The sequence below is a fragment of the Impatiens glandulifera genome, chromosome 2 (genome assembly GCF_907164915.1).
Source record: "Impatiens glandulifera chromosome 2, dImpGla2.1, whole genome shotgun sequence".
NCBI classification, from domain to species: Eukaryota; Viridiplantae; Streptophyta; class Magnoliopsida; order Ericales; family Balsaminaceae; genus Impatiens; species Impatiens glandulifera.
The window spans coordinates 44,645,504-44,717,592 of record NC_061863.1 but is presented as its reverse complement, the minus strand read 5'-3'; the positions used below and the strand labels follow the sequence as shown (position 1 = coordinate 44,717,592).

The following is a 72,089-nucleotide window of genomic DNA, read 5'->3' as shown; positions in this document are numbered from 1 at the left end:
ATCATAGAAAGTGTTTCAGGAGCTTTTGAGTCTTCCCCGGTCCATCTGGTCTTCCAATCCCTCAAGAAATTAAAAAAATCAGGGTCCTTAGTCTTGTCCCCCCCAACGGACTCAACTACGTTCATTGCCCCTCTAGGGAGGTTCATCACGAGCTGTACGAGATCTTCATCGATAAGGATCTCCTCACCGTTGGCCAATACCATAAAACTCTTATCCGGGTCAAAAGATTGGATTACGTGTCTGGAAAAATGTGCCGGGCACTTGGAGACACCCATTGTAAGAAGAGAACCAAACCCTATTTGCTTCACATCTTCCCTCTGTTCTACGCTCAATTTAGGAATCAGTTGAGCGAGGCCATGAGGTGATGATCTTGTTAGAAATGTCAGTTTACGTTTTTTGATGGTTTTGGTTTTTTGGGGAGATGGTGGTAACTCTTCATCGAATGGTGTAGTACACTGAGAAATATTAGTGGTTTCTGGGGTTGGTTCTGGTAACTCTTCATCGACTGGTGGAGTGGAGGTAGGAATAACATTGGTTTTTTTTAGGGGGAAAAGGTGGTGGAAAAATCTCATCAAAATGTGTAGTACCTGCAGCAATATCAGTAGCTTCGATAGCAACTGTGGAAACTGATTCAGCAGTCGATGACGACTTCGTATTCGTCTTCGTATTTCTCTTCCTCTTCCTTTCATATGTAACCAAGTTATTAAACCTCGAAGTCATTATTTTGAGTGGGATAGCATAAATCAATATTCAACTAAATAAATGGAATAAACATGTGTAAAATTAGTAGAAAATATATAAACACAATAAGATTAACCTACCTCTCTGGTTTATTGCGGGGATTGACGTGGGTTGCAGGATCGGGGGAAGTTTTGTTTTCGTTTATGCTCTTACAAACTTGCAAGACGACCTCTCGGGAGTCGATGGTATCCACTTCCATGTTGTTGCCTTGGTTCTCTGACATCTTCAGAAGAAATCCTTGTAGAATAAAAGAAATCTCTAGGGTTTCGACGTTGAGTGTTTGGATGATCGCCCGGAGATAGAGAGAGAAGAATATGAACAGTTTCTTATGAAAATGAAAAAGATGGAGAGTGGGATTGTAGCGGGAAATTGAAATTATATCAACAAGTAATTGAAGCGAATAAATATTCGTTCTATATCGTATCTTCGTAAAAAAAATCATAAAATGAATTAAAAACTATTATTTGAAGCGAAGATTTATTCGCGGGATGTAAATGCACGGGTAAGTGAATTTACATCACAGGCAAGCGGTCCTCTCATGGGAGGGAAGGGGGTTTTACATGAACTTCAGGCTAAAAATATATGAAACGAAGAAATATTCGCTTTCAATCGTCTCCTCGTAAAAAAAATAAAAAAATGAGAGTGAAATAATTGAAGCGAATATTTGTTCGTTTCATGCATGTCATTTTAAATTAATTGAATTAATATTTAATAAACGGATATAAAAAAAATAAAAATTAATTAGTATAGTAATTGAAGCGAAGATTTGTTCGGTTGCAGCATGTGATATTTAATAAAATTGAATTAATATTTAAAGAATGATAAACAAGCGGTCTTCTCATGGGTGGGTTGGGGGTTTACATGAGGTTTTTATTAAAATTAATTTAAGCGAATATATCTTCGCTCCTGAGCGTCTACCAACAAAAAATATTAAATAAAAAAAATAAAAAATAAGAATGAATTAATTGAAGCGAATATTAGATGGATTTTTAATAAATTAAATTAATAATTAATAAATGGAAATATAAAATCCCTGTCATTTTGGTCTTTACATAGACGGGTAAGTGTATTTACATGATAGGCAAGCGGTCTTCTCATGGGTGGGTATGGGGGGTTTACATGAGGGTCGGGGCTCCTGGGCGTGGAAATCTTCGCTCCCATCGCTTCTCACCCTGCCCACCGACACGGTGCCCGGAGCGAAGATATCTTATCCGGGTTTCATATGAATATTATAATATTTCGTGGCGTTAACAGGCGCTGCCGTTAACGGCGTCTGGTGTGAACCCGGAATGAAACCCGGATTCCGGATCTCCCTCCCTCCGTCTCCTACCCAGATTGATTTATTATTTAAATAATAATGCTGCAATCTGATTGGTCCGCAACAGGAGAACACGAGAATCGGTAGCAGAAGATCTGAGCTGGAAAAAATATAATATTTTATAGTATTATAAAAATAAAATAATGATAAAGGAGTTGTTGAAACTTGAAATAAGTATATATTGGGAATAACCTGTTCACATTTTTATTGTTTGACTAAAGTCTCAAACAAACACAACTCATAATCCATACCCATAGTTTTCATTTTATTTTTAATCTTCAACATCGTGTTATTCTCCATTGTCTAATTTAAAAGCATATGATCAAACATATATTTAAATAGCTTATGTTAGATTAAGGGCGTATGCACGCACAAATACAAAATACTAAGATAAATAAATTACGAAAAATGATAAGAAGTGTGACGCTGGGCAGCGATCCCAGCGACGCCACACTTGACTGCCACCGTGAAAATAAAAAACAAAATTTAATAAAAACTTGTTAATTTTTTTAATCCCCTCACTCTAGATTTCCTCTCTTTCTCACTCTCTCTATTTTTGAACCTTTCATCTTTTTCCCCTCCCCGACTTCGGCGATTTCTCCATTACCGAACATTTCCTTCTTCCGTGATTTGGAATTTGACGATTTCTTCTTCCTTCCGATCTTAAAAAATGGTAAGCCCTAAAATCAATGTCGAACAACAATGTTAGCGAACAACTAAAATTCTAAAATCGTTTATTTTTACTTTTCAAGAGAATCGGATTCCATCGACTACATCCAAGTCCAGGACTTACAGAAGGTAAGTTCCCTATAGTTATAGTTAGAGTTTTCCCGAAAATGTCCATGTCCAAGAACTTGATTTAGGGTTTAGAGTTTCCCAGATATGATAATATGACTTGTAGTCATATAAAATATTACTTGTAGTCCTGGAACTTGATTTCAGAAGCTGCTATTATAATGTCGTAAAATTCATTTCTGTAAGGACTGGAAATTGGATCCTAAGACCGAGGAAATCCGAGACATAAGACCGAGACCTTAGACCGAGAATTCCTAATAGAACCGAGAGAACATACCGATATTCTTGAGTTAAGACCGAGAGGTCCGACCGATAGACCGACCGAGGATCATTTGAACATGCCCCTGTGATTAAACTGTCTTCTGCCCATAGTTCTGCTCATGCCTTAGCCAACTGCTTTAGCCCACTATTTTAATCAACTATTTTAGCCCACTAATTTAGCCCACTATTTTAATCAACTATTTTAGCCCATTATTTTAGCCAACTATTTTAGCTACTATGATATGTTTTTCCTTGCATTGCCCATGTTTTCCTAAGTATAATCTGATTTTCCTTGCATGACCATGTTTTTTAAAGTATGATCTATTTTTTTTATGAAACTTTAATGTAAGAGTTATAGAATCATGGTGAGACTATACTGATGAAAGAATTGATGGATGATATGGGAGGAGGGCTAACCAAGATAAATTTTGGTAGTCTGATTCCAAAATACTGGTTGTGTTCTATGGGATTTGACTTCTAGGATGAGCTCTAGAACATCTACTCACACTGATAATGGTTTAAACAGGTTGAAGACTTTAGGGATTGACTCAGAAAAGTGTCCTTCCAAATACTTGCTCAAAAGAATACGGATTCTTCACATTTAGGATCAGCTCTGAAGGATTTAAGGTCAAAACATATGTTCAAGATATTATTGTACCTTCACTATGATAAAATACTTTTCTAAGAACCCACATATGAATATAATGAAGTTTTAACTGTTTTTCTATAATCTTTTTATGCATGAGTTATTCTTTGTACATGAAGTAAACAATTATCATTTTTTTGAAATCTTAAATATTTGTTGAGTCTTTAGACTCACTATACTTGTGTAGTGTAGGCACTCATCCATAGTTTTATATGCTAGCTGAAGGACTCTTGGAGTGGGGGCAATGTGCAGGAATGAGTGTGGAAGGAGGGACCAGTATTACATGACCGAGTATTTTGTAGAGTCTTAAACTGAACTCTATATTTGGTAGTAAATGACCAAAGTTTTGTAGCATCTCTTGGAAACAATTGAACTTTGTGTATAATACTTGTCTTTTAATGAAAAATACACTCTTTTACTTCCGCTTATGTGACTGTTTTCTATAATTATATGTTTAAACATGGTTAGGTTCCACACATCTCTATTCTAGACTAGAATTTAGGATTATGGATGTTTCAGTTGGTATTTGAGTAATGATTCTTAACCTTAACACTTTCACACTCATTCTTCTGCAGGTGCATCTCCAATAGCTCACCTTCAAAGTCTGTAAGTTACTTAATAATGTTTAGCATTAAACTGATTTTATTATGATAATAGCAATACTACCCATAATTTAATGAGAGAATAAATATGAACAAAACCCTAATGAGATAAGTGTAGCAACTCAGTTTATGTATTTTTATAAAATGTTAAGCTGATCATAAGATGTAATTTTATTGACTTTAGAACCATGAGAAGAGGAACTAGGGCCAATCATACTACTTCCTTAGATGAGCCAACACAAGATAACATTTTAATAGGGCTAGTAGAAGCATTGTGGGATCAGAACCGCATTTAAAGTGAACAGATGCGGGAGATGTTTCAGGCTAATGGGAACAACCACAATACTAATCGCAACAATAACAATGATGGAGGCCAACGACTAGTTTATAAGCAGTTTATAGGCTTCAAACTATCAGAGTTTAGAGAAAACACTGGGCCACTAGTTGTTGAGGAGTGGATGCAATCCATGGAGACAATTTTTGAGTTTATGCAATGCAGCAACACAACAACGCGGACAAGGTTAGGTGTGCGTCTTTCATGTTCAAAGATGATGCCTGAATCTGGTGGCAAAGAGCCAAGACCACCCTTGGCCTTAACTTAGTGACCTGAGAAGGGTTTAAAGAAGTATTTTATGGGAAGTACTTCACTCTAAGAACCATTAATAGACTGGCCAGAGAATTTCTAGAGATCAAACAAGGGGAGACTAGTGTAGCAGATTGTGTGAAGAAGTTTGAAAGGGGTAAGTACTTTGCACCGATGATTATTAGCAATACGACCATGGAGATAAATTATTTTATGGAGAGGTTGAATGCAACACTTCGTCGTGATGTTCGGCTGAGTAATCCCTCCACCATGCGGGAAATAATTGATAGGGCTATGATGGATGAGAAGGACAACCAGCAATGAAGAGGCCCTTTCAACAAACTTATCATCAGAATGCTCATCCTTAGTAGGCAAGGAATTCATGGCCTGAAAGATATCAACAACGCCCACAACAACAACAAAGAAGGATTCAACCAGTAAGACTAGCGTCATCAAGTAACATTGCTAACACACTAGTCTCCACTTGTACTCTATGTGGGAAGGTCCATGTGGGTAATTGCCTGTAAGATTCCAATATCTATTTTATATGCAAGAAGCAATGACACTTTCAAAGAGATTGTCCATAGAAGAAAAATGTTGTGCAGGGAAGGTGTTTACAATGACTTGAGAGGCGGCAAACCCGAATACAACAATCATTACGGGTAATCTATTAATTGCCAATAGTTTAGCCAATGTTGAGTTATGAACCTACACTTATAATAAACTCTATAATTGTTAATTAGAGTTTATTGGGTTTGTCTTTGAATTTGGATTTGGGTCTGACCAAAAGTTATTTAGGTTTTATTACCTGAATAATACCTTATAAATTTGTTATTATTAAGAGTTTACATTATTAAGACAAAATTCTAGAGAGATAAAGTGTGAGGTAAAAACTTTGTATAATTTCTTCTTCTTCATAGTGAAATCTAGTGGCGGATGAAGTGGACGTAGCCCATTTGAGTGAACCAGTATAAATCTGTGTCTTTTTGTGTTTTTATTTTCTTACGTTTTTACAGATCGTTTCAAGCAGGTCAGATTTTGGGGATCTGAATCCTAACAACTGGTATTAGAGCTACTAGGCTAGATCGGAGCATTGGAAACAATGACAAACGAGAACAGTATAGGACACGAAATTGGAAGATTTGATTGAACAAATCATGCCTTCTGGAGGATGCAGATTGAGGATTATCTTATGGAAATAAGCTTCATGTTCCTTTGAGTGAGAAACCAGAGAAGATGGATGAAGCTGAATGGAAACTCCTTGATAGACAAGTTTTGGGAGTTTTCCGATTGACGCTAACAACATAGTTGCTCATAATGTAGCAAGGAGAAAATCACCATGTGTCTGATGAAATCTCTTTCTGATATGTTTGAAAAATCATATGCTAACAACAATATACATTTAATGAAGAGACTCTTTTACTTAAAAATGTTTGATGGTACTTCTGTCACTACTTATTTGAACGAATTCAATACAATTATGAATCAACTGTTATATGTTGAGATTGATTTTGGGATGAAGTTAGTACTCTGATTTTATTAGCATCTCTATAAAATAGCTGAGAACCTATGAGAGCAACAATTAGCAACTCTGTTGGAAATTCTAAACTAAAATTTATTTAAGTTAAAGATCGTACTCTTGCTGAAGAGGTTCGTAAAATTAATTCTGGTGAAACATTCAAATGTTCTGCTCTGAATGTTGAAAGAATTTATAGAGATGTTGGCGTGCCTCCTGCCAATGGGAATGACTTAGATAACGACAATCCCTTTCAACTGTAAAGGATAGGAAGCCCACATAGTGGTTTTTAGGTTTTGATTGTCTGCTTTGGGCAGAGGTAATGATAGAAATTTCAACTGTGGTAAGAGCAGATCTATGTCGAGGAGTAGGAGGAGTCAATCCAAGTCTGGACGAACATTTGATTGCTAGAATTGTAGTAATTAGGGTCACTTGAAGAGAAACTGCAAAACACCGAATAGAAATAGTGATGATAAAAATGATACAGGCAACGCAGTTATAGAAAATGACATTGATGCGTCACTTTTGTCAATTGATAGCCCGATAGACTCATGGGTTTTGGACTCGTGAGCATCTTTCCACACCACTGTCCATAAAGAATTATTGGAGAATTATGTGGTTGGAAACTATGAGAAAGTTTATCTTGTAGATGGTGAACCACTAGATATTGTTGGCATGGGGGACATCAAATTGAAGATGACAAACTGTTATGTTTAGAGGATTAATAAAGTGAGACACATTCCAAGTTTAATGCATAATTTGATTTCTATCACACAACTTGATGAAGAAGGTCACAATTTTAGTTGTGGAGATGGTGTGTGGAAGATGACTAAAGGAGAAATAGATATTGTTCGAGGTCATAAAACTGGAACGTTATACACGACTTCAACTTGTAGAGAAACAATTGTTGTTGTTGTAATTGATGATTCTAAGAACAGTGAACTATGGCATTACATGTTGGGCCATATGAGCGAAAAAGGAATAAAAATTCTTTTGAAGAATTGACAGATTTCAGAACTGAAGTCTGTTGAACATCAGTTATGTGAAAACTGCATTCTTAGAAAACATAAACGGGTGAGCTTTTAAAAGATTATGAAGGAGCTAAAAAAATGTTAGAGTTGGTATACACTAATATGTGGGGAACTGCATCTGTTTCTTATATTGACGGATCACAATACTACGTGACATTTATAGATGATTCGACAAGAAAGATATGGGTATATTTTATGAAGCAAAAGTCTGAAATATTTGTTATTTTCAAGAAGTGGAAGGCTTTGGTTGAAAATGAAACAAATAAGAAGGTTAAGTTCTTGAGATCCAACAACGGAGGTGAATATATTAATTTAGATTTCAAAAAGTATTGTATTATGAATGAGATCAGTATGGTGAAAACTGTTCCCCGAATGCCTCAAGAGAATGTAGTAGTTGCACGAATGAATCGAACATTGAACGAGTGTACTAGAATAATGGGATTGAATGTTGGGCTGCCTAAAACCTTCTGGGCAGAAGCTATCAACACTAATGCCTACTTGATAAACAGTGGATCCTCTGTTGCTCTTGAATTCAGAATTCATGAAAAAGTTTGGAGCAATAACAAGGTAAACTTTTTCTTATTTGAAAGTGTTTGGTTGTTTATCATATGTTCATATTAATAAATGTGATAGGAGCAAGCTTGATCAAAAGTCTAATAAATATTTTTTCATTGGTTAGGTGATATCGAGTTTTATTATCGTTTCTAGAATAATCAAAATCGAAAGATCATTCGTATCATAAATGTTATCTTCAATGAACATGTTCTTTATAAAGATTGTGTTGGAAAAATATCAGATAGTGATTCCAAACTGGAAGAGACTTGTAAAGTTGATTTGAGAGATTTTTCAGCTGAATATATACCGACTGTCGAAGAAGACCAATGTGTTGTTGAAGATAAAATCGTTGAGAACGTGACCCCATAGGTAAATCATCAAACACCGGTTATACAGTTGAGAAGATTGTCAAGAAATCGAAACTAGTCAAGAGGTGGTCCCCATCTCTAAACTATATCTTGTTGACAGATAGAGGTGAGCCTGAATGTTATGAGGAAGCAATACAATCTGATGAATCAGTTAAGTGAGAGTCTACAATGAAAGATGAGATGAACTTTTTGATGTTGAATCAGACTTGGGAGTTCACTAAGCTACCAAAAGGAAAGAAAACACTTCACAACAAATGTATATTCATGATTAAAGAAGAACGTGACAAAATCATGAGATACAAGGCAATGTTGGTTGTAAAAGTATTTCAATAAAATGAAGGTATTGACTACAATGAGATCTTCTCTCCGATAGTGAAATTGATGACAATCAGAACTATTTTGAGTTTGGTTGTGAAAAAGATCTTCATCTTCAACAAATGAATGTCAAAACTGTTTTTCTTCATGATGATTTGAATGAAGAAATTTACATGCGACAACCACAAGGCTTTGAAATCAAAGGAGAAGATGAACGTGTGTGTAAGCTTCAGAATAGTTTGTATAGTTTGAAACAGACTCCAAGACAATGGTACAAGAAGTTCGATGGTTTCATGAATAATAACAATTTTTTGAGGTGTGAAGCTAATCATTGTTGTTATATCAAGAGGTTTGATAAATGGTACATTATTCTGCTCCTTTATATTGATGACATATTGATTGTTGGAGAAAACTTGTATGAGATTAACAAACTAAAGAAAGAGTTGTCTGAATAGTTTGCAATTAAGATTTGGGTGCTGTGAAACAAATTTTTGGGATGAGAATTTTTAGGGATAAAAAAGTTCTCAAGTTATCACAAGAAGAATATGTGAAGAAAGTTCTTAGCATATTCAACTTGTATAATTCAAAATCAGTTACTACCCCCTTAGCTAGTCACTTCAGACTATCTAAAGATCAGTCGCTTTCAATAGAGAATGAGAAAATTTACACGGTCACCGTACTGTATGTCTCTGTCATTCGTTGTATTATGTATGCGATGATTTGTATAAACCAGACATAGCACATACAGTGGGAGTTGTTAGCGATTAATGAGCAACCTGGGTAGACAACATTGAGAAGTAGTAAAGTACCATACTTAAAAGGAAGTATGAGTCTCGCTTTGTATTTTCGAAAGTTTAATATGGTTTAGAATGATATGTTGATGCTAACAATGGTGGTGATGTTAATAGTAGAAAGAGCACACAACATGATACATTTATACTCTGAGAGGTACTACAATCAGTTGAGTTTCGAAATTGTAGAAAATTATTACTCTTTCTAGTTGTGAAGCAGAGTATGTTGTTGTGACAGAAGCTACTAAGGAGATGATGTAGTTACAATCCTTTTGCGAGAATTGTGTCAAGACTATGAGAGAAGTGTGTTGCGATGCGACGGTCAGAGTGTCATTCATTTGGCAAAGAATCCAATTTATCATGGAAGGACGAAGCATATACATGTTCGTTATCATTTATCCGATCAACTTTAGAAGATAGAGTGTTAGCTCTTAAGAAGATTCCCGGGAGTGAGAATTCAGCTGATATACTGACAAAAGCTGTGACAAACGAGACTTTAGTTTGTCTTCTTTGTTAAGACATCGGATGGAAGCCGCTACCGATCGAAAGATGATGAAGTTAAACTCCAAGTGGGAGATTGTTGAGTTATGGAGCATACACTTATAATAAACTCTATAATTGTTAATTAGAGTTTATTAGATTTGTATTTGGGTTTGGTCTTGGGCCTGGACAATAGTTATTTAAGAGTTTACATTGTTAAAACAAAATTCTAGAGAGATAAAGTGTGATGCAAAAAACTCTGTATTCCTTCTTTTTCATAATAAAATCTGATAACAGTTGAAGTGGACGTAGTTCATTTGAGTGAACCACTATAAATCTATAAATCTGTGTCTTCTTGTGTTTTTCTTTTCTTGCGTTTTTACAGATCGTTTCAAGCAGGTCAGATTTAGGGATCCAAATCCTAATAACCAATACTTTAATAGATACGGAAGCAACCCATTCGTTTGTTTCTACATGTTTTGTGCAAAAATCAGGTTTGAAACCTGATGAATCTATGACTGCATATATAATTTTTCTACCTTCAGACTCTAGTTTAAATACTAATAAGATTATTAGAGCTTGCAAAACTCAGATTCTAAAGCACAAGATGTTAGTAGATCTTGTGATAATAGAGATGTTTGGATTTGATGTCATTTTAGAAATGGATTGGTTATTCGTCATGAGGCTGAAATTAATTGTAAGAAGAAGACAATAGCACTTATTGATCAGGATGGGAATGCATTTATGTTCCGTGCGATGCCGCAATTTGATCCTTCACTTAAAACTGATCTTAAAGCTCATCAGCTTCTTCAGACAATAGTTCTAGGAGTGATGGATACTACTTAATGTTAGGAGGGCAACAACCAAAAGTGGAGGATATCAATGTGGTGAGGGATTATCTAAGTGTATTTCCTAACCATGTTTTTGGACTACCACCAATGAGAGAAGTGGAGTTCAGCATCACATTGAAAGTTGAAACTCTTCCAATTTCAAAAACACCTTACAGGTTAGCACCCACTAAAATGAAAGAGTTAAAGGATAAATTGGAGGACTTATTGAGAAAAGGTTTCATTTGTCCAAGTGTGTCACCATGGGGAGAACCAGTACTTCTTGTAAAGAATAAAGAATAGGTCAAAACGGTTATGTATCGACTATCGTGAGCTGAACAAGGTGACTGACTATCAAGAATAAATACCCTTTGCCGAGAATTGATGACCTGTTCGACCAACTACAAGGGGATTCGGTCTTCTCCAAGATAGATCTAATATCAGATTATCATCAAATACGTGTTAAGGATAAAGATGTAAAGAAAATTGCATTCAAAGCTCATTATGGACACTATAAGTTTCAGGTGATGCCTTTTGGGTTTACCAATGCACCAACTAAATTTATGGAGTTAATGAACCGTGTCTTCCACTCCTACTTAGATCAATTTGTAGTAGTCTTCATAGACGACATCTTGATTTATTCTCGTTCAGAGGAAGAACATCAACAACACTTGGCATTAGTTTTACAAATTTAAAAGAGAACCACCTTTATGCAAAATTAAGCAAATGTGATTTCTAGCTCACTCAAATTGCTTTCTTGGGTCATATAATCTCAGTCAAAGGTATTGAAGTTGATCCTTCTAAAGTGGAAGCAATGAAAGATTGGGCAACACCAACCAACATAACTGAAGTAAGGAGTTTTCTAGAACTGACAGGTTATTACAGAAGGTTCATCAAAAGATTCTCCAAGACTGCACTGCCTCTTACAACTTTGACACGCAAGAATATAAAATTTGTGTGGACTGATCAATGTGCAAAAAGCTTTGAAGAATTAAAAAGGAATTTGATAACTTCCCATGTGTTTACAATTCCATCAGAAGTAAGAAACTTTATAGTTTTCATAAATACCTCAAAGATTGGCTTGGGAGCTATACTCATGCATAATGGGAATGTGGTAGCTTATGCTTCAAGGCAATTGAAAATCCACGAGATGAATTATCCCACACATGACTTGGAGTTAGCAGCCGTGGTGTTTGCCTTAAGGATATGTGGTCATTATCTATATGGAGGAAAATGATAAATCTTCACATATCACAAAAGCTTAAAGTATCTGTTCACTCAAAAGGAGTTCAACATTAGACGGAGGAGCTAGATGGAGTTGGTAAAAGACTATGATTACGAAATTGTCTATCAACCAGAGAAAGGCAACGTAGTAGAAGACACCCTGAGTCGTAAATCAAGCGAGCTAAACCAACTAACTGCTCAGCCAAGCTTGATTCTGGAATTTGAAAAGCTAAACCTTCTAGTGATAGAGCCAAAGCAAGAATGTATTCTTGCAACTTTAGCAATTGTTTCAGACCTGATAGAAACAATTCGGCTGGGACAGGCTCAAGATCTCCAACTATCCCTATGAAGGCAAATGGATGAGAAGAAGGGTACTTCTTTGTATACAACCAAGAACAATCTGGTGTATCACAAGGACCGTTTATGGGTACCTTTTGTGGATTCCTTGAGACATGAAGTAATGACTGAGGCCCATACAACACCTTACTCTGTCCATCTAGGAAGTACAAAAATGTTTAAGGACCTACAATTGTTATATTGGTGGCCAGGAATGAAGAAGGACATCATGAAGTTTGTTAGTGAGTGCTTAAATTGCCAACAAGTAAAAATTGAGCATCAAAGGCTCTCTAGACTTCTATGCCCATTACCCATACATGTTTGGAATTGGGAGGATATTGCAATGGACTTTGTAGTTTGGCTACCTCCGACCCTACGAAAGATGAATGTTATATGAATAATAGTGAATCGTCTCACCAAGTCTACTCATTTTCTACCAGTGAAGACAACATTCTCAATGAAACAATATACAAAGTTGTATCTACAAGAAATTATTCGACTGCATGGCATACCAACAAGGATAGTTTAGACAGAGATCCACGTTTCACTTCACACTTTTGAAAAAGTCTACACAAAGGTCTATGCACAAAGTTGTCTTTCAGTACTGCATTCCACCCATAAACAGATGGTCAATCTAAACGTGTGATCCAAACTCTAAAAGATCTTCTAAGAGATTGTCTGATTGATTTTGGAGGCAATTGAGAACCCAGACTTCCTTTGATAGAATTTGCTTACAATAATAGTTACTAGTGCTCAATTGAAATGGCACCCTTTGAAGCGACTCCCTTACATTGGGATGAAGTTCGGAAAAGAGTGGTCATTGAGCCAGAGATAGTGACAAACACGGTGGCACTAAGTAAGCAAGATCAGAGAAAGGTTGCTAACATCTCAAAGCAGACAGAAAGCTATACTGACAAAAAAGTGTCATGATGTAAAGTTTGACAAGGGTGACCACGTTTTACTCAAGGTATTTCCTTGTAAAGGGATTATCAGATTTGGGAAGAAAGGCAAATTGAATTCCAAATACATTGGACCCTTTGAAATTTTGGAAGAAATAGGAGATGTGGCTTATAGACTAGCTCTACCTCCCAATCTTGATACTATTTACAATGTTTTCCATGTGTCCAACTTGAGGAAGTACATTCCCAATCCAACCCATATCATCCAGCATGAAGATGTGCAGTGAACACGTATGAAGAATTTCCAACTTAGATCATTTGTAGACAAGTCAGAAAGTTGAGGAATAAGGAGATCAATATGGTCAAGGTGCTATGGAGTAATCATTCAACTGAAGAAGCAACTTGAAAAGTCGAGCAAGATATGCAAAGGGACTACCCTGAATTATTTGGTAAGTTAAATTTCGAGGTCAAAATTTCTTTATTAGTATGGTAGAATTGTAATGCCCTAAAATTTATTTCTGACCGAAGATCTTTAGTCCTGACCGAGACCAAGGATCGAAGAAATTGGATCCTAGGATCGAGGAAATTCAAGACCCAAGACCGAGACCTTAGACCGAGAATTCCTAATATAACCGAGAGAACATACTGATATTCTTGAGTTAGGACCGAGTGGTCCAACCGAGAGATCCGACATATGTTTTTGAGTTAGGACCTAGAGGTCCGACTGAGAGACCGACCGAGAGAACATGCCCCTTTAATTAAACAGTCTTCTGCCAATAGTTCTGCCCATGCCTTAACCAATTGTTTTCGCCCACTATTTTAACCCACTATTTTAGCCCACTATTTTAATTAAGACATATGTCCTTTAAATTAAGACATATGTCCTTTAAATTAAGACACATGTCATCCAACAGGCTCCCATGACTGAGGTTATATAATCTTCACAATAGATTCATTCCATTAGTAATGCTCATTTTCCCTCTCACTAAGAAACAAAAACACTCTCTAGAAGTCATTGAAGAACAAACATCCTTAGAGCAAAGATCGACTTAGAGTCCTTTCGAAATTAAGGCAAGTTTTTCTTAAAACCATCTTTAAAAACCCACACAATGCTATATAGATCATGTATTTTCTCTAAATGATGCATATTGTTTTTAAAACATGATTTCTTTGCATGTCCATAATTTCTTTGTATGTCCATGTTTTTCAAAGTATGATTTGTTTTTCTTTGCATGCCCATGTTTTTCAAAGTATGATATGATTTTCCTTACATGTCCATGTTTTCCAAAGTATGATTTGTTTTTTATGAAACTTTAATATAAGAGTTATAGAATCATGGTGAGACTATACTGATGAAAGAATTGACAGATGATATAGGAGGAGGGCTAACCAAATTGACGAATGATATGGGAGGAGGGCTACCTAAGATGAGATTTGATAATTTGATTCCAAAATATTGGTTGTGTTCTATGGGATTTGACTTCTAGGATGAGCTCTAGAACATCTACCCACACTGATAATGGTCTAAACATGTTATGGACTTTAGGGATTGACTCTGAAAAGTGTCGTTCCAAATAGTGGCTCAAAAGAATACAAAATCTTCACATTTAGGATTAGTTCTGAAGGGTTTAGTGTCAAAACATGTGCTCAAGATATTATTGTACCTTCACTATGATGATACACATATGTATATAATGAAATTTTAACAATTTTTCTATAATCTTTTTATGCATGAGTTATTCTTTGTACAGGAAATAAACCATTTGCATTGTTTTGAAATCTTAAATGTTTATTGAATATTTAGACTCTTTATGCTTGTATGGGGTAAGTACCAATACATAATTTTATATGTTAGCTAAAGGGACTCTTAGAGTGAGGGCAATGTACATTAATGAGTGTGGAAGAATGGACCAATACCATGACCGAGTATTTGTATAGTACTTGTCTTTTAATGAAAAATATACACTATTTTGCTTTTCCGCTTATGTGATTGTTTTCTGTAATTATATGTTTAAACATGATTAGGTTCCACTCAGCTCTATTCTTTTCCTAAAGATACTCGATCGCTGCCAGGAAGAGAGAGAATGAGAGTTTTTTACACTATATTCAAACATTTTTTTTTTCATGGACTCTCTAATCAATAAAAATATGTTGAGCTATCCTCGAATTTGTTCAAAAAAAAAATAATATACTATAAACTCTTTCAATTGTAAATCAACTATTAAACTCTCAATTTAAGAAATGATCATAGGTAAATTTGACAACCTTATGTTCAATGACTTATAAAAAAAAAATACATCTCTTTGGTGGTTGTTAAATGGAGAACATCAACCCCTTCATCTTCTTCTTCTTGTTCTTCAAGGAGGTCGATAATTAGTATAATAGCTTCAATGAGGCAGTAGACAATAGTAGTGACATTTATAACTAGAGAAGAAAGAAGAGGTCGATCCTCCTCCATTGACAAGAATCAACACAGGTTGCTTGCTTGCTCATGATGACTTAACCAAAAATTCCTACTTATACTACCCAATATCTATGTTAGAAAATTAAGAACAATGTTACCAGTTACCACCATTGATACTGCATCTGCATGAGAGGAACCGATGAACTTTGCTGGGGCTGCTGATTATTATTCATCATACACAACTGTTGTTGCTGCTGCTGCTGCTGATACTGTTGTTGTTGTTGTTGCCACTGTAGAAAGTTATCATTCATCTGGCTGCTGTACTGAGGAATCATCATACAGTACTGTTGTTGTTGTTGTTGTTGTTGTTGCAAGTTGTCATTCATCTGCTGCTGCTGGCTGTTATCTTCTTCAATCTCCATTAATGTTGCTTCTCCCATCTGCTCATCCTCCTCCATTTCACCTTGCATATTACTAGTACAAGGAAGCTTCTGTAACGATGGATTCCAGGGTACAACCGCTAGACATTCGTTTCTTCTTGTGTTCTTCCTTCCTTCATCATCATCATCATCATCATCATCTTCTGATGATGATTTTACCAAGCTAGAGTGTTTTGTACTACTAAGTATATCTTCTGCATAATACAATTACATATCAAAATCAACAACAAGCATGACCTAACTTTGCAATGACATATTGAACTAAAACACTAGATCATGGAATATCATATAATCAGATATGTACTTACTTTTAATTTGTGATAGAATATCAGAATCAATAGAAAAACGCGAAGAAGATAGCGGCAATGGTGTTGTTGTTGTTGTTATAATATTGAACAGAACAATATCTCCTCCTCCTCCTCCGTCAACATTCTCAGACATTACCGGCTTAATATTACTCGTAAGGTTATCAACGCCACCGCCGCCGAAGGTAGTAGCATCATCCGGACGATTGATCCACGACGGAAAGTCTGGCTCATCTTCTTCGATTATAGGTGGAAGATCAGCATCCTGTGAAGAAGAAGAAGAAGAAGAAAAGATAATTCCATCAGATTATTAGGCTCATTGTGTGAGTGAGTAAGTAAGTAAGAGAGATAGCAAGGATCTAGCTACCAATCTTCTGATCTTTGTAGCAGGTGAATAGAGGGAGAAATCAGAGAAGTCATCGTTAATATTTTCAATGTCTTTCCTCTTCATCTTCAACAAATGCACGGCCATGATCGATCCAATTAGAAAACCTAATTACTGAAGAAGAAGAAGAAGATGAAAGCGATTCCTTCTTCACTACGTGTTTGATTAAGCTGCTGCTGCTTCTGACCAATTGAATCCGAACTACTTTTCTGACTCAGAGACTAGAGAATGTAATAATCTATCGAAGACGAAGACTCTCTCTCTCTCTACTTTCTAGAACTCTTGAGAACCTTGAAGTCTAAGCCCTTCTTATTTAAGATTGCGGTTATTTAAATAATTTATTGGATTTAATTAATTAATAAAAATAAATAAAATAATAGTGGTTTTATTTTTTAATTGCCTGGTCCTTTGTATGTAATTTATTTTGATCTATTTTATTAAGGTTTTAAATTGTAACATGAATCCAAAAAGTACAAATTTGTAATTAGTTAGGGTTTAGATTAAAATATGAAAAGTAAATTAAAATCTAAATCAAGTCAATGATATGTTGTTGACAATTTTTTTTGGAAAATATTTATATATTATAAAGATGTGAATAATATGTAATAGATATTTGGTTGGATTGATAAAAAAAAATTAATAATTTATATTATTAATCAAATAAAACTAATAAAAAATATACAAACATATTGGTACTCTCTTTTGTTCTTTTATTCACGTGGGTTATTAATTTTAAATGAGTTTATTTTTTAAGTTATTTTTAAGAAATTATCGTAATTGGGATTTTTAATATAATTTTAATCTTTGTAAAATTTTATTATTTAACTTTTATAATTTTATTTAATTATTTAATTTAAATTATTTACATTACATGTAAATGTTTATTTGATTTAATAAGAAAACAAAAATAAAACTTTATATCTTTAAAAAAGAAAACTAGTCAATCAACTTACCCGCCCACCTTTATACATGGCATAACTTTTTTTTTTTTTTTTTTTTAATAAACTTAATACAAATTGTACTTATTATTTACAAATATTATAGTATGTTTTTGGTTAAATTAATTTTTTTTTAATATAAAATTAATTAATATATTTTGAATTTAAAAATAATTAAATATTAAGTTAAGTTTTGATGAACTAAAATATATATTTTTAAGAAATAATTAAATATTAAGTTAAGTTTTGATGAACTAAAATATATATTTTTAAGAGAATGAAAGATATTTTAATTAATAAATTGAGTGATTATATTATGTAAAAAGTTTAATTATTGTTGGATTTAGAAAAACAATTAAAAATTTTCCTTAGTTTGGTCTAAATGATTGTAATATTTGTTGAAATTAGTTGACTTTTTCCCTTTATTTTGGGTTCAAATTGGCTCTTTCCTTTCAAATTGATGTATTATTGTCTAAAATTCCAATGAGCTGAATTATTACATTAAGTATTGACCTTTAAACTTCTCTAGGAAAATGGAAAAACAATAATGTACCAATTTAATTATCTAAAGTATTGATAATTTAAACTGATTTAAAAATTTCAATTATGTACCACTTTTTATTAGGGATGTGATATAAAAGCTTGATAAAAGGAAAAAAATATTAAAGTTAAATATAGTGGCGAGATTAAAGTGACCGTTATAATGTAATAGTATAAATAAAATAGTTAGCTGAAGGAAAGGTTATGAAATGATTTAGTTGAAATTTTTTGTTAGAACTTTTTTCTGTCCTCCCCATTGTATTCACTCTAACCGTTAGGATTTTCTCTTCTCCCCATTGTATTCACCCTAACCGTTAAGATTTTATCTTTTTTCTTTGATTCTTCATTCCTCATCTTAATATATTATTTTATGTTTAAAATTTATATCTAATTCTATTATAAGGTATAAAAAAGTGTTTTGAATATTCCCTTTGTGATCACTGAATGTTGAATACAAGAGATTGTCTTTACTATTGAAAAAGGAAATACAAAAAGTGTGTTTTCACAGAAGAGACTAAAATTTTTAGTAGTATTCTATTATAATAATGGTCAAATGGGTATTTTACTATTTTTTATATACTCCAACCCTTCCTTTCTTGTTCTACCAAGAATATATGCATGTTATTTACATGGCCCTTGACAAGTCTGGTTGGAATCATGGGATTTTACACTAATCACTATTATTATTACTATCATCGGGAGATAGCTGCAGAATAATGGAGGAATAGCTAATCATAGGATATAGATTAGCATCAAGAAAGTTTTTATACTGTTTAATCGCAATCTCCTTTTCAGGAAGATCGTTCGCCATGAAATCAAATGGCGCTGGCTTGCTTGTGTCCACCAGTGGTTCCCATTTGTAACCAGGCCGTTCTGGTAGTGTAATGGTGACCGGTAAATGACTGGTGTTGAAACCAATGTAGATTTCTTGCCCTTTCACAGGGTCGGTCTGCAAAATATGATTATTTGATCAAATAAGCTAATCGTTTTTAAGACAATATGATAAACTGTAAGAGATTATAGCGACAACAATTCATACCAAAGTGAATGCCACAAACCGGCTTGTTTCAGACCAATCTGGAAGCCCGGGGGTATGGCCATGCCATTCTAATCTCTCTGAAGTGGGGAAGTTGTTTAAACAGAGTGATTGACATTGACTGCATTTTATAATGAAACAAAGTTCATAAGAAATCGGAATTAAAAAATTAATCCAGTAGAGTATGAAAGGAGAATGAATGCACTCACTGGCGGAACTTGATCAACAGGCGGCAAAATCTGAAGAAATCAGAAGAAGCCTCTTCCTTTTTATCCCATCGAAAGTAATTCATCTGTGTCAGATGTCAACAGTTAGTAAACAGCTCAAGAAGGCACGGGTGGTTAACGAGTACTACTACTTGAAACTGAAATGGTCAATCTAGTTAGAAAATTCACCAAGTTGTCATGGCAGTATGAATTGTTATTGCCTCCTTTTGTATGGCCATATTCATCCCCCATATAAATCATGGGGACACCCTGATAAAACAAATAAAGTTGAGAAAACAAGTGAGAATGAAGCGTCGTACTTTCAAAGAGATGATTTTGGAAACCAATAAATAATATGCATGAACCGAACAAAACACCATCAGAAACGTTTTGGGATCACTATTTCAGGTTTCAAATCGTTTCCAAATGGGCCAATGAGGAATAAACAAATAGAATCAGCAGAACTCTGCAAGGAATATTCACATTTACTTTTAAGGTAGAAGGTTTCTAAATACAGATCAAAGAAAATTCATCAGAAAATTGTACTTGAGTTCACACCCAGTTCTTTCACCTATACTTTTGTAACATGACATGTGGCGGGTTTTTCAATCTCTATCATAATAACCTATTTGCAAGATATTTATAACAAAAACCTTACATGAGAAACCATGAGGCAAACAAAAAAGTTCCTCATTTGCCGTCTCCTCAACTTCTTGACAGAGATGCTGGCAAATTCACCCTCCTGTAAGGTAACAAATCATCAGAGGGGAAACAAAACTGTTTACAGGTTATTTGGATTACTAATGGCTCAGACACCTTTTCCGTTTTCAAAAATTATTATGCTAAATGCTAATGGTTGCTTCTATTTAGTTATTCGCTTCAGATAACTACTGTGCCATTCAAGGAAAGCATCTTCATTGGTTTTATGAGACTAAAATTACAGGTAGACAACCTCAAATACAAAGCAAGTAAAGAAACTAAGATGGCAGGATAAAAACAGTAGACTTATTAAGGAAAATTGACTCAATTTGAAGCATAGGAATGTGCATAAAGAGTTAAAATATTGAATGAAGCACATGAATGTGCATAAAGAGTTAAAAAATATTTGAATGAAGCATATCTTGATATTTTGTCATGAAATTGCATATTGTCATGCATGAAAGTCAAGGAACATCATTCACCAAGGAGAAAAGAAAGAAGAGGTGCACTCTAGCATTGCAGAAGGTCAGGTTACCTTACTGATTGCTACTTGTAAATAACAAGTGGGCTATCCCAAAATTTTATGCCAGGCATCTCACAACCTAGAATGATAATACAAAAATAACACATACCATAAAAATTTACCTCTCCACAGTTCCAACTGTTATTGTGGTTCTCTCCATCATTGTTGTTTTCCGCATTTGACATGTTATGCTTTTCATTGTAGGACACCAAGTCGGCTAAAGTAAAACCATCATGTGCGCAAACAAAATTTATACTGTTCCATGGCTTCCTCCCACCTTCCTAGTGATTCAGTTTTCAGCAAGAAAATGATAGCAAATTTCAAAAGATATTATCCTTCACAAAAACATTAACAAAAGGTATACTATTCAATTACAATGAAAATGTGAGCATAATTGAAATTTATTATAATGGACGAAGTAGAAACAAAGTACTGTAAGCTTTGTGAGCAGTGAAAGAAATAACCTTGTACAAATTAGGACTTCCACAGAGACACTCTGCAAAAGCCCCTGCAAATCCATCTGTACCCTTGATAAACTGCCGTACAACATCACGATACTGCAATAAGAAAATAATATAGTTGATCAAGCACAAGATTTAGTGCAAGAATATAGAATAAAGAATAGTGGGTAGAAATGGAAAAGTATCAAAGCAAGAAAGATAATTGTAGTGAGGAAAAAACTTGGATCCTTCTCTTGCTTAATAAAACATACTAATTAAGCCATACTCAGACAAGCGTTTCACTGAAAACAAGATAGAGTTTGAATAAGTATATAGGGTATGGAATATGCTACTCATTTTTTGTTGTTGTAAAAAGATCAACTTTTCATCAGGAAAAGGAACACAAGTTGCTTACAATTTCAATCATTATCAATAAAGGGAGCAAAAAACAAAATGTAGAAACCATAAAGTTAGATGTGAAATTGCCAATAAGATCAAAAAATCATCATCCCATACAAATCTTCCTTTCCCGGATTGAAACAAATGTGTGCATCATGAATCCTTTAAGTCTATCGTAGCAGTAGCTTTTCCCATCAAAAACTTTTTTGTGTCTTTCTTTCCAAATCGTCCTACATAATGAGAGTCTTTGGTTTCCATTCGACCACAATGTTATTGTTTGATCCCCATTCAATCCATTTAGCCCAAAATTGGAAACATTGTGTGGATTGTTCTAGTGAAAATTAAGAATATTCTGCAGAAGGGCCCACATGCTCTTGGCGAGGTCACAATGAGGGAGATTGTGGTCAATGGTCTCCTCACTCCTACAAAGGCGTCACCTACTAGCCAAGTGAATTCCCTTCTTTTTCAGCTTGATAGCTGTCAAGACTCTGCATAAATTGCTTCCACGAGATTCTAGAGGGAATTTTAGCTTTCCACACATCCTTTCAAGGGAACCATGATGGAGCCTTGAAGAGAGGCATAGTCTTGAAATCAAGAAGCCAATCAAAATAAATATGTCGTCAATCTCCGGGTGAATCGAAACTTGGCTAAGTGTATCCACTCGAAACTTTGGAAAAGGCGTTAGATTAGGATTTGGAAGTTGATGATATGGGATGACATACGGTTAATGAGGTATGTGCTCATGGAAATGACATTGCCTAAAAAATCTTTGGGTAATGTAGAACCTCGTTTTTGGGTGTATTGAAGGAAACATTAGTGAACAAGTCAATTCTAAGAGGTGTTTGTTCTTACACTTTTTGGTAACTACAAAGCTGATGTGGAAAATGTCTTCGGAATTTAGGAATATTTCTATGGTGGAGAAGAACTCTATCGTATTGTCTTTTTTTGAGTACTTGGATGAAGGTGCTAAACGAGTTTGTATATAGCAAATAACTTTTGAAATATGTGACTGATCTCATATTTTCTTTCATTGGGAATAACTAGGTGAGCCATGTATGATGTCAACAAAAATTATGAACCAATGGCTCCCTTTGAGAGTTCAAACTTGAGATGGACCCTCAAACACCCCTATGGATGAGAGCAAAAAGTTAGGAACCTAAATTAGGAAAAAAGAGAGTATGGTTAGAGAGTTGGAAATTTTCACACTGAAGGAAACATGATTTCTCATTAATAAACAAGTTAGGAAACATTTTGACAAGGTATGCAAAATTCGGATGTCCTAATCTTTGGGGCCACATGATTTCGGCATGCTTGTTGGACAATGAATGATAACTAGTTGGGGTTGAGGTTCCGTGCATAAGGATAAAGTTCATGACACATATAATATGATAATTAATCAAGTAAGCTAGTAGGTTAGTTAATTAGTGGGGTAGTACCTTATAAATAGTGGAGTATTATTTGAAGTTATGAATGAAATAGTATTGAATTCTCTCAAAGGTTTAGTCCATTCACTTCTCATCCACATTTTTCTACAAATCCTAGATCTCTAGGCTGGTACAAAGAACATCAAAAAGGTAAGAGACAAATGTTGTTATTTCTTAGAAAAAAAAAAGGACAACTTTTCATTAAAAAAATGAACGCAAGGTGCGATTAAGCATTACAAAAAGGGGAGTGGGTAGGAAAAAACTAAGAATTGAAATATAAAAAAAAAAATAAAAAAAAAATAGATGCCAATAGGATATAAAAAAAATCTCATTTCGTGCAACCTTTTTTTTTCAGATGGAAGCAAACACATGCATTGTGAAGCCTTTGATTTTTTCAAAGTCGTAAATTTTCCCTACAAAAACTCTTATGTTCATTTCTTTCCAAATCGTCAACCACATGATGAGAGGGGTTGGCTTCCAATCATCAGCGATGATATTGCTGAAGCCCCATTCAATCCATTGAGACCAAAAATAGGCAACTGTGGGCGGTACATCCGAGTAGAAATTGAGAAAGTTATGCAGAAGGGCCACACATGTCCCTTGCGAGGTCACAAATGTTGTCCTTTTACAAATGAACTTTTTACAATGATTGAATAAGGGAACTAATATGTTTTATAATTCAAATTGAATTGACTAGAATAATTCATGAATAACGAATCAAAATTTTAACTGATCTCTTCAAGAATACTTGTGAATACCCAAATATATACAAGAAAAAGGACCACAGAAAACCCAAAGGCCTTCTGGGGAAAACAATGGAAACAACTAATTAAGCAACAACTACAAGATAAGCACATACAACAAGTAACCTATGTAGGCATGCTAAAAATGCCCAATATCCAAAGGAAATCTCTTCTCCATCAAAATCCCACAAAACCACAATAACTATATTATTTATCTGCAAATTCTTTTTATAATAAATATATTCTCTATCAACTAATTAAAGAACAATGTACAGTCAACATTGAGGCAGAACAACTGTATCTAGAACGCATTAGTCAATAGACAACAATAAGAACAGATAGAGTGACTAACTAATGAAAAAGTATTTCATCTTTTTCTCCTTTCTTTCCGCATTTGGCATTTATAATAAATATTAGTTAAACATAGTATTATTGAAATCATTTACCTTTCCATTCCATTCAGACCAGATTCCCCAATGTGGAAAATTTCCTACTTGGTAAAGGCCTCCACAATCCCATGCTTCAGCTATAAGCTGTGCAAACACCAACAACATAATGGAGAAAATCGTTCACCTACTATTTCATGCAATGAGGTACAAAAGAAATGCAAATACAAGTCTACACTAGCAATGCATAAGAATAAACTGAATCCTAGAAAGCATAGACACTCAAAAGATAATCTGTTTGAGTACCGAAAACAACTAAATAATGCATGCAAATGTGATGCAAATTAAGAAGATAAGTTTGAGAGGGTTTAAGTTTAGACATTTGCAAACTATATGTATTTTTTTTTGTTGGATAAGGTGCTTCAAAGGCAATCCCTGTGGCACCAAAAGCGTGAATTTAAATACCATTATCAATCCTATAAAGACATTCACATTTTGTGGGTTCGTCATTATTATGAATGTGAAAATGTTGTAAACATAAATTTTGATTACATCCTACTATTTAAACAAGGAACAATACACAATTATAACTACCTCGAACTACTTTTAACCGCTTATAACTATCTATTTAGTATTCATACAATTTTTTAGATAGTTATGGCATAATCCACAAATGAGAAGATAGAAAAATAGGGGATGCGAGGCTCAGAAGAATGACCCAAGAGGTGAGATGAGAAGAAAACCTGAACTATTCAAATTCATTCAATAACAATTTAACATATCTAAATGTATTACATCCTACAACTTAAACATGGAATTGCATTACCACTTATAATTGCTAACACAACTACCTCTAACGACTTCTAACCCCTTATAAATTACTAGTTACTAATTATCTAATATCCATACAAATTATATTAGGCTGCCTGTAATAACAGAGCTGCCCTCCCTTCAAATCTCTCAATCAAGAGATGGTGAGAGAGGAATTCTCATCTCCTTCCATGGAAAACCTTCCTAATCTTGTTCAAGGTTCGCAATCAAACCTTCGACAAGAAGGAGTGAAAGGAAAATGTTGAAGATGTAGACTCCTCACAAATACTAACTATCAAGTTATATTCATACAAAGTGTATTAGGAAGCCCTAGGCTACCAATATTGTAAATCTATACCCTTCTTCTTCCTCTTTTATACATGAATTTAATGTTGATTAATGAGGTGCGTACCAGAGTTATTTTTATATATTAGTGTATATTACGATGCGTTTGCGTAAGATGCATGTCTAGATCCTAACATTTTTCTTGGTGATACTTATGTCTGAATAACTAGGTTGAAAAGAAACCAGAAGTTAAATCCATCTTGGTTCTGAACATTCATTTTCCCAGTACTATCTGAAATTCAGTCCATGTAAAAATCAAATGGAAAATTCAGTCCATTTTCCGGATTGATCATTTCTTGTGCTTTCTCATATATTCATCTTTTACCAAGTACTATCTGAAATTCAGTCCATATAAAAATCAAATGGAAACCTCTACTTCCTCCTTACATGCTTCAGAAAATAAGTACAATGTAAGCGAAGATAAATATTTGCCAATCAAATATTATTGAGGCCTAGATTGAGTACCTTCACTTCACGAAGTATTGGATCATTACTTATCATATCAATCAATGGGGGATTCTCCAGAGGGGTACCAGTTGTTATATTGTCACCATCTATGATGCTCCCATAAATATTATCAGTGTCCCATAAACTGAAATCATAGCCACCAGATGGAAGAGAAGCCAATAACTAGTGTTACAATATACTGACCAAGGGAAGAATGCAGAAATGTGATATAGTACATACCTACTCGCTCTTGTCATGATGGAAGCAAGATCAAAACGAAATCCATCTACATGCATCACCAATACCCAATATCTGTTGCAGAAGTTAATGACTGATGAACTTTGGTCCAATAACAATGGTGTCAGCTATATAGCTTCATTAAATTATTGCCTTTATTTTCAAACTAGGAAAACAAATAAGCTAACAGTCACACTTCCTTAACAGAATGTTTCATGAAGAAATCTACACTCACTAAACCATTTACTCACGAAAGAGTGACTACTATGTGAAACCTAATTATTGTTTTCACGTTATGAACCAAAATGAGGCAAATACTAATTTTAAGAATATTCTTTTGAAGAAGATTAATTGCATATTTTACCATGCGACACGGACTATACAAGTAAAATAGTGAGGCCACAAAAAAAACAAAATGTGGGTTTTTCCTTGGGAGAATACACACCTCAAGCAATCCAATATGAACTTCCGGACAATTGGATGGTTGCAATTGAATGTGTTACCACAACCAGAATAGTTATAGAATTCTCCCTGCAAAACCATCCAAATTTAATTACACTGTAAGAGTATACTGAGAAAACAAGTAATTGGTCTGGGAATAGCATGATTCAATTTAGTTTATTCCCTCATGTTCTTTGGGCACAAACTGTTTAGTGTTAGTATAGAAAAAGAACAACACAGTTTAAAAGTAGACGAAAAGTCACTATGTTTCTGTGTTCAGATTCAAGAATGCAAGCACAGGTATCTAAGAGATATACATCACTTCAGAAGAAAAGAAAACTGTAACTCCTCACCTGTTAGCAGACAAAATTTTGTTACACATGCATCAATTGAACCAAACAAATCATTAAAAATAAAAATACTAGCAGAAAAACAAGTCACAACTATGCATAGAGAGATATGCGTAGACAAAAATGTTAATGCTAGATCTGTATTGTGTGAAGGTTGCAACTAACAATGATATTCATGTTGCTACACATAATGGTAACACACATTCAAGGTGGAAGCCAAATATAGCCAAGAACCAGTTTATAGTACTTCGGATTTAATATTTCAATATAAATAGGGATTGTTAACCTTCGCGACAACTTTATTATTACAAACTTTAACATTTAAGGGGAAAAATAGGGTTGTTGACCAAAAAGATCATAGTCATGAGTTGACAATCCGCTCCATTCAAATTGATATAAAATGAAACATAAAAGGTTCAACTGATCATATTTATGAAGCTAAATATAGCCAAGAATCAGTTCACAATACTTCAGATTCAATATTTCAATAAATAAAGAGGGGACATTCACTTTCGCGAATTTTTTTCTTTCCAAATGGTCCATGCATAATGAAAAATTATGAGAGTCGTTTATGCAGCACGACACAAGCATGAGGAGAGAAAATAAAAATAAAAAAATAAAATAAAAAGCCACAAAACATGAGAATAAGAACAAAAACACAAACACGTCGCCCAACATATTATCGAACTCGTAGATTCTCGAGAAAGACGATTAGTTCTCCGACCGAATACATCAGCTTTCCCGATCGAATCTCAAAAAGTTTCAACTTTTTTGAAAAATAAAATATAAGTTTTGAACTTTGAACCTATTATTATATATACAACACAGAAAGTGTCAACTTTATTACTGTAAACTTTAACATTTAAAAATAAGGTTGTTGACCAAAAAGATCATGGTGATGTTGACAATCCGCTTCATTCAAATTGAGAAAAAATGAAACATAAAAGGGTCAACTTATAATATTAATGAAAAACACATTATCCATGAAACATTTTAAGATAAGAATGATGTGAACATCCAGAGGAGTCCGTATTGAAGATAAAGTGTCAAGAGTATTACCTTTGGTGCAAGCATGTAAAAGACATTGTTATCAACACCTCTGAAAGATAAGTTTAGACCCTTTTCATTCCCTTCAGCAGTATGATTGAAAACAACATCCATGATCACCTGCAAAGTGAAGATTCATATTGAACATGGCATTGCCAAACTGAAAATTTCTAGGCTAAGACAAATCTTACCTCAATTCCTCTTTTGTGCGCTTCCTTAACAAGTGTTTTAAATTCATTTATTGCACCTTGGCCACAGTCTTGATTTCCAGCTGCTGAGTATCTTATCATTGGGGAAAAGTAATTGATTGTTGAATATCCCCAAAAGTTTACTCTGGAAAAAACAATATTTATCATAAATGAATAGTTTTTCTTAAGGTCAAATTTTCATTAAAAAATAAAGAACGTGAGTAAGGTTCAAGATTACATCTAGGTGTTCATAAATGAATACTTGAATAGTACTAGTGCTTAGATACTATCATCCTAACAGTGTGATATTATTCAACTTTCCCATAGACAATTCGTTTTGAGATGGAAAACAGAACGCAAAATTTATAGATCACAAAGTTATAGATTGTATTCACTAACACATCCCTAACTTGAGCTGCTCAAACTGTGATATAGCATAATTTGGTCTCATTCTTGTCGCATAAAGAAATACATTAATACTTCAATAAATAGAAGTTCCTTACTTATAGTCACCCAGGACAGGGTTGTAGCCATGATACTCCAGCTCGTTGAACTCGTGACAAGGCATCAACTCTATACAGTTGACACCAAGTTCCTGAAAGGAGCATGCTATTTTAAATGTATGGGAAATTTCATGTATGAGAAATATTACACCTGTTAATAAAATCCAAGAATCTTAGAATCTCAACATTGTAGAAGGTAACACTCACTCCCTTATCCTATTGAGGTTGATTTAGGATTTCTAAACATAAGTCAAGCACAAACAAGTCTTTTTAGTTAATGATATCATAGTTGCAAGTATGTAAAACAATTGTTATACCTCTGGACATTTACATACAAGTATAAAAAGCAAAAAAAAACATGCTCTCTTTGTGCAAGATTAAAGATGCATGGCCTTGCATTATGCTATCACTTCCCATTGACCTGTCAACACTCTTTTTATCTCCTTCAAATCTCTATCATTGATGTATCCTGTAATGTTGCCTTATTGTTATATCCTCCAATTGTCGCATCATTAGAAGCACTAACACTCAAAAGTACCCAAAACATGCTAAAATTGAAGGACATAAAATCTAATATCATGAGAAAATAGTAGCACAGATTTGGAATTTACTGAAGTAAAGGAATAATTTAGCAGAAAATTCAGGAATCCTTTTCCTCGTGCAGAATTACAAGAAAATAAAAATGGACAGTGTTCACCTTCAAGTGATCAAGTTTCTCCACTACACCCAGATATGTACCAGGAAAGCTTGAACCGGATGACTCATGCATTGTAAACCCACGAACGTGCATTTCATATATTAAAAGAGGTCTTTGTGGAAACATTAGTGGTACATCTCCTTCCCAATCAAACTGAAACACAAACCAAATACACGGTAATAGGGAATAAAAGCACCTCTAACAGCATCCAATATAAGAAAAAGAATAACAAGCTAAAATGGAAACAAAGCATGCAACTTATGAAAAAGATGTTCTCACCAAACTGAAATACAATAACAAATAAAGCTACAGGTATAAAGAACAAACTACACAAGGTTCGGCTAAAGGTATCTATCAGGAAAATAAAAATATAAAAATAAATGCAGCTCAAAGGGCGAGCTAACTATTGGATAATTTATCATGTACCTCATCATTAGCAGAAGAAGGAACCATGCCAGCCATTTGGGGCCAACAATCATCCCCGGGTCCAAGGATACCAAACTTCTCTCTGCTTAGAACAGCCTTCATGGGAATCAACACGAAGGCTTAGTATCAAATGAATTGCAGACCAACTGACACAGGACTACAAAAATAACTACTACAACTTCTCTTAACAAAGTAAATAAGTTAATAAAAAGTAATCCACTTAATGGTGGTCACTAACTTTAGCATAAGGATCCAGCAGTATCTTAGAAGAATCATAGTATTGTCCTTCATGCGGAGAAAACTTCCCATCGAATCTATAGCCATATAGCATATCTTTGAAGTCTCCTTTCACAAGCACATGCCAGATAATTCCTGTCTTGTTAATCTTAGGATCAAGAAAGATCTCTGTTACATTTTTCTGCATCAAAGTGAATGTTGTTGATTATAACCTATACAATCTCTACAGCATCATCCTCAGTATAGATGGAGACTAAACTAAACAGTAAAACATACACAGATTTATCAGTATAGACAGAAGTAGCATCCGCTGCTACTTCTATTTCTTAAGCAAGGTTCTCAGCAATACGTTTATAAAGAAGAGATACTAAGATATTAGTATATTTTTATTAGATTTTTTTCTATTTCCTATGGCACATTGGAAGAAAAACCCTAGGCTTCACCTCATTAAAAACTTGCAGAATATCTTTAAGTAGAGTATCAATTCCCATGAAATCAGCTCAAATGAAACCAGGTATAGTGTTCAAATTCAACGGCATTAGAATTCTGTATCAGTATTGTGAGACAGCCATTTCCATCGTTTCACCAAATTGAACCTATTGGCAAACTTCTCAATAGCAGACAGAAACTGGAAAAGGAGTGAGGGAGAGAGAGAGAGAATGAGAACGAGAACATTTTGATACCTCCTGCAAATCCGAAAGCCTTATCAAACAAAGAGTGACAGTCATAGCTTTGCTAGAGCAAACAGCGAAATTCACTCCGTCATCACAAGCGGTTGCTCCAAACGGCGTTGGATTGCCCGCGAACGTCTTGAATCGACGCAATGTCTGCTTCTCTACCAACACCGCAGTCTCAACTTCCGTAGCTCCGTCGGCAGCTCGAACAACGAGCAGTTTCGCCATTCCGTAATTTTTCACCTCATTCTTACCGATGAAACAGCTATTCCTCTGGAATCTTCTCTTCGGAATTAGCGATGAGTAGACGCGAGGGCTGAACTTGGGAGTAGAAGACGAACACGCAGCAGACTGAACTAACTCCATTTTCCTTGACAAACTTCTTCAAATTGTCAACTTCCTTGCTTCAAAATTGATCGTCTAAGAAGATGACGGCCCTGGGATCTATGGCTTCCGTACTGAGTGGGTTAGTTATCTCGTTTCAGCATTAACAAACAATTAACAACTTAACATTGAAACAAAACTGGATTAACAAGTAACAACTCAACATTTATTAAATAAATCATTTATCACTTTTTCATTTTTGACACGCCATTTTAAGAATATATCTATAAAACAAATGTCATAAGATTAGTTTACAAAATATTCACTTAATTCTTCTTTCCATTAGTTTATTTTAAAAAAAATTATCCATTTATTTATCGATTATCACTTAATTTATTAACTAAAATAATAATAAATAAATTAGAAAAATAATTTCCGATGAATAATTTTTGCGGTCTATAAATCGGATCTTTCACAATTTAAAATAGAATTTTTTAATGAGATAAAGAATGTGGCTAGTCTCTCAGAGTTACCAATTATTTTTGTGAGGAACATTAACGAAGTTAAATTTCTGTCTGAAAGAAAATGGGTCAATAGATATAATAGCATAATGTGCAAGTTCTTAAAGACAATTAAAGAACTTAAACTTATAAATTTGTCTTTGGAAGTTGGTCAATTCACTATTAGGAGAGGTACCGGTAATGGGGTCACGCACATATTCATTTAGAACATAATTACTTTGTTATTTTCATTTGAGAAAAACTTGTTTTACTTACCTTTGATCTAGTTCATTAGAAAAAATGATATCGGCCAATCTATGTTCCTTGTTTGTTATTTTCCCAACTTATTGGCCACGACTTTCATGTAAGGATTAAAGGTGCACAGGAATTTTGGTGATCTTCCTCTTCGGATAGTCTCTAATATTGACGCATCCCCTTCATCTTCATCTTCAGAAGCTTCACAAGCTTCACAAGCTTCGGATTCCTCGCCCAAGTCATTCCATTTAAAAGAGATCTTCGTAGCGTAGAAGAATAACACTAGGGTTTCAAAGTTTAAAGATGATCGCTGAGAGAGAATGTGAATAATCTCTTGAGAATGTGAATAGTGGGATTGCAGCGGGAAGATTTTGTTTTAATCCTTCATTTAGTGATTTTATTTTCACATAAACTAAAACAGAAAAGAAGATAGCTTCACCAGGTTGCGCTTGCAAAATAAAAATAAAAAAGACAGCTTCCCTAGGTTACGTTAGTAAAAAAAATCAAAAAAAAAAAGACAGCTTCACTAGGTTGCGCTTGCAAAATCAGAAAAGAAGAAAACTTCACTAAGTTGCGCTTACAAAATCAGAAAAGAAGACAACTTCACTAGGTTGCGCTTGTAAAATCGGAAAAGAAGCAAGCTTCATTCGATTGCGCTTGTAAAAACAGAAAAGATGAAAGTTTACTAGGTTGCGCTTGTAAAATCAGAAAAGAAGACAACTTCACTGGTTAGCGCTTGTTTCAGTATTTTTAATTCTCCAATAGGATTTACATACATGAAAGAATAAATATTTTTACACAAACGCTTAAAGGTCTTTACATGAATGTGTTGAAGGTTTTCCATAAAGGCATATAAACTGAGTGAAGCGAAGGAAGCTTCACTCAATAGCGCATCTCTTCATTCTGTTTACATGGCGAGTGAAGCGAAGGAAGCTTCACTCAATAGCGCATCTCTTCATTTTGTTTTACATGGCGTTTCTGTTATTTTACATGGCGAGTGAAGCGAATGAAGTTTCACTCAATAACATATCTCTTCATTTTGTTTTACATGGCGCTTCACTGTTTAAATGGCGAATGAAGCGAATGAAGTTTCACTCAATATTGTCTCTCTTCATTTTGTTTTAATGGCGCTTTTGTTGTTTTACATGGCGAGTGAAGCGGAGGAAGCTTCACTCAATACCGCATCTCTTCATTCTGTTTTACATGGCGCTTCTGTTGAACCCGGAATGAAATTCGGGTTTCAGTTCTCTTTCACTTTCTTTCAACCCGACCATTAATTTATTAATATAATAATACTGTTAAAATTTGATTGATCCGAAACAAGGGAACACCCTATTCAGTATCTCCCTATTCAGTATCTGATTGCCTCTTAGATTAAAAAAAAAATTCGCTGTTCAAATGGTAAAGTTTAACCTCATAAATTAAGCATAAATTGAGGTAACAATATTTACCATTCATAAAATCTTATTTATTGTGTAATAATTAATTAATAATATAGAAAATTAGAATGGACTAATAGACATCTTCTTCTCTCCTCAATTTAATACATTTTAAAAAAAATTAAATTTGTAATTAACCATTATTGACACTTAAATTATCACTAGATTCATATTCTGAATTACAATTTAAAATTGAAAAAGATCTTATCTGAAATATATGATCTTTTATAAATAAATAAAATACTCACAATAGTGCTTCTAACTATTTAAAGAATAAGTGTTTCTTTGTGCTCATGTGGTTGAAAAGTGCACGTGATGTTATTTAATTAACACCTTATCATATATAAGATATAGATGACCGACCAATTCAATGCATAATAAATAAATTATGAACACGTAGAAGAATAACCACCTGCCCTTGTTATGTCTATTTATATATATTTTATTATTTCTACTGTCATATATAAATTATTTATTATTTCTGGAGAAGGAGAAGCCATTTAGCCAACTACTCATTAACTATATTCTAATTTAGTACTTAGTTAAGTCGTCTTTGTTCGGCTTTAGGTGTGGTATGAATATAACCCCACAATTATAATTTTTACTTCAACTCTACTTAAATAGTTCTATATATGAGAGGTTAGAATGTAAATATAAAAAATAAAATAAAATTCATTAATAATAATAATAGTAATAACAATGACTGTGTTGTTGTTACCTCTAAATGTTCTATTTTTTTTTTATTCTTATCTGATTTTGAATAATTGATATGTCTAGATAAAACGATTGTATAAACATATCTAAAAAAACAACACCATCTTCATCTTACACTTAAATTTGACACCAAAATAGGTTTTTTTTATTCTCCAAACTTAATTCAATTTTCATTTGTTCACATACACATTTATTTTTTAAACTATAAATTGATCATTTAAGTATTGATATGAATTAATTTTATATATTTAGTTTTTTATATAACTTTTTTATATAATTTGTATATATAATTTTTTTATATATATAATTTTTTATTTTTATCCTACTTTTGTTTTGTTAATAATTATTTATATATCATAAATTTATAATAATTAACAACATTAATAAAAAAAATAACTAAAAATAAAACACAAAAGCAGGAAAAAACAATAATATATTACAAGCTAGGAAAAAACATTTAAATTACTATATAAATAATAAAAATTATATTTCCCATAATAATAATTAAAAATACATGATAAATAATAAAAATTAACAAGAAACAATAAAAATATGATTAATAATTTGGTAAACTAGTATCCCTTCCTCAAGATTATTGAAATATTATAAAAATATACCTATTTAAATTGGAGAAAATAAGTGTTGCAGATATAATATATATATATATAATATATATATATATATATATAATATTGCATAACATGATTGTTGAGGATGAACGTACCTATTAAAACTTTGAAATAAAAAAAAAATTCGCTGGATATCGAAATGACAATAAATAAAAATACTTCATTTAAAGATTTCATATCTTGATACGAAAAAATAAGAAATAAAGAAGTTCACATAAAAAAATTCACATTACGAAATGTAATGTATTAATTAATTATTTGGGAAAGAAATACACCAATTGCGAGAATTGATACATAGTCTATTTTATGTACAAAGTATTTTTAATATGATTTGTTTTGATGTATTTTTTTTTTTATCATGGGGTGTAATTTGCGTTTGTTTAATGATAATTATTTTTGTTTTTTAATGTGTATAAAATATTTATCTATAGTTAAATTTATCATAATTTTTTTTTAATTGAATAAGATAAAATATTAGGCTTCAATTTATTAAAAAATTTATTTGGATTTTTTTTAGTTTAAGAATTAGGTTTTGAGTTGGAGATGAATTAATTTATTAGGTGAAAGTTACTATATTTATATTTTTAATTTGTGTATTTTGAATTTGTGAATTTGAGATAGTCTAATTAATAGTTCTTGGAGCATTTTATTCATTTTTTTACTTACAAATACATTAGATATATATTAAATAAAGCATTGTTGATGATAAATATGGCACAATTTAGTCATAATCTTTTATTTCTCAATTTAAAAATTGTTGAATGAAATGTGTGAAAAGTAATTTTGTTCTTAGGCTCTATATTGTTTTTACTATTCAAATTAAGTTAAAGTTGTATTTTGTTCGATCCAACATCTTTTTACTCGAATCAGATTTTTCGTTCAGAATTTTTTAATTTGAATATTACTCTCAGATTTTGGTCGATTGTTTGATCCTCGTAACCGTCAATTATGTTGGTGATGTTTTTTCGAGTCTATATTTATCCGCTTTTTTAAAAAAAAAACACAAAAATTAAGTTAGATCTGAAATTATTTCAATCTTGTTTAATAAATAATTAATAAATTTAGTTTTTCGTTTAGAGGCTTCTACATGTATCTTTCCTTGTACTGATTTTTCATTATTTTGAATATATATATATATATATATATATATATATATATATATATATAATTATTCGACATAATTTTTTTTGACATATTTATTAAATCACGAGAAAGAATAAATATAATTACCGTTTTGAATATTTGGTATAAATTTTTTGACATCATCTTTATTTATCGTTATCAAATTCAAACAATTTTGTATTTGAAATTTTCTAAAATAATTCAAGATTATTAGATTTTTCCCATTGCAATTTTAGTTTAAAAAAATTTATTATATTATTTAATATCTAAATTCTCATTTAATTATTTTATATTATTTATAAATTAATATTTAATATGTAACTTTTTATTTAACTAATGTTTCTAAATATAATAAAAAAATGGTCAAATATGGGAAAAAGAAACATCATCAAATATAGAAATGAATGTGAAGATTAGGATGGAAGGACTTTGACTCTTCAATCTTCATAAGATATTTGTTGTATAAGCACTCTAAATTACGAAAAGTATTATTTTATTTATTTTATTTTATTTTAAATAAATAAAAACACAACTTGAATTGAATTGTCATTATCGTTGAAGAAGATGATGAAACAAACGTATACACAAAGGTCACTATCTCTTTATATTTAATTTAATTTATACTTTTTATCTTTTTGTGAATATATATTTGTTTTTTTCTCTTACCCTTCACTTCATTTGATTCCTCTAGTCTTTATCAAATCAAGTAATCAACCCTCCACATAATTATAATGAACTTACAATTTTATTTAAATAAAAAATAATAATTTATTTTAGTTATATTATTATAATATTTTTTATATTTAAAATTTCTAAAAAAGAAAATAAGTATTCTAATAAGTTAATTAAGAGATTAAATAATTGACACTCAAATTTTAAGTTACACATGGGTTTGAAAAAAAATATTATAAAATTATTTTTTAAGTATGTTATAAAATATAACTCATATATATAGTAACAAATTTTTGTATTCAAATCTAATTTTATGGAATCAAAAATTAATTAATTTTTCAAAAAACACAAATTTAATTCTATTTCAAATTTTAAGTGTAATATACTTAAAAAAGAAACTCTGTTAAATAATTTAATAATTCAAATTCAATAAGCTCAATATAGTTTTATTGATCTAATAATGAGTTTAGAATTAACTCATTAAAGCAGATTCACAGTGCAAGAGTATGCTTCTAAATAAAGATAGACAATTGAGTGGAGAATGGTACATAGAAAAATATGTTTTTTAATTACTTAACTTAGAAAATAAGATATTGAAAAAAAAGGAGATACTAAATATTTGTCTATTTTTTTTAGTTAAAAACTAATTTAATGTGTAGATGGAGGGAAGTAAAGAAAATCGTGATATTTTTTTTTATTAACGATATCAATCCCTTTTTAAGTTATCTATTTCAATCTTTTTTAAGTTATCTAGATTAAGATTTGATTAATTTACCATCTTCGCCAGTTCAACTTATTTCGAGTTTTCCTCGATCTGTTCTAACCTCTTATCCAAGTGAAAAAAATCCGCTCCAATCAGTTCGATTATGGAGATCTGTTCCCACCTCTAATGAAAATAGGAAAAATTCGCTCCAATCAAAGTAAAAACGGTTTTTAATTGTCATCAATTGGTCAAATTGACTAAATATTATCTACTAAATATTATTTGACTCAATATTATCTACTAAATATTATTTAATTATTCAAATCTTGACGCAATCTGATTGAATGAAAATCTCTAATCTCCTCCCCAAATCCCTCTCACAAAATATATATTTCAAAATTCAAACCAGACATTTTAAATAAATATGTAAATAAGATTGTTTTTGATAATTAGTAATGATAATAATAATTCAAAACAAACAAAGACTTGACAAGTGGCAATAAAGTACTTTAATACAAGATTCAAAAACTCATTTCTCTATGTCATTTATGTGAAAACAGAGAATGCCCATGAATGGTCACAACTGATTTTACAAATTTACCCCTAAATTGATCAAAAAAACATTAGCAAAGATTACAAACATTTCATCAAAATCTTAATATTCACCATTGATGGATCATAATCAAGTTCATTCATTCATTCATTCATTATTCTCAAAACCCATCATCGATGATTACAATGAAAAAGAAAGAAAGAAAGAAAAAGGAAAACAACATCATCATCATCATCATCTCATTGGAACCCATAAATCCAACATAAAACAGGGCTTAGGGTTCCCGGATGATCAAAACAGAAATCATCATCATCATCATCCACATCTATTCATCTGTGGAAAAATCAAAACCCTAACCCTAACCCCTAAATCAAAATCAAATCTTAAGCTCTACTTTTCTGCAGCCGAGTAGAAATTTTATCACCATTTACCGATTCATTACAATAATCATCTCCAGTTCCAACAAACATCTCCAAGAACCCTTCCAATTCGATTCCAGCATAAGTAAGTTCATCATTTTCAAGACAATCGATCAATTTTTCAAAGAAATGGATCTCGCAAGGTAATGACAGACCTCGGTTACTCTTGAATCCGAACTCTTCAGCGGCTTGGTCGAGGAGAGAGACGAAGACAGGTAAGTTGAGGAATCGAGTAGGGATTACGAATCGGCGGTGTTCTTCGCCTACGTAGACGGCGACGGAACCGGAAGGAGTGATTGGACCGGACAAATCGGTTTCGAAATCATCGGAATGGTGGTTTTCATCTATGCATGAGAGAACTGTTCGTCTTTTGATGCTGAGATTCTTCCATTTTAGCATTATCTGCTTCAATCTTACGATTTGACTGATCTTGTTCACTTTCTTAACTGCGGACGCCATGGAAATGGAATTGAAGGTTTTAGAGAGAGAAGTTGAAAAATTGAAAAAGTGAATAGTTGAGACTTGAGAAGGAACCATTAATGGGGAAAATAATCAAAATATAGTCAGTCATATTTTGTTTAGTAATAAATTTATTTATAGAAAAGTAGTATCAATTTTTATTTATTTGTAGATTTGTGTAAAAATATACTTTTATATATCAAATGTGAAAGTGGTTATAAAGAGAATAAATATCATGAATTTAAATGATATTTTAAGATTTTAGAGAAAGTTAATTAGATTATTTATTTTTAAATAAACAAAATTTTATATTATCAATTTAAGATGATAAAATTTTATAATTTTATATAATTTTATATTAAAAAATACAAGTTTATATTATAAATTAAAAAAATTATTATTTTTTAATTAATTTTATAATTAAATATATAAATTTTAAAAAATAGTTAACTTAATTATATAATATATAACTAATATTTTTTCAAATAAATTTTTACGATTTCAAGTACGTCTTACAACAATTTTAAATAAATTCGCCGTTGAAGATTATGGGCTCTTTGTGTGGTCTAAATCCATGGTCCCAAATTAGACTCATTATTTTTAATATACTTAAAAAGCCTATAATATAATTATAATATAATTTGGACTCTTATTGGGCTTAGGCTATAATCACCATAGTCAAGAAATAAATAATCAAATACTATATTAAAGCCTATAGTATAATATTATTTCTATTAAGTCTGGTCTAACCATGAAATTAGAATTTATAGGTGTCGTTTTAATTCTTACTTTTCGTTTAATATAAAATTTCAATGATGCAAATTAATGTGTTTTTGTGTAAACATTTAAACGTGTTAAATTGATAATATTTTTACAAACATTTAAAAAGTTAAAATATTGAACGTTACTTTTTTAAAATTTTTTAAGTAAGTTACCATTAATAACTATATTTTTTAACTTAGATATTTCTTTTAATATCGAATTTAACATGTTAGAACCGATATTTTTTATTTTTAAATTTAGTTTTTATTTTAGTTTAGTAAGTTAATCTATACATTAATATATATATATATATATATATATATATATCTTATATTCCAATATATAAGAAGGTGTCTTATATGTAAATTATATGTAAATTGTTGTACACCTAACAACTTTGAAAAACATATGGTATGTAACCTAAAAACAAAGGCAAATTTTATTAGAGAATATGTTAGAATTATTGAAAAGTCATTCTAAAAAAATAAATTGGGGAGAAAGGGACATACAAAATTAATATTAACATTAAAAAAAATTGGTAGACTTTAAGATTATAAATTTAAATGAATTGAAATTAGAATTCATTGGATTCTAATTGATGCGTTTTTATAATTTTTAATTTCACTATTCTTAGTTCGGAATTGTAATTTTAAATAATTATTTTTTATGTAATTTAAATAAAAGTATATTATTATTTTATCATTTATAACATGGTTAACGTGTTTACACCAATAATATATATATATATTTTTTAATTTAAAAAGTGAAAATATCGAACTAATTTATATATATTTTTAATTTAGTAATTTTTTTAACATATGAGTTAGCATGTCATAACCAATATTTTATATTTTTAAATTTAGAGAATTAACATGCATATATATGTGTATTCACTTATATATAAGAGATATTACAATAACTAGCATGTATCCCGTGCATTTGTACGAGTAATAATATAAAAAATTGTGAAAAAAATATTACGGTAAAATTTTTATGGGCGGGTCAACCCACAATCCGATCAAAGTATCCATTTACTCTCACATATATCTAAATTAACCACGGCTCTCGACCCGACAATCCGGACACTTTAAAAATTAAGCATCATTATATATATGTAGATTAGTTAGTTAAAAAGTTGAACTTATATTATTAAAATGTCCCACGGTTATCAAATTTTGGGTTGAATTTAAAATATAAAGTGTTATTAGCTTAGTTGGTTAAAAGTTTGTATTTGTTTTTGTTATGTTGCAAGTTCGAACCATACCTATAACATTTTTAATTTTATTTTTAACCGTTTTAAGTTTATGGGTGGGTCAACCCATAATCCGACCCAAATATCCATTTACTCTCACATATATCCAAATTAACCACAGATCTCGACCGACAATCCGGACACTTTAAAAATTAAGTATCATTATATATATATATATATGTGTCTTATATGCAAATTATTGTCTACCAAACTTTGAAAAACTTAGTATAAAGTGAAACCCAAAATTAAAGGCAAATTTTATTAAAGAATAAGTTAGAATTATTGGAAAGATTGTTGGAAATGATAAATATTTTACAAATTAATAACTATAATAAGAATATAACTAGCACTTTGAGGTAGAATGAAACAATGTATTAGTTATTGTGAATTGTTTCTATTTTGATTTTGTGGTCATTCTTTGAGTTATAACCTAATTACCTTAATGTATTTGTTTTGATTTTTTTTTTTTAACTCACGAAGTCATTTTTGCGATAAGATAAATAGATAAAATTCTCACTTCTAAAATAAATTTAAATACTTGTCTTAACAAAAATTAGTGGAGTGTTCATCTTGTATCAGTCTTTCAAAAATTACATAGATTTGTATGTGAATGGAACTTTGTTAAAATTGAAATTAGTATTAGTAGTTGAAATTATTTATTCTAATTTGGGCCAGCCCCTGACCTTTGTCTGTCTCATGCGAATATAGAATAAATAATCAATTTCCCATGAGAATATAAATATAGTAATAATTTTATAAGATTTTCATCATTTTCATATCATATATTAAAAATGTAGATAAATAACACTCACGATAAATAAAAAATAAAAATAAAAATACACTAAACTTAATCAAAAATAAAAAGATGAATTTTAAAAATGGATTTTTTTTATAGAACGGAACAGTATTTTTGTCATCCGTCATAATTCTGCCTCGAACATTATAACACAATTAAATATAAAACATCATCAATATATTTATTTATTTTTTATATTTTATAAGAATTTTAAGTTTAATTTTTATAATAATATAAATATTTAATATATTATAATATATAATATTAAAAATTTCATTTTTATAATTTTAATATATATATATATATATATTTAAAATATATGATATAACTGTGCCGTAGAATTCTCCGAAACCGAACGGAATAGACAGTAAAACTTAATCCTCGAAGTAGAAGTCATTCATGTACATAGATGAGTGCTTATATAACGTGAGTATATAATTTAAAGAAATAACAGTAAAATAAAACTTGAAAATGCATATATATAACTTCTAAATTTATTTAATAAATGAAAGCAAATAAATCAATATATGCTTGATCACCAAATTGAGTAAGAATCATAATAGCACACAATTACATATTATTCTATTTTAATTTAAAAAAAAATGGGAATCAATAGAAATTAACAAACTCTTGTTTGTTTGTATTATCAACTAATCTTGACTTTGAAATGTAAGAAGGACCCTACTATTGGTTGTTATATTATATTTATAATTTTATATAAATATAATTAGAAAAAATATGTTAAAAATACTATATTTGCATAGTTCTCAAACTTTGACTCAGTCTGTTCAAATTGTATTGTCTTAATATTAAATTGTTTTTTATTTAATTTTAAAGAAACAACTATATATTATGTATTATAAATTTAATTAAATATGATGAGTAATTAATTCTATTAAATCAAATATAAATAAATTGTTGATTAAAATGATGATGATAAAATTGAAAAGGCTTGTAACACTGAATCACTAAATTTTTAATAAAATAATTTTAAAATATAAAAAATAGATATATAAGTTTTCAAATAATTAATTTCATTGTGTTTTGAGTTAAAATATTAACATATGTAGTGAAACATCTTTTTCACAATATATTGAAAGAGGTGTGTTTGATAACAAGGTGAAAATTCATATTTCTATATTATTTTTGTAGTTATCTTTAAACAATTATATTTTATATCATTACATGGTTTTTACAATTATCATTTATATGATTACATGATTTTTTTCAATGATATTATTTTTTTAACCGAAACCATTTATTAAAGATACAAAATAAGTTATGTTGTCTCAGACAGCACGGTCCCACAAGGGATTAAAAAAAATTAAAAAAATATTTAAATACTGCTCAAATTTAATTTAAAATTAAATATTTAAATAAATAAAAGATAATCATGGGAATGTGTTCTCTGACTTTGAATAGCATTATGAGCCATTGGAATAATGCACTTTTAATTAATTGAATGTGTTTTCATTGCAATGCAAATAAAACTCAATTCACAAGGGATAAACCACTTAGTCAAAATAAGTTATGATATAAGCTACAAAGTGGTTTTTCTTTGCAAATAATTAAAGCTCAACTCATTTATGTATTTACCAGTTACCACCACTTTGACTATACTTTATAAATGGTGTTATTGAAAAAACACACAAATGCGATATCAAACCTAAACATGATCTAATGTCACGGGTTTATTCATACCTAAACTGTCTTAATTTAAGATGGGATCATAATCGTGAAATAGTATTAATCACTTATTTTAAAATAAAAAATATATAAGATTTAATTTAATATAACAAATAAAATGTAATTCACATTTAGGTGTAAATTATTTTATGTAATAATATGTACAAATTAATTCATTGCAATCTTTATAGTTGGAGGTTATTTTTATTATGATATTTAATGTATTTTAATTTACTATAATTAAATTTATAAATTTAATTATATATTTTTTTGAATTAAGAAAAACTAAAATGACACTGACCCACCTTGAAATCATAGTTACTGACCCACCGAATGGTATGAAATTAAATAAATTATGATCCACATAGTTTATTATCATCGTATAGAGCTATATAGATGAAAATTCTCTCCTTTTTGGTTAGATTACTGGTATTCCTAACAAAGGGGCGGAGCGGCCAGAAAGAAAGAAATTAAATTATTTTAGAGATCCTTAAATCTTTAAGGACTTTTAAGAACTTGCACAATGTTAAGGAAGATAAAAGTTCTAAAAAAAATTCTAAGGACTTTTTAGATATATTAAAGACATCGTGAAAGAAATACTAAGATTCATCAACAATGACGAGAAATAAACAATGGTTGAAGTTAAGTGCTCAATTTAATCACGTTTTCACTTTTTGATTTAATATTTATAAATTTTTTATAAATTAAATCGATTTTGTTTTAAAAGTTCATCGACAATGTCGAGAGACAAACAATGATTGGAGTTAAATGCTCAATTCAATCACGTTTCCACTTTTTGATTTAATATTTATAAAGATTTTATAAATTAAATCGATTTTGTTTTAAAAATTTCCATCAAAACATAGATTCCGTTTTATATTAATTGATAAAATTTTAACTCAAGTGAAAAAAAAAAAAAATACAAAACAAATCTAGGGTTTGATTCTCATTTAGGATAATCTAGCTTCCTATATTAATATTAAATATATATTTGTATATGAGATTCTTATACTTTAATTATTGATAGATCATATTAATTGGGAAATGAATAATTAGGTTTGCAAATTGCAAAAAACATAGATTGTAACATGACTTGATTGATGCTTATGCCCGCACCCATTGATCCGACAGAATAGAATAGAATGATGTTGATTATTATTATTATATTAGATCATAGATGTAGATAAAATCACATGTGGAAACATGGTTTGTAATGGTTGAATTAATGGATCAATATAGTCAATTTTTTTTAATAATTAATGGATGCTTTTTTCTCCAATATTCTTATTATATAGACAATTTCTACTTAAAAAATTAAAAAAGGGCTCAAAATGGATTTCAGTTTTTATGAAAACTATGAATTTTGCATAGTATGATTAACTTATTATATATTTCAACTATGAAATAATGACTTTTTATCTTTCATAATAATAATAATAATAGGTGTGCCACATAAAAGAAAGAAAAAAGAAACACGAGGCACCGGCCACCTCATAATCAATCATGGTTTCCTATATTGGTATCCCATCAATAATCTAATAATATTTATACTAATCTAAACCATTGATTAGAAAATAAATTACTAACAAAATATGTAACTATCATTGATTCAATGTTGGTGTGTGAAATCAAGTTGGTAATCATTTATTTAACTTTGAATGTTTGATTTGTTATTCATCACTAATCAAAGTTCAATCACCATTAATTGTGGAAGCAAAATAATCTCAATCCACTAAGTTAACTAGGCCTTTATAAAAGCAATCATTAGATTTAGATAGGTGATTAAGAAATTACTCTTCATTTGAGCACAAAATAATAATGATAATGTAACTTTATTAATTAGTTATTAGTGTTAGCAAATAGGATTAGTTTCATTTCTAAGTAAAATGTTATAATATATGTATATATATATGAGAAACTTTGAGTTGGAACATTTACCAACACTTTTATAGATGCAAAGTGTTTTGAATGGAGCTCCTAAACTCAAACCTCTAGTAGATTTTGAAACCATGGAATTTTAGTTCCTCGTATCGGAAGATTACCCGATTTACTCACCTTCATCATTTTGGAGGATTACTCTCTCGGTTTTCCCCAAGTTCAGGCTTCCTCTACGCCATGAAAATCTTTTAAGGGAGTAAGGATCGATGATTCCCACTTTAAGTAATCGAACACCATTTTCAAATAAACAACGTTTGGGGTATAATATGGATGTAATGATATTCAAATAAACACAGCATTTTGTGTCTATTTTGTATAGGTTCTCTAAACTTCAAGGACTAGTTTGTTTAAAAACAAATTTAAACAGACAGAAGAACATTCTATTCCAAATAAGAGCAATCAAATCAACCATATTATCCTCATGTGTCAAATTATCCAAAACACAACTGAATCATTTCAGCTGAAACCCATTTATCTCCTCTCTATTTAAATCCAACTCCAAAATCTCATTCTTCATAGCCCCCCACCACAAGCCTCTCCTTCTTAGGAGAAGATGAGGAACTTCTCACTTCTCCTTCTCCGTCTTAACTCCTTCGTCTTGAAGCTTCTTTACTTCATTCTCCTTTCTTCAACGGGACTCTGGATTCTCCAGTCTCTAAGCCCAAGAACTGACCACCATTTTAGGCCCAGCAAACTTGACATCTTCTTCACTTCAGTGTCTGCTGCCACTGTTTCCAGCATGTCCACTGTTGAAATGGAAGTCTTTTCCAATGCCCAACTAATAGTTTTAGCCATTGTGATGTTCTTTGGCGGTGAGGTCTTCGTTTCCATGGCTTCTCTTTACTTGGACAAACTCAAAAAGAAGATTATGCTAAAACGCAACCATGAAATGGTTGAAACCATTTCTATAAGCAACACTACCCATCCTTTAGAAGAAGAGAAGCTGAGACAATCTTCAACCCAGTTCTTGAGTTTCATAGTCTTAGGATACCTTTTAGCAAATAATATCCTAGGAACAATCATGGTCTTGGTATACATAGTCGTTATTCCAAACGCTAGGCATGTCCTAAGAAGTAAGGGTCTAAACATAGTCACCTTTTCCGCGTTCACAACTGTCTCCACTTTTGCAAGCTGTGGATTTGTGCCGACGAATGAAAACATGATTGTTTTTAGAAACAATTCAGGTCTTCTATTAATACTTATGGCTCAAGCCCTTCTAGGGAATATGTTCTATCCTTTGGGTTTGAGATTCTTGATCTGGGTTGTGGGTAAGTTTTTTAAGAAGAAAGAGTCCAATTACTTGTTGACAAGTAGTGCCAACATTGGATTCCTTCATTTACTTCCAACCCTCCATTCATGGCTTCTTCTTGTTACAGTTCTAGGGTTCATCATAGTACAGTTCATACTCTTCTGTTCTTTGGAATGGAAATCTAACATCTTGGCTGGACTCAGTTCGTACCAGAAAGTTGTAGGCATCTTGTTTCTAACTGTTAATTCAAGGCATGCAGGTGAGACTATTGTTGACCTCTCCGTTGTATCAGCTGCTATGTTGGTTCTGTTCATCGTAATGATGTTAGTCTCCTTCTTACTTCCTTACAATACTAGTTTGAGCCATCATTATGCATAAATGAAAGACTGCAACTAACCAACATTTCCAAGTAGGGAACTGGAGATGTCCACAAAAATAGTGAGTAACTAAATCATAAACAATAAATTAAGGCATGAAGAGTCAATAATTTTCCACAGCCTATTGTAGAGTAACAGAAACTATACCTAGGTTTAAAGATTTAACAATGTTTAGATCATGTGTTCAATACTTGATATACACACTAAGATTTCTCATTCAGATGTGAATCCAAATGGGATCATATTTGTAAAAAGGGTGCATTATAACTTAGTCTAACCTAGATCCATATATGCCTAATAAAGGCATCAGGGATAGAATATCTCTTCCGGATGGAGGCGGAGTCTGATTTGAGCTCAGGGAGGGCTAAAAAGTTCATCTTGAATAGATCTAATACCAAATTTTATGTATATAATCGGATGGTGGGGTGATTTCGGTGTATATAGACAGCCACATCATCTTTCATATCAAATGTATCTGGATCTTTATCCCGAAAATTATTGGCGGTTTCTCAGCCAGATCCAGATTCAGAAACAAACACATTTCCGAAAACTCTATTAGCCAAACTTTAACATTAAAAAAAACTTTGTGAACTATAGCCATTAAAAAACGAAGAAATTGCATACTTCACCTCATAAAGGAATAAAGTAATATTGACCAACTTTCTTGACAGGTATCTTCCTCCATATACTTCCTTTATACCCATCAGCAAAAGCGATGAGCAGTGCGAAGAACATATTATTGAAGGCAAAAAGAAGAGGAGAGCAATTGAGAATTTCATTTTCTCACAACTTTCTTATCTAGTCATGTTTGTCATTCTTGTATGCATAACGGAGAGGAAAAAGATGAAGGAGGATCCCCTCAACTTCAATGTCCTCAGTATAGTTTTTGAAGTGATAAGGTAATCCCTTCTACTCCCAAGTTTCTACCATTTGAAACTTTTACCAATATCTATGGGTCCGCATTGGAACATTTATAACACAAACTGATCAGGTTTGAAAAAAATCTTGCTGAAAACAGGTATAAGCTACTGGAAAATAAATATATAAGAACAAACATTTTTTCTCAAATTGACTCAACAAGCTATTATGATATGCATTATAATAGGCAGAGTTATTGCAGAGGGAATAGATTATTATAGCATTCCTTGTTCTTTTTTTGTTTTCAGTGCATATGGTAATGTGGGATTCACAATGAACTACAGTTGCGGGCGACAACTGAAGCCTGGCGGAAACTGCAAAGACAAATGGTATGGATTCACAGGAAAATGGAGCAACGAAGGGAAATTAGTTATCATTGTGGTCATGATTTTTGGGAGAATAAAGAATTTCAACATGAATGGAGGCAAAGCATGGAAGCTTTTGTGAGCGGCAGTGGCACATGATGCAACCATGTCAAACGATAGAATGTGTACATAATTAATCTGTCAAACGATGGTAAAAATAAATAAATTCTGCACCAGCGCCAAAAGATGAACTATGATTGGGCATCTTCCTTGGAATTGATGCAATTTACTTGTACTCAACATTTGTTTTGCTTATACTCTACACATTATTTGTTGTCGATCCTTGTTTTATTTACACTCAATGTCTTTTATATATCACAAATCTCTCATGTAAACCATAAGTTATATGTGAATAATATTATCACACTTTACTCTCCATCTTCACTCTAAAAAAACTCAATATTCTACATGGTATAAAGCGTTCTTGAACTATTTCTTGACGGTTTCGTCATTTCAAAAACTGTCACTTTATATCTCAGCCAAACCTGTCTCTATTCGTGTCTCGACAGATTTCTGTCCAAAAAATATTACTTTTCACTTCCATCCAGCGACACTTCGGCGATTCAAAGCTAACTCGCTATCATCAAACATCCAGCGACACTCCGACGATTCAAAGTCAACTCGCTGTCAACAACATCCAGCGACATCCCGACGATTCAAAGCCACTCGCTGAAGTGAAAGAATGTCATCAACACTTTATTCCCTCAACAACATCTTTTCCACAACTCACTTTGGCGGCACAATCAACTTCAACTGTCCCAAAGCGTTTAACGCTCACTTAGGTACATGTAACCCAAAAGATTGGATTGTCGATTCAGGGGCAGCGGAACACATGACGGGGAACATATCTCTGCTACATTACTTTCATATACAAAATCATCTATCCACCGTTCGCGTGGCTAACGGCGCATTCGCAAAAGTTCTAGGAACCGGATCAACTTACGTAACACCTAACATTTGCTTAAAAAATGTTCTCTACGTTTCAAATTTTGATTGCAATTTATTGTCAATTAGAAATATTTGTCATTATAACCGAGGACGATGAAAAAGAGATTCAAAATTTGAAAGAGTTCATTAGTAGCCGATTCAACACCAAAGATCTCGGACCCCTCAATTTTTTTCTAGGAATGGAACTTGCCCGATCAAAGAAAGGGATCTCCTTATCTCAAAGGAAGTATACCAGACCTTTTAAAGGAAACCGGCATGCTTGGATGTAAGCCTGTCGACACCCCAAGGATTCAGTCCACAAACTTGGAAATAACAACGACGATACTCCAACCGACAAAGGTAGATATCAGAGACTCGTGGGACGACTCCTATACTTATCTCACACTCGTTTCGACATCGACTTCACAGTAAGTGTTGTTAGCCAATCCATGAATCGACCTTTCGAAGATCATATGAACGCAGTTTTCAGGATCTTAATGTACCTAAAAGGTTCTCCGGTAAAAGATCTTATATTCACAAGTAAAAACGACAAATCAATTTGTGTGTTCACCGATGCTGATTGGGCGGGGGGACATTACAGAAAGTACATTTTTGGATATTGTTCATTTGTATGGAGCAACCTCGTCACATGAAGAAGTAAAAAACAATTTGTTGTCGCTCAGAGTAGTGCCGAAGCTGAGTATCCTTGAAGAGTTAGGATTGTTTCCGATGGACCTATTCATATGATGTGTGACAACTAAGCTGCAATCAGTATTGGAAAAAATCTGATTCATCATGATAGAACCAAACACATTGAAATTGACCATCACTTTATTTTTGAGAACGTCAATAAAGGATTTATAACACCCCTTTACGCAATCAGGTGGCTGGCATACTCACCAAAACTCTTCCCAAGTCGAATTTTGATGAACAATGGCAAGTTGAGAACTCTCAACATCTATTACCCAACTTGAGGGGAGTGTAGAATTATCTCTCCATCTTCCTTGGAATTGATGCAATTTACTTGCACTCAACATTTGTTTTTCTTATACTCTACACATTACTTGTTGACAGTCCTTGTGTTATTTACATTCAATGTCTTTTATATATCATACATCTATCATGTAAACCATAAGTCATATGTGAATAATATTATCCCTCTTTACTCTCAATCTTCACTCTCAAGAGCTCAATATTCTGCCGTATCAATGTAGGGTAGTTATTTATAGATGAGAGGAAGCATTGAAGATATATACTAGGAGTGTGTGTAAAGAAAGCTCTATCACTATAAATGCAAGTATCCGGGTGATTAAAATGCTTGATGAGGTAGATAAGGAAACCATGAAATGATGGTCCCGATAAAAGAGGCAAAAGAAACATATGCCATGTCAATTGATGAATTGCATAGCTCTCTGTCTATGCACGAGCAAAAGTTTAAGAGGATAGATAGAGAAGAAAATCATGCTTTAAAACTTGGAGACAGAGGACATGGTACATAAAAAAGGACGTGGAAGAGGCCTTTTGTGGAGTGTTATAAATGCCACAAATTGGGGCATTTCCAGTACGAGTATCCGAGATGCAAGAGCAAAGTGACTAAGGGATTGGAACACGTGAACTTTGAAGAAAGTTAAGGTCATCACACATTATGGATTTATCCCTCGCCAACATCATCGGCATGAACACCGAAACCAAATCCCCAATTTCTCATCTCGATAAGACAAGCCATGCATTATCCATTTAGAGTACTATTTGTCAAATTTACATAGTTTTGGTAGGATCTTTTAGGTTTTTTTTTATAATAGTTGTAACACTAATTTATCTTGACCACATCCCTTTAATTAGCCTCTTCTATGTACTTGTACTGTAGAAAGCTTATATAAATTGGAAGAGAATGAATTGTATAACAAGAAATGCCTCTATTCTGATATTCACTTTAATAAAATTCACTCACAGGGAATCACATACCATGATATGGTTGAGAGAAGGGTCTGCAGCACCACTAATGTCAGCACCCATGTTTTTGACCTGCATAAGATAGGATAATGCTTTCTCTGTAATGACCTCGCCAGGAATCATCACCGGAATTCCAGGTGGATAAGGACATATAAGCTCTCCGCATATTTTCCCCAAACATTCTTTGACGGACACTTTCCTCTTCCTAGCGAAAAACGCCTCTCTTGGACTCAAACTGATTGTTATGTCATCAAAAGGCGCATGAGCAATGCCATCCGCATTCTTTTCATTGCATTCTATCCACCTATGATCTGATGAGAGATGTTCCAATCCTGATACCAGCCGTCTGACATGATCCTCTGAAGTTCCCAAGTTGATCGCCATAGTAAGGGATCGCGTCCCACATAGCTCTGGAACGATCCCATAACCTCTAAACAAGATCTCATCAGCTTGATAACCAGAAAGACCTAGCTTCCAAACGCCAACAGTAAGCCTCAGGGGATCAAAAGATGGAAATTTGGCAAAACTAGGGAAGTCAAGTACAGCAATACCCGCAATTCGACTAAGAGACCTCTTAGTTTCAACTGCCTTTTCTACCGCCTCGTCGAAAATTGTTTGAGGGTTTTCACTAAGTTGAGCCCTGGCAGCATCTAAAGATGCTAAAAGAAGATAACTTGGGCTGCTGCTCTGTAGAGTCTGAAGGCATCGGCTAATTCTGTCTCTATCTACTAAGTTTCCCGACAAATGCAACATTGAAGACTGCGTAAGTGAACACAAAACCTTGTGAGTGGATTGTACAGTAACATCAGCACCTTGGCGGATGGCCGGACTGGGAAACTGGTCATGAAATCCAAAGTGAGCACCATGAGCCTCGTCTACAATCAATGGGATCCCATTCAAATGGCAAAGATGAGAAATCTCACTCAATTTGCTGCATATACCATGGTATGTTGGAGAAATTACTAAAACTGCTGAAGCCCTTCTACCTTCAGCTTTAAGTTCATTGATTGTTTTCTCCACCTGCACAAAATAAATTACATGCTTGTAAAGACATATACAGTGTACTTTCCCACGCAATTCAGTTTTCAAATTTAGGCTTGTTTGATGAAGGGTTAATCCAAATAACCCCTTATCCCATCATCCACTACTTCATTAATCAGACCATTAAAATCATTAAAATAAAATACTCTTTTACTTTATTCTTTATATCATATATTAAATACAAAGGATATTTAATTGATTTAACCCAAATAATCCACATATTCAACAAACAGAGTTTTCCCAAAGAAATCGGATTATTTAAATATATATATATATATAAACATCAAACAAACTTAGGCTTTGTTCGATCTGGGTTATTTGAATATATATACATCAACCAAACTCTTAGGCTTTGTTCGATCTCGATTATTTGAATTTAATCTCAAATAATCCACTATCATATCATGAAACACATCATTCAAATCACCAACCAAAATACATTCTATTTCTTTTATTTTTTAGTATTTTTTCATTTTATATTTATATATTTTTACCTAAATAACCTACTTTTCAATAACCTAACTGAACAATGCTATTTTGAAATAACATACTAGCTATCCAAATAACCACCGAAGATTCAACAAGGCCTTACTCACCTGAAATGGAGTTATTCCTCCAGCAATGTCCCAATCACAATCATAATCTGGAATTATATACTTTGGCAATGCGCCTGATAATACCATTGCAGATATAGCAGATAGATGTGAATTCCTTGGAAGAATTAAGGTTTCCCCAGGGGAGCAAGTCGACATGATAGCTGCTTGTATTCCACAAGTCGTACCCCCTACCAGAAACCATGTCTCGGATGATCCAAATAATTGGGCTGCCTTTTGCTGTGCTTCTAGAATTGGACCCTGTGGAGCAAAGAGATTGTCCAGCTCCGGAAGCTCAGGCAAGTCATGGAGGAATGGTCCAACGCCAATGAGCTTACTTAACGATGATGGTGCAGCACGACCTCTGTTATGCCCGGGGAAATGAAAACAGGCAACATCTTGCTCAGCAGAAGCCTTTAATGCACTAACTAGGGGTGGGAATTCACTTACCAGGTCTTCTTTCCTGGAATGAGCAGCTAAGGTAGTACTACTCCTCCTGCCATTTCTCTTAGACTTTCCCAATTCCACCACTAGACCCGGCTCATTACTTTTTATACCTGTAGATAGATAAGTCAGCAAAAGTGTTGCTTTAAATGCATCAATTATAGAAATTGGGCAGATATTTTCTGGTAGATCGGAAATGAACTTACCAAACATGTAGTCTTCACCATTTGTGCCTCCAAGTTTCAGAGTCATGTTGTTCACCCCAAAGTTAAGCCTACCAACCAACTGGAACGATAGTGCCATGAAAGTCAATCGAGGAGAAGATGATTTATACTATTGTATTCCAAATGATTCCTTGATTAATATGAAGCAAGGAAAGTGATTGTCTATTAAATCTGCTGCAATGAAGTAACAACAACACTAGGAGATTAGTACAATTATGTACACAGCATTAGAATAATGGAAGATGATAATGATAATGGCAAATAATTGTAAACGCTTGCAGTTACTTAATTATTTAATCAAGAGTTGAGAATTAGAAAAATTTCCTTAACACCATTTCAGCTCTTGAAGATTTCTAGAGGATCTTATAAAGAAGCTTGTTTAACATTCAGACACATTTGACAAAGCTTTTTGTAGAGTCGTCGTCAGTAATCTATCTATCTACTTCGTAGTTCATTTCCAATTAGAGTTAAAGATTCAGCATTTGAAATGAAGAAACTGGAAGTAATTTCTTATTGGAAAATAAAAAGACAACGTACAGAGCCAATTGTTTCATAGCTCAACATTTGAGCAATTCTCTTAAATCAGCAAAGCAAGTGGAGAATTGAATGATACAGATTGACATGGAGTGATAGGATGAAACAAGTAATTAAAGAAAGAAGCTGCAAACCTACCAAAACCTTCACCGTTGCTGTCGCTTTGTTGCAGTATCTGTCCCAATTCCTCTTTCCCCTTTCCTAATTGCCGCAAACTTTTCCTCCTTCAATCCCCTCTCTCCGTCATAGGCAAGGTAATAGGAGAAATTTGATGAAAAGACCCTCATAGCCTAATTTCAAAAAAGGCCCAAGTTTGATAAATTTGGTCAAAAAGGCCTTTTTATCCTGTGAAATATCATTCTGGCTCCCGATAACAAATTTATCGTTAATGTGCGAACATTAAAAATGCGAGAATCATATAATGCTCGCACATCATCATGCGTGTAATCATTACATGATTCTCGCATCCGTAATGCTCGCACAACATCATACGCATTACATGATTCTCGCACATATGTAATGCTCGCACTTCAACGTATATAATTTTTAGATTTTAAATACGTTGGAGTGCGAGCATTACAGATGTGCGAGAATTATGTAATGCTCGTACATCAACCGATAAATATGTTATCGGAGGCAAAAATGACATTTCATAGAACAAAAATACCATTTTCATAAGATTTATCAAACGTGGGCCTTTTTTGAAATTAGGTCTATTATGAGAATCATTTCATCGCATTTCACGGCAATAACCCATGCCCATATCAGAAGACTCACTCAAGACCCAGAGAAAGACCTTATTTTTAGTCCATACAATAACTTAATAATACATCATAAATATATATATATATATATATATAATTATAATAATTTCTTTTAAATTATTGACAATTCTTTATCAAAATATCGATAACTACGTCTTGTCTTATATGTTTTTTCGTGACTCCACATCCCACAAATTATAGTCTTTCAAGTGTTATTCATCTCGGTTCGGTTCGAATACAATGACTTTGACCTCGTTGATTTTGCCTCTTCTCAAATTTTCATAAGAACGAGATTACCATATTTCTCTCAATCGTGTATTATTGGGAACGTCCAATATAATTCGTTAGATATGGGATGAAATTCATACCGCCACATCTCAAAAAGGGTTGTCCAATTGTGACCTGGCTCGGTGTATTGAGTCCAATTGAGATGGCACGCAATACAATCAACAACTGTATGCGGACATGGAGAGTGATATCGATATCATTTTCTACAATAACAAAAACATTTACCTAGGTCAACGATATGTTTGTTGCCACATTTCCTAGAACCATTATTCGTTTTGTAATGTGCGATAGTCACCTCAAAGATCCTGATTTGCTCATTGTATGAAATAATTTTGCTCATTGTATGAAACAATTTTGCTGATTGTAGTCACCTCAAAAAACAATTTTTTTAAACAATTTTGTGTGTAGATGCATTGTTTCCAATTATTTCAAATAAATCTCTTAGATACTTTGTAATAAGTATGTCCATTTTGAAGATCAAACCTTTCGATGGTCAAGGTTTTCAAAAGGGATTTTGCCGTTGTCGAGCCTAATCTTTAGTTTGGTCCTAGCTTTTCGATTTTATCTTAGGTCTGTCGCGCGGTGCAGTTGGCGGGTAGATGATATCTACCGAACAGCCTCGTCATCGAAAGCGGCTTCCAATTGCTCGGAAATAATAGGCATCCCGTCCCTATCCCTCAATTTAGTTGATAGAAAGGACTTCTCCGAACTAAAAAGCTAAAAAGTAAGAAACTAAAAAGCTAAAAAAAGTAAGGAAGGGTTGTCACGAATTATGTTCGCTTACATGATCTACTGTTAGCGACCCAGAACTTGAGAGTATATTGGATGTTTCTCCTTCAAAGTTTGACTGTCTTTCTACAACAAATTTTATAGAGCGGTAATATATATATATATATATATATTCTACCATTGACGTGATCGAAATAAAATAAGCAGACCTTAAAATATCATTGAAACTTTCAACCAAATTTGACCATAACAATATTCTCTATCGTGAGACATAGTCCACATCTCCATATCTCTAATAGAATATTCTGTAATCAATTTTCAGCATCGAGATTAAGCTCTTTGATTTGTTTAATTTTTTTTCAATTTTTTCTGATTTGACTATTATTGTCTTCCACCCAACATTACGGACATGGTAAAGAAAAAACGATATATACCCATGTCTCCAATAAAGTCATTTTGGTTTTTCTTCATTGCTTCAATTATTTCGGCATGGCGATAAAATTGTGCACACTCCCTTTCTATTGTGGCACATAAATCTTTGAAGGTGGCGTAAAAATCATGACTAACTGGCGATCGTTTCTTCATTAACTAAAGCATAACCAAGTGGGTATTGCTGGTTATTGGAATCAGATCTCATTGCAATTAATAATTTCATGTTATATTTTCTTTTAAAAAATGTACCATCAATATTGATAACTGGTCTAGTATGTTGTCACCCATCAATTATCGATTTGAATGCCCACCATACACGTTTAAACAAAGACGTGTGGAGTTTTATAACATTAACACCATGTTCAATTGATGCACTCGTGTATGGATTAAAATGTATCAAAACACTTAAAACTTTTAAAATTTTAAAATAAGAGGTCGTCTAATCACCATACACATCTGATATTGCTTTTTATTTTGTCAACCAAGCCTTCCACATTTGTACATTGTTAGTATTTGATTTATTATGTTATTCACTTTCAAGTATGAACTCTCCATTACCTATGTAAATTTGAAATAATGAATAACAACTCAAAAAATGTTTACTTGTTATTTTTATAGTACTTTCAATTAGCTTTCAGCTAAGTTTATTGTGGTCTCGTTGGATTATTCTCAAAAGAAAATTATGTTCGGCAGGAAGTTTAGTGATTTGAATGTAACCGAATCGCTTACTTTTGTAACTCGATTTTTTCACGTACATACATCTACAGTACATTTGGCCTCATATAGTACTATAGTGCTTTTTAAAAATGATAATTTCTTAATTCTCTTATGTGACTTTATTTTATTGTATCTATTTATCGTAGTTTGCTTGTTTGTAGAACATTGACCTTTAAACATATCATTGTTAAGCGAATTAAAATTAGGTCACCTTAATTGTCCATGATATTGTTGTGGGATCTATTATGTTGTAAATCATGGTACAATATTGAATATGTCCTTCCATATTTGATGGGTCATTATTCTCAAATTTTCATTCTTTATTGTCATTGCTACTTGTTGAGTCTGAGTCATATGCATTATAATCATCGTCACTTTCATCGCTTTTCAATTCCTAGTTTAAATTAAAATCATCAACTTTACTTAAATTATAAAGTGCATTGGATATTGTCACTCCATTGTTGATAATTTCTTCCATCTGAATTTGTTGTAACGGGTAAAATTTTGAAAATTTTGAGGAGAAGTCAATTATGATTTTATTAGTTTGACTAGCACCACTATCGGTATATTGTGTTTGGAAAATATTATAATTATTAAAATAATTATAATCATCATAATTAAAGTTATAGTTCCTTTGTTTTAATTTTTCATCCACAAAAATACCAATAGTAACAATATTAGACATAAGTATTAAATAAATCTAAAAACACAAAATAACTAAAAGTATATTGACAATATTTTTGTTTGTTTGTTTTCGCTCTTGCTCCACACTGAAGATATATATAGTCAATCTCACATCTTATTTTTATTATTTTAAAAAGTTGAAAATGCAATACAAATGAAAAGGTTGTAACAACTATTCATAATAAATATTTGAAGAGACAAAACAATGAAAATGTTTGATTAAAGTATTCATAATCAAGATTTGTTATGAAAAGTCAAAAACAATGAAAAGTTAGCATAAACTATTAATAATAAAGATTTATTGTGAAAAAAAGACAACAAAATAAAAAAGTTTAACTAAAATATTCATAATAAAGATTTATTGTGATAGGCAACAAAATGAAAAAGTTAGACTAAATTATTAATAATAAAAATATGTTATGAAAAGTATACACAATAACAAAAAGTTAAGACTAAATTACTAATATTAAAAATCTATTGTGAATAAATATTATAATTAAAAAGTTAGACTAGACTATCCATAATAAAAATTTGTTGAAATAGCAAGATAATAAAAAAGTTAGAGTAGACTAAAATAATAATAAAAAATCGTGAAAATAGAACATAAATCTTTAAGAAAATGATTAAGTGAATATTTATATATATATATATATATATATATATATATATATTACTCATTATTGTTGATTAACATTTTTATGCTATATTTATTGATGAATATTTTGACTTATATTTTGATTCGTGTTCTCCGAATGTTAATTTTGTTTAGAGTGTTTGATAAAATTATAATTTTGTAATGTTTTTTTGTTATGCTTAAACTTAAATGTCTCTCATTTCTATTATATTGTATTTTTCTTTTATAAAAATAAATAAATAATAATTTAAATGTATATATTTATATAATATATATAATTAAATTTATAAAAACAATAATTTAAATAGTAATATTAAAATATAAATAATAAAATTTATAAAAATAACAATATTTTAAATAGGTATATTAAAATATAAATAATAAAATTTATAAAAATAATAATTTAAATAGATATATTAAAATCTAAATAATAAAATTTAAAAAATAATAATTTAAATTGATATATTAAAATATAAATAATTAAATTTATAAAAATAATAATTTAAATATATATATATATATAATATAAATTATTAAATTTATGATATACTTAATAATGAGTTATAAGAGTTAAAAAAATAATAACTGAGTTTGAATAGTTAACTATGTTAGTTTAAAAGTAAATATAAAAATATGTTACTTTGTGAAAATGAATTTTAGACAAGCTCATTTTAGGAACTAAACCGACCAACCAAGTTCCAAACTTTTATTAGAGAATGTTATTTTATAAGGAATTAATTCTTATTAAATCAAATAAGTAATTACATATAAAACATTAATTTATAAATAAAATAAAATATAAAAAAATCAAATTTAGATGTTACATAAAATAAGTTTGCAAAGATTAAAATTCTAATTAAATTAATTCATTATTCAGGACGAACTCATTTAAATTCAATAATAATGAGTGAAAAATGAGAACAAGTTGAACAAACCAATTAAGTAGTGTTTGAAGAATCTCTACCTGAAATTATGTGCAATAATAAAATTTATCTTTGTCCGAGAGTTGATAACCAATATCAGAAAAAGTTTGTCAAATAATAACTAACAAATATAGTTAAAATAGCGAGAACTCATTGAAATCATTAAAAGATACTTGTAAAAGAGCTTTTAAATTAAATATTAATTCAAAAAAAAAAACTCTTTAAAAAATAAATACTCTAAATTTGAACAATATCATCTTTTTTGTTGTTGTAAAGAATGAGATGAATATAGACTCAAGAAAAATAGTTAACAACATGATTGAAGGGTATGGACAATAGATGACCCACCAAAGATTAATAATATTATTCGGATTACAATATGACAAATTCGATCCGGCTAAATAGATTGCCGTACCGAACAAAACACAACACCAACTTAAATATGAGTGAGGGAAATAGAAATAATGTAAGTTAAAAATTCATCTTACTCTTGACCCTTCCGGTGGCTTTTTTAGCATTAAAGGATATCTTGCCTTATTTATCTATTAGAGAATGTTAATGAGTCTAATTTTAAGTAAATTCTTAAATAGTTAAAGTTTTACATTTTTAAATTATGATAATAAGATTAAGACTTTACAAATTTATAAATAATTTCGATTTTACAAGTTTATACAATTTCACATTAAAGTAATAAATTTATATTTACAAATTAAAAAAATGTTATTTATTCAAATAAATTAATATAAATAGTTGTGTAAATATAATTTTTTTTTTAATAATTTTTATTATTATTAATTTTTAATTAATTATATATATATATATATATTAAATTGTCAAGGTTTAAATACGTGATTTTTGTATCCAATAATGGAAATAGAAATAATATATATAATATAATTATTTTTTAATTAAAAAAATTCGATTTCATGTAACTCTCATAAACTTGTAACTAATATTTTAAGTAGACTATTTTTACTTTATGACAACGTTGATTGTCTTTCTTTTGAAATTAGATGAGTAATTTTTTGACAAATAAATTGAGTAATTTGCAAAAACAAAAATATCATTATCCAATTATATGTTGGGAATAAAAGGAATAAATCACTACACTTGTGATAATAAATTATTTTCCACTTGATTAGATCTTTAGGAGCGAGAAACAATAAACATAAAAAGAAATATAAATGAAAAATAACACCAAGAATTTAACGTGAAAATCCTTCTCAAATCAAGAGTAAAAACTACGGGACTTTTGTCCAAAAAAAGTTTCACTATAATCAAATGTTTTTTTGGGAAAACGCTATAATCAAATGTTAAACACAAAACAAATGAAAATAATAGTTAAACAAAGAAGAGATCTCATCATCTCTCTACAAATGTATGCTAAATGACTTTTAGATGTGTTTAGGTTAGGCCACTTCCTCTAGCTTTTATAGTAGAACGAGGATAACTCAAGAGACTTTTTCTAATAAGACAATCATGCCCCTATTTAACACAAAAGGACTCTTGAGCTTCTGGGCTTCTAGACTTTTGAGCTTCTAAACTTTTGGGCTTCTTAAACAGGCTAGACTTTTTATTACATAGTTGGGATCCTAAACAAATAACCCAACAAACTCCCCCATCATAACTATGAAATGGTTGTTGTTAAACCCGTGGTTGAATAACAAAACTCGAACTTGTCTTTTGGTATTGCTTTGGCCAACAAATCAACGTCATTATCATATGTATGCACTTTCTCTAAAACTAACAACTTTTCATCTAAAACATCACGTATCCAATGATACCTCATATCAATGTGTTTCGATCTTGAGTGAAATGTTGAGTTTTTCACAAGGTAAATCACACTTTGACTATCACAATAAATCATGTATTTATCCTACACAAAATAAAGTTCAGATAATAATTTCTTAACCCAAATTAATTCTTTACAAGCTTCAAATGCTGTAATAAGTTCAACTTCAACGGTAGACAACACAACACACTTTTGAAGTATGGATTGCCAAGCAATAGCTCCCCCTACAAAGTTAATCAAATAACCCGAAGTAGATTTTCTCGAATCAACATCACCTTCCATATCAAAGTCGGTATAACCAACTAAATCCGGACTCTCATTTCCAAGGCAAAATCTCAAACTTGATGTACCTCGAAGATATCTCAATATCCATTTGACAGTTTCCCAATGTTCTTTTTTTGGATTGGAAAGGAACCTACTCACAGTGCCCATGAGTAATATTTGGTCTTGTGCCAACCATGGCATACATAAGACTTCCAACAATAGAACCATACGGAATATTCTTCATATCTTCTTTCTCATCATCGTTTGAAGGAAAAAATTCAAAGCTCAATTTAAAATGTGTTACAAGAGGTGTGGAAACACTATTGGCCTTCTTCATATTGAATCTCTGCAACACTTTTTCAATATATCGTTCTTGATACAACCATAATTTCTTTGTCTTTCCATCACGACTAATTCTAATTCCAAGAATTTGATTCACTGGTCCAAGATCTTTCATCGCAAAGGACTCCTCTAAGTCTTGTTTCAACCTATTAATTCTCACAGCACTTAGATCAACGATAAGCATGCCATCAACATAAAGTAAAAGAATAATAAAATTATTAAGAGAGAATTTTTGCAAAAACACACAATGGTCGGAAGTAGTCTTCTTATAGTCGTGTTCCTTCATGAACAACTTAAACTTCTTGTACGTACAAGAAGTTTGAGTTGTTCATGAAGGAACACGACTATAAGAAGACTACTTCCGACCATTGTGTGTTTGTGCAAAAATTCTCTCTTAATGACTTTATTATTCTCTTACTTTTACCTTATACCATTGTTGAGGAGTTTGTTTCAAGCCATACAAGTTTTTCTTAAATCTACAAACATAATTCTCTTTACCTTTTACCTTAAACCATCAGGTTGATTCATGTAAATCTCTTCTTCTAATTTACCGTGAAGAAAAGTCGTCTTCATGTCCATTTGTTCAACTTCCAAATCAAGACTAGCTGCCAAACTCAAGACAACTCTAATTGAAGTTATTTTAACAAGAGGAGAAAATATTTTATCAATATCAATACTCTTTCTTTGACTAAACCCTTTGACAACCAAACGAGTTTTGTGTCGTGGACCTGAAGTATACTCATCTTGCTTTAGTCGATACACCCACCTATTTTTTAAAGCTTTATTTCTTTTTTGGTAATTCTACCAACTCAAATGTATGATTGTCATGTAAAGATTTCATCTCATATTTCATAGTATCAACCCATTCTTCGTTATCTTTAGCCTCTTCATATTACTCTGGCTCCCCCCCATCTGTCACCAACGTATATTCATTAGGAGAATATCTAGTTGAAGGTTGTCGGTCTCTCGTAGATTGTCTAAGTGGAATTGTATGTAATTCACCTTGCTCGCTACTATCATTCTCCATGTGAACATCATGTTCACCCTCAACATCATCCTCTTACACCCGATTTTCTATTGAAATAGGGGAATTAGATAAATTAACTTTATCTAAATTTATCGACTCGCCTTTTCCGTTCAACTCATCGTCTTTAGTTTGATCATTTCCCTCAGTAGTCTCATCTTCAAATAAGATAACGTCACAACTTCAGACAAGATTCTTTGTAATTGGATCATACATTCTATAGCCGAACTCATCCTGGACATAACCTAAGAAGATACACTCACGACTTTTCACATCCAACTTTGATCTATCATCCTTTGGAATGTGAATAAAATACTTGCATCCAAATACTCGTAGGTGATCATAAGAAACATGTTTATTTGTCCATACCTTATTTGTAACTTCACCATCCAAAGCAATTGTAGGACTCAGATTAATAACATGTAACACTGTGTGTAATGCTTCACCCCAAAACGTTGGGGGTAGCTTTGTTTCTAAAAAAAAGTATATAATCCTCTCAACAATTGTCATGTTCATCCTTTATGCAAGGCCATTCAACTCAAGAGTCTTTGGATGTGTCTTCTGGTGTCTGATCCCATATTGTTTGTAGTATGCATCAAATGGACCACAATACTCACCACCATTATCACTACGAATGTACTTAATCTTCTTTCTAGTCTCTCTTTCAACAAGAGCATGAAATTCCTTGAACTTGTTTAAAACTTAATCTTTTGTTTTCAAAACATAGATTCAAAGCTTCCTGGAATGATCATCAATAAACTTTACAAAGTAAAGAGCACCGCTATTAGTTTGTACCTTTAAATGTCCACAAACGTCTGAATGTACCAGCTCTAAGAGATCTGACTTTCTTGAGGGAGGATTATGTTTGAACAATACTCGAGTTTGCTTTCCCACAAGACAATGAGAACAATTATCTAAATCTGTCTCACTCAAACCCGGAATAACATTTTGCTTGACTAGCAAATTCAACCATTTTTCACTAATGTGACCAAGTCTTCGATGTCATAACTTTGAAGCTTCTTTACTTCGTACAATATTCACATTATCTTTACTTATTAAAGATTATATTAAATATAAATTTGAAAACTTATCTCCTCGAGCTACAATGATGTTACCTTTCGAAAGTTTCCATTTTCCAGAACCAAAAGAGCTTAAGAAACCATCATCATCAAACTTCTAGTTGAAATCAAATTCAACCTCATGTTTGGAGTATGTCGAACATCTTTAAGCAGCAACTTCGACCCATTGTTAGATTCTAGGCAAACATCGCCAATACCAATAACCTTAGTTACAACATTATTACCCATTTTCAATATTCCAAAATTACCAAAAGTATAAGATTTAAAGTAATTTTTCTTTGGCTTAACATGTATGGCAGCTCTTGTGTCAAACACCCAAGTTGACTTATCGCATACAAGATTAATTGTATTCTCGTCGTGAACAGTGAAGAGATCATAAGTAGTTGCTAAGACGTGATCTTCACAATCATCTTTCTTTTTCTTAGATCCATTCGCTTCATTTTTGAGCTTGTAACAATTCTTCTTCATGTGTCCACTTTTACCATAATGGTAACATTTAGTTGGCTTGTATTTTGACTTAGTTCCGACTCTTATGTCTTAACTTATCTTTCCACTATCATGTCTTCACCGGTTTTCAGCAACAAACACATTTGACCGTGATGAAGAAACTTGAGATTTTCGTCTCAATTCTTCATTTAAGACACCACTTTTGGCCATCTTCAATGTCATTGCACCATTAGAAACAGAGTTACAAAGAGAAACTTTAAAATCTCCCATGAATCAGGTAGAGTAGTTAATAACCAAAGCCCTTGAACATCGTCTTCAAAACTTATACTCATTCTTGACATCTGATCAAGAACACTTTGTAACTCATTCAAGTGATCAGGCATAGAAGCACTATCACTATATCTCAAATAAATAATCTTTTAGAGAAAAAATAATTTGTTACTTCCTGTCTTTGAGGCATACAAATTCTCAAGCTTACTCCACAAAGTAGGTGCATTTGTCTCATGTATGTGGTTATAAATATTCTCTTCAACAAATTGACGAATGAAACCACATACCTGTTCATGCTCAAAAACCCACTCCTCATTAGATCTGGAGATAGGTTTCACACTACAAAAAATAGGTAAATGCAAAGATTTCACAGATAGAAGATCTTTCATTTTACCCTTTCAAATATGATAGTGTGAACCATTCAACAAAATTATTTTGTTTGTGTTAATCTCCATAAACCAATCAAAATAAAAACGCTTAGAACCAAGATCTGATACCACTATATTGAGAATAAAGCGGAATAATCATCTCACTTGTGATAATAAATTATTCTCCACTTGATTGGATTTTTAGGAACGAGAAACAACAAACATAAAAAAATATAAATGAAACAAGAATACCAAGAATTTAACGTGGAAAACCTACTCAAATCAAGGAGTAAAACCACATAACTTTTTTCCAAAAAAACTTCACTATAATCAAATGTTAAACATGAAACAAGTGAAGATAAGAGCTAAACAAAGAAAAAAATTTCATTATCTCTTTACAAGTGTATGCTAAATGACTTTCAGATGTGTTTAGATAATGTCACTTCCTCCAACTTTTATAGTAGAATGAGGATAGTTTAATAATCTTTTTTTAATAAGATAACCATGCCCCTATTTAACACAAAAGGACTCTTGAGTTTTTAAATTTTTGGACTTCTGAACTTCTAGGTTTTTAAATAGGCTAGACTTTTTATTAATAGTTGGAAGCCCAAAGAAATAACTCAACATTACATTATATTGCTAATCTCACAAACTATACTTTAACCAAAACAAAAATACCGTGTTCTACCAGTATTTCTAAGCCCACAGTCTGCACTTAGCCCAAACAAAATACAATTTGCCCAATTATATTCTATGAGCCCACCCACACAAAACAATTATATTGGCCCAATGATATTGCTAAGCCCAGACATTGTACTTAACCCAAACAAAAATAGCATTGGCCCAATTCTATTGCTACGATTCTACGACCACAGTCACTGTACTTAGCCCAAACAAAAATACCATGGCCCAATCTAAGGATCCAAGTTCCGATCCAAGTTCCAATATCCCTGAGTCTTAAAAACTTAACATTTGTACATATTTATTCAATTGTGTTTAGACTAATGAAATATTTGAACAGCTTGGTCTAAGTGGCCAGTTTTCAAATCGTTTTAGTTTAATTGGTTATAAAGTTTGTTTGGCTTGAACAGTTTAAATGATAATATCGTTTTAGTTTAATCGGTTATAAAGTTTGTTTGGTTTGAACGGTTTAAAAGACAATGTCGCTTTAGTTTAATCAGTTATAAAGTTGGTTTGATTCCAACTATTTAAATGGAAACTATAAGACCTCCTCTATAAACATTTTATGTTTATGGATCAAAATCTCTATAACAAATCATTAATAAATATTGTAAATGTGTCTATATGTGTATTGTTTTCAAACCGTCAATAAAAAAAAATCTAAAATCAAAAGTGTTTTCAAATAGGCTCGGGAATTAGTTCCTTGTAGCAGTTTGCTTATGGAGGTTAGGTCTAAGGACAATGGGACAAAAAAAAGCGAAACTTCCAACAATATCATGTGGCTTTACATGTCGTTTGATCGAGCGAAGTTTGAATCCATCGAGGTGCAAGCAATCTAACCGAACATTCTGATCATTAAAAAAAAAAATAATAATAATGTCTGTAATTGAGTTGTGGATTGAGATGGGTGTGGTCCAAATATATTCATTGACTATATATCTTTGGTCCCCAAGAACATATTAGAATCATAACATCAAACCCTAAAATTAAATATATCCATTCCATAGTAGTTGTAGTAGTCATGTATGTATGGAAAAGGTATATTCAAAGTAAAACAGCTATCCCCATGCATCCTCCCTTACTCAATTATATCTCAATCCATAACAATTCTTGTATGACCTATGCTTTTCATCATCATTATTTAACTTAAAAGCACCTTTACATATTATTCTCTCATTATCCATGGAATTTCTTTGAACCCATTCTTCAAACATATATGGTCCTCACAGTGGTCATTAATTAACTTTGTTTTTAATTTCTTAAGATAATGCTTATGTTTAATTGATCATGGAGTTGATGTTAGTCTATAATTGGTCTTTATATAAATATCTTCTATTATAAAGAAAAAAATAATAACCCATTAACATTAACATTAAGGTAGTTCAAATGATAAAAGTAATTCTTAAAATACAAAAGATTACATGAGTTTAATTCTCCATTAGAACACATAAAATGAAAGTCAAGATTGCGAATTGTCATTTTAGTTTATTCAAATATTAATTACTAGTGTTAATTATAAATCATATTTAAAACTCAAGTAAGGATCTTTAATTAAATGGATTCGATGACTTTGGAGGTGTCATCTAAACAATTTTTTAACATTTTTCGATAACAAATTAGGATAATTCAGTATTAAAATCATTGACTAAAATATATAAGGTAATGAGTTCAATTAAAAAAAAAACTTTTTAAACTAGAGTGAAATAAGTGAATAATCATAATCATGTTGATTTTTTATAAATTTAAAAAAATAATAATAATAAATATTTAGTCACGATGTTCTCACAATTAAGCTTCCATTCACATTCTTTTATAAAACTTTCAGGAAAATATCCAGGACTCATATTATTTTGATTTTTATAAATTTTGTTTTATAAAATATTTTTATTTAAGATAAATTATTAAAATATCTTTATATATTTAAAATTTCAATATAATAAAAGTAATGTAAGGTTCGTTTCATCTTGGAATTTTAGAATTTTTGTTTTTTATAAAAAAAAAACTTATTTTTTGATAAAAATAATTGATTATTTGAAATTTGTGTAATATAAATTAATAAAATATTTTTTATATTTAAAAATAAAAATAAGAATATTTTAGTTGATAAATTAAATAATTTAGTATATCGAGTCCTTTGTGGAGTATCACTGAGATTCATTAGGTGAGGGTAGTTGTTGAGAAGTTTGAATTAATGTGGCTAATATGGAGGCCCTACATATTTGAGTTACCATCAATTTTTTTTTTTTTGTGTGTATTATCTAGTTTGAGAGAAATCATTAAATTTTCAATGATCGTAGTTATGATATGTGTATCATTCATAATGTTATTATTATTATTATGACGGTTTCTAATATTCGTTTTGGAAAGACAATAGAGTCCGCCAGATTGTTAATGCGACTAATATGGTACCCCTACATATTTGAGTTACCATATAAATTATTTTTTCGTGGATTATCTAGTTGGAGAGAAATCGTTAAATTTTCAATGATCGTAGATTTGCAATGTGTATCATTCCTAATGCTATTACGATTTCTAATATTCGTTTGGAAAACTATAGGCTTGTTTGAGAAAAAAGTTTTTTGGGTTTTACCTGAGTTTTATTCTAAAAACCATTGTTAGGTAAAAACTATGAAAAAACTAGTTTTTAAAATTAGAAGACTAATTTACCCTTTAACTTTAAAAGATATGCTGTAGGTGAGAGAATAATGGTTTAGGGTTTAGGATAGTTTTGGTGTTTAAATGATAAAATTATTTGATTTGATGGTTGATAAGATGTTTGAGTTTTAGGATAAAAACTGAGTTTTATCCCAAAAACTCTTTCATCAAACGAGCTCATAGTCCGGATAGTTAATCGTATTATTATGATACGATTATAATTCCTACAATTAAAACCCAAATTACCTACTTTTCATCTAATAATATTTTCCAAAAACCCAATAAATAAACATCAAATAAGCCCTAAATAGAGAAATGTATCACATAAGTGTGATGAATAATATAACTAAGGTAGGAGCAAAGTGAATTGATTAGCTTATAATTCATTCCTGCAGATGCTCATCATTTTCACCATATACCTCCCCCATAGAGTAATATCTCATAACTTAGAACTAGGGTTTCAATTATATTATCTACATAAGTCTAAAAAACAGTAGTGGCCTTATGCATCATTATTAATATTATTGAATATGGGTCCTATGCCTAGCTGCATAGGATAGAGAGAATCACACATTATGATTGAGTTGGCATGCGACTGCAATTGCAATTAATGCTGTTTGGTCCAACTCCCCCATACCAATACCAACTTCAAACACATCTATAGGCTTCTCACCATTTTTGTGCTTTTTTTTATAAATAAATAAATATATATATATACATACATATAGTACAATACGTACGTACAATAATAAACGTCCCTTTGTGTTTGTGTGTCTGGTTCTGGTTCGTTAATTTGCATCTCTACCTATTAGCAATATATCCATAAGTTTAATTCAAACAATTCACACTTATTTCAAAAAAAAAAAATGAAGAAAAAACAAAATGTAAAGTGGTTCAAATGGATAGAGATGGAAAAATCATTAATTAATTAAGGGAATCTTCACTAATGGTTTTGAATGTCACCACTCAAATCAATTGAATAGATTGATGAACACCAATTTTACAAATAATAGAATAAAAGTTCGTTTTTGTTATTTAAAAATTATTTACAATCAACTATTTACAATCATTTTGTTTCATATGTTTTTCAAATTTGTTCAAGTTGGTTCTTAATATTGTTATTTATCAGTTAATTTATTAGTTCCTCATCTCTAATCTCTACATAATTAATTTTTGTGATTTCTAATCTCAATTTTAGACTAATTTTTTAATTTATAAATTTTTTAATTGAATATATATTAACTGAGTGAACCAAAATATTATTATGATAAGTAGTTTGAGCTATTTTTGAAAAAAATATTATATTGAAGGTGTTAGAACAAAATGCGAGAGATGATTTAAGCAATAAAGAAATGACACAAATTTAACGTGGTTCATCAAGATAAAATTTGACTACATTCACCAAAAAGATAATATTATTGAGAAAATAAAAACGGAGATTACATCATTATATTATGACACGAGTTTATATAATATCCGGTCTCTCTAAATCTTAACAGATACAGAGTTGAGACTGAAAACGTCTCAAAACAAAGACTTCAACTTTCTAAATGGTATGGTTGCACATTTAAATAAGTCTCAACTAAGTCAACACAAATATCTTGTCTTGGAATCTTTAAAATATTGTCACAATATTTTTCTAGTTGTATTATCATAACAAAATATTAGATTTTTTGTGTGTTAATCTTATTTTCTTATATCAAGGTTATACACTTAAAAATGTACTTTCTTTTGTTCATTATTATCTTTCCTTGTACAAAACAAAATAATTCAAGGCAACTCAACAAATGCCCACAATGGCTTGAATTCTCTCAAATGCCCCCAAATGCATTAGTCATACTTAGATATTCTATATCCTCTCTTTGATCCAGAGCTTCCCTAAAACAACTTAACAAATGCATTAGACAATGTCGGATGACCTAGATGCATATGTCGATTTCGGATGGCTTAGATACATTCGTCGATGCCAGATGGCCTAGATGCATTCACTAATGTTGGATGGCCTAGATGCATTCGCCGATTCTAGATGGTTTAGATGCATTTGTCGATGCTGGATGACTTAGATGCATTTGTCGATGCTGGATGACCTAGATGCATTCGCCAATGTCGGATGGTCCGGATGCATTTGCTAATGTCGGATGGCCCAGATGTATTCTTCGATGTCGAATGTCCATATGCATTAATCAATGCTAGATGACCTAGATGGTCAGATGCATTACTCAATGACGATATTGTTTGGATGCATTAGTTAATGTTAGATGACCTAGATGACTATATGCATTATTCAATGTCAAAGATGGCCCATATGTTTTAATTATGTTAAGATGACATAGATGCATTAGTCAATGTTAGATGACTTATATGGTCAGATACTTTACTCAATGTCAAAGATGGTCAAATTCATTATTCAATATCAAAGATGACCCATATGCATTACTCAATACTAGATATGACTCGTATACATTAATCAAGGTCATATAGCTCGAATGCGTTAGTTAACATGTATTACTAACTTATAAAGATGATCCATATGAATTACTCAATGTCAAAGATGACTTATATACAATAGTTAATGCCATATGACTAGATATATTAGTCAATGACAAATGGTTCATATGCATTAGGCAATACTAGGATGGTTAAAATGTATTACTCAAAAGACTCAATACTAGAGATGGTCTAGATGCATTAGTCAATGTTAGAAGGTTGTTATGTATTATTCAATTTCAGAAATGATCCATATGCATTAGTCAATACTTAGATGACCCATATACATTACTTAATTCCATAAATAGCTTAGATGTATTAGTAAATGTTGAAATGGCCTAAATGCATTAGACAATGACAACCCGTATATATTACTCAATGTTAGAGATGGTCAAATGTATTAGGCAATACCTAGATGGCACAAATACATTACTCAATGTCATAAATGACCTTTATGTATTATTCAATAGTAGAGATGATCCGGATACATTAGTCAATGTCGAAACGACCCAAATGTATTAGTAAATGCCAAATGGCCCAAATGACCCATATACATTACTCAAAGTTATAGATGACCATGATATATTAGTCAATACTTAGATGACCAGGATGCATTACTAAAAAAATCTAGAAAATAAAAAAAGGTAGATGTACCATTGAGGCAAACCTATTGTACAACTTTAGAACTAAATATAATTTCTTTGTAGATGGATGATTCTGATGTATCAACATCTCCTCCATAGTAACATGTAGTACATAATCAATCATATCCTCTTAATTATATCTCTAAAGTGGTTTAATTATAATCCTCCTTAAATGTCATTCAACTACACTCTAATGAATAAATTATTACTCTTGAGAATCTAATGATTAAGACTTTGGCATTATAGTCTCAACGTGGTTTTCTTCCTCTTCTTGTAGAGAATCTCTAACTTCACTTGTTTTTCAACACTACTGCTTTATTCTTTAGACCTCACAGTAAAGTTAAGTGTAGAACTCTCATAAAAAATTATGTTCTACTTAGAATAACTCTTTTCTCATATAGAGATCATACTTTGTATCCCTTGACACCATCTCATCTATATTATCCACAATATTTCATTTTTCTCTCTTGGAATATCCTAATTGACATGATAATAAACTATGCAACCAAAATTTCAGACTTGAGTAAACCGTAAACTTGTCAAACTACACTATGTATTTTACCGTTAATCTCGATGGAAGACCCATGATTTAGAAAAATAACATGTTATGTTATAGTGACTACCGTATACTAGAACCTTCTATTGAGCTTTATAGTAAAGGACATGCACCTCAATTTATCCAATAATTATGTTGGATTTATCTTCTCAACAACACCATTTTATTTGGCGTATATTTTTACTATGTGATGACGAGCAATCCCTGCATCATTATAGTCTTTCAGAACTAATCAAACTCAAATTAATAAAACTTTTATAGTAGTTACAAACATCATTCGGTTTAGGATCATTTGAAACAAACGACTTGTTGTACTTTTTCTCTTTCTCTTTCTCATTACCTCTATTGATAAACAATCATGAGGCTTGACTGCTACAATTGTATCAGTCGTCTTATGGCGTAGATCCCTCGAATTAAGGGTGGACCTAATGTCTTCGTGACTTATTGTATCTTCTTTTGCCAGAATCTACATCCCGTTTCACACATATGACAAGTCTTATATGTAATAGGTTAATGATGGCATCATTGTGAATCTCTAGGTTAATGACACAAATTTATATAACAGTCGGTACCTTGAAATCCTAAAAGATACAGAAATGAGACTGAATGTGATGCTTTCAATGCAAAGATTTTAGTTTTCTAAAGTACTCGGTTGCACATTTAAAAAAGCATCAATTAGGTCAACACATGTATCTTGTCTTGGAGCCTCCAAAATATTGTCACGATATTTTCTAGTTATATTATCATAACAATATATTATATTTCTTTTTGTGTTAGTTTTATTTATATATATCAAGATTATACACTACAATAACTCAACAATCTTCTCATCTTGTAAAATCTCGACGATGTCATTAACTGTAAGACACAACATAAGTGTTGAATGTGCATTTCTCAATGGTT

General features: G+C 31.6%; 5 protein-coding genes across 5 annotated transcripts; 1 reads left to right on the top strand and 4 right to left on the bottom strand.

The window, feature by feature from the left end:
* Positions 1–15,567: 15,567 nt before the first annotated feature.
* LOC124927964 (PH domain-containing protein DDB_G0275795-like) lies at positions 15,568–17,092 on the bottom strand. Its single transcript, XM_047468475.1, has 3 exons — positions 16,805–17,092; positions 16,441–16,702; positions 15,568–16,326 (listed from the first exon to the last, which is right to left on the bottom strand). Exons 1-3 carry the CDS (start codon positions 16,907–16,909, stop codon positions 15,854–15,856), a joined length of 840 nt encoding a protein of 279 aa, XP_047324431.1. The 5' UTR covers positions 16,910–17,092; the 3' UTR covers positions 15,568–15,853.
* Positions 17,093–18,752: 1,660 nt separating this feature from the next.
* On the bottom strand, positions 18,753–31,007 carry LOC124925714 (isoamylase 1, chloroplastic). The gene is made up of 18 exons (XM_047465791.1): positions 30,568–31,007; positions 29,886–30,065; positions 29,648–29,743; positions 29,222–29,374; positions 28,525–28,616; positions 28,025–28,166; positions 27,846–27,953; positions 26,441–26,526; positions 25,999–26,070; positions 25,777–25,903; positions 24,217–24,303; positions 21,229–21,321; positions 20,887–21,045; positions 20,201–20,284; positions 19,732–19,812; positions 19,546–19,628; positions 19,340–19,457; positions 18,753–19,249 (listed from the first exon to the last, which is right to left on the bottom strand). Exons 1-18 carry the CDS (start codon positions 30,922–30,924, stop codon positions 18,971–18,973), a joined length of 2,397 nt encoding a protein of 798 aa, XP_047321747.1. The 5' UTR covers positions 30,925–31,007; the 3' UTR covers positions 18,753–18,970.
* Positions 31,008–37,852: 6,845 nt separating this feature from the next.
* On the bottom strand, positions 37,853–38,347 carry LOC124924718 (auxin-responsive protein SAUR50-like). The gene has a single exon (XM_047464712.1). It carries the CDS (start codon positions 38,345–38,347, stop codon positions 37,853–37,855), a length of 495 nt encoding a protein of 164 aa, XP_047320668.1.
* Positions 38,348–45,316: 6,969 nt separating this feature from the next.
* On the top strand, positions 45,317–47,982 carry LOC124927169 (cation transporter HKT8-like). Its single transcript, XM_047467533.1, has 3 exons — positions 45,317–46,353; positions 47,079–47,306; positions 47,574–47,982. The coding sequence occupies exons 1-3, from the start codon at positions 45,335–45,337 to the stop codon at positions 47,770–47,772; spliced, it is 1,446 nt and encodes a 481-aa protein (XP_047323489.1). The 5' UTR covers positions 45,317–45,334; the 3' UTR covers positions 47,773–47,982.
* Positions 47,983–50,481: 2,499 nt separating this feature from the next.
* On the bottom strand, positions 50,482–52,951 carry LOC124924716 (arginine decarboxylase-like). The gene is made up of 2 exons (XM_047464711.1): positions 52,208–52,951; positions 50,482–51,590 (listed from the first exon to the last, which is right to left on the bottom strand). Exons 1-2 carry the CDS (start codon positions 52,949–52,951, stop codon positions 50,565–50,567), a joined length of 1,770 nt encoding a protein of 589 aa, XP_047320667.1. The 3' UTR covers positions 50,482–50,564.
* Between the last annotated feature and the right edge of the window lie 19,138 nt (positions 52,952–72,089).

Excerpts from the sequence above, each read along its gene's own strand:
- LOC124927964 (XM_047468475.1), bottom strand. The coding sequence starts at position 16,909 with ATGGCCGTGCATTTGTTGAAGATGAAGAGGAAAGACATTGAAAATATT. Across the intron at positions 16,703-16,804 it reads CTACAAAGATCAGAAGATTG|GATGCTGATCTTCCACCTAT; the intron begins GTAGCTAGATCC and ends TCTTCTTCACAG. Across the intron at positions 16,327-16,440 it reads TATTCTATCACAAATTAAAA|AAGATATACTTAGTAGTACA; the intron begins GTAAGTACATAT and ends TGTATTATGCAG.
- LOC124925714 (XM_047465791.1), bottom strand. The coding sequence starts at position 30,924 with ATGGAGTTAGTTCAGTCTGCTGCGTGTTCGTCTTCTACTCCCAAGTTC. Across the intron at positions 21,046-21,228 it reads GAAGTCCTAATTTGTACAAG|GAAGGTGGGAGGAAGCCATG; the intron begins GTTATTTCTTTC and ends CTGAATCACTAG. Across the intron at positions 19,250-19,339 it reads GGTTTGTGGCATTCACTTTG|ACCGACCCTGTGAAAGGGCA; the intron begins GTATGAATTGTT and ends CATATTTTGCAG.
- LOC124924718 (XM_047464712.1), bottom strand. The coding sequence starts at position 38,347 with ATGGCGTCCGCAGTTAAGAAAGTGAACAAGATCAGTCAAATCGTAAGA.
- LOC124927169 (XM_047467533.1), top strand. The coding sequence starts at position 45,335 with ATGAGGAACTTCTCACTTCTCCTTCTCCGTCTTAACTCCTTCGTCTTG. Across the intron at positions 46,354-47,078 it reads GTTCTGTTCATCGTAATGAT|GTATCTTCCTCCATATACTT; the intron begins GTTAGTCTCCTT and ends CTTTCTTGACAG. Across the intron at positions 47,307-47,573 it reads ATAGTTTTTGAAGTGATAAG|TGCATATGGTAATGTGGGAT; the intron begins GTAATCCCTTCT and ends TTTTGTTTTCAG.
- LOC124924716 (XM_047464711.1), bottom strand. The coding sequence starts at position 52,951 with ATGGCACTATCGTTCCAGTTGGTTGGTAGGCTTAACTTTGGGGTGAAC. Across the intron at positions 51,591-52,207 it reads GAGGAATAACTCCATTTCAG|GTGGAGAAAACAATCAATGA; the intron begins GTGAGTAAGGCC and ends TATTTTGTGCAG.